This window comes from Zingiber officinale, chromosome 3A, assembly GCF_018446385.1.
Source record: "Zingiber officinale cultivar Zhangliang chromosome 3A, Zo_v1.1, whole genome shotgun sequence".
NCBI lineage: Eukaryota > Viridiplantae > Streptophyta > Magnoliopsida > Zingiberales > Zingiberaceae > Zingiber > Zingiber officinale.
Genome location: NC_055990.1, coordinates 78,631,569 through 78,703,657, shown reverse-complemented (window position 1 = coordinate 78,703,657; position 72,089 = coordinate 78,631,569).

The following is a 72,089-nucleotide window of genomic DNA, read 5'->3' as shown; positions in this document are numbered from 1 at the left end:
AAGGAAAGATTTAAATTTTAAACTCTCTATTAAAACGATAATATCCACATAAGAAATAATTTTAATAAAAATTCTTTTTAATATTCTAGTGGCCGACCACCTAAGCTTGGGACCCAAGCTTTGGCCGGCCACCAACTTGGCTCATCCACTTGGTCTTGGCCGACCCTAGCTTGGGTTCCAAGCTAGCTTGGCCGGCCCCATTTGGATGGGTAAGTAGGTGGGTATGTGGTTGGTATAAATCTCTATATACAAGAGGCTACGATATGGACCGAGAGGAGGAATTTGTTTTGGTCTCCCGATGAAATTAAACTTCCCGTGTTCGCCCCGAACACACAACTTAACTTCATCAATTATAATTCATACCACTAAAGAATTATTATTGAACTACCGCACCTATCCCAAATTATATTTTTGGGCTCCTTCTTATTATGAGTGTGTTAGTCTCCCTGTGTTTAAGATGTCAAATGACCACTAATTAAATGAGTTACTAACAACTCACTTAATTAATATCTTAGTCCAAGAGTAGTACCACTCAACCTTATCATCATGTCGGACTAAGTCCACCTGCAGAGTTTAACATGGCAATCCTTATGAGCTCCTCTTGGGGTCATTCTCAACCTAGATTACTAGGACACAGTTTCCTTCTATAATCAACAACACACACTATAAGTAATATCATTTCCCAACTTATCGGGCTTATTGATTTATCGAACTAAATCTCACCCATTGATAAATTAAAGAAATAAATATCAAATATATGTGCTTACTATTATATTAGGATTAAGAGCACACACTTCCATAATAACTGAGGTATTTGCTCCTTTATAAAGTCAGTATAAAAGAAACGACCTCTAATGGTCCTACTCAATACACTCTAAGTGTACTAGTGTAATTATATAGTTAAGATAAACTAATACCTAATTACACTACGACCTTCCAATGGTTTGTTCCTTTCCATCTTGGTCGTGAGCTACTGTTTATAATTTATAAGGCACTGATAACATGATCCTCTGTGTGTGACTCCACACACCATGTTATCTACAATATAAATTAATTGAACAACTACATTTATCATAAATGTAGACATTTGACCAATGTGATTCTTATTTCTAGATAAATATTTATACCTAAAGCTAGGCTTTTAGTATACATCCTAACATGCTTATGATTCCTCATGGTGTGTAATCCATTATATGATGTCGGTTTAAGGTTTTCATGCTTTATGTTGCTTATAAAACTTAGAACCATGCTCCTTTAGGTTTCGGCCAAGAAGAAATAAAAAGATTGAGAAAGTTTAAAACCTAAACTATGCTTGCTTATGATTCTTCATGGTGTGTAATCCATTATATGATATTGGTTTAAGGTTTTCATGCTTTATGTTGCTTAAAAACTTAGAACCATGCTCCTTTAAGTTTCGGCCAAGAAGAAATAAAAGGATTAGAGAAAGTTTTAACACCTAAATTATGCTTGCTTATGATTCCTCATGGTGTGTAATCCATTAGATGATGTTGGTTTAAGGTTTTCATGCTTTATGTTGCTTAAAAAAAAAACTTAGAACCATGCTCCTTTAGGTTTCGGCCAAGAAGAAATAAAAGCATTAGAGAAAGTTTTAAAATCTAAATTATGCTTGCTTATGATTCTTCATGGTGTGTAATTCATTATATGATGTTGGTTCAAGGTTTTCATGCTTTATGTTGCTTAAAAAATTAGAACCATGCTCCTTTAGGTTTCGGTCAAGAAGAAATAAAAGGATTAGAGAAAGTTTAAAACCTATACTATGCTTGCTTATGATTCCTCATGGTGTGTAATCCATTATATGATGTTGGTTTAAGGTCTTCATGCTTTATGTTGCTTTAAAACTAAGAATCATGCTCCTTTAGGTTTCGTCCAAGAAGAAATAAAAAGGATTAGAGAGAGTTTCAAAACCTAAACTATGCTTTCTTATGATTCCTCATGGTGTGTAATCCATTATATGATGTTGGTTTAAGGTTTCCATACTTTATGTTGCTTAAAACCTAGGACTATACCTTTTGTAAGTTTCGGCCAAGAAGGAAATGGAATGGATTAGGGAAGTTCAACTCCAACTAGACTTGCTTATGTTTTCTCCCATGTTATGCTTTGTATTATGTGGTATTATTTTGATGTTCCATGCTTAAATGTGGCTTAAAAACCTAGTACCATGTCTTGTAAGTTTCGGCCAAGAAGGAAATGAAAGGGCTTAGGGAAGTTTAACTCCAACTAGAATTGCTTATGTTTTCTCCCATGATATACTATGTATTATGTGATGCTAGTAGGATGCTTTCCTTGTTTAAAGTTGCTTAAGATTTAAGATCATGTCCCATGCAAGTTTCGGCCAAGATATGAGTTAGGGTTTGTAGAAAGATCAAAACTCCAACTATGCATGATAATGACTCTTCATGATATGCTATGTGATATGTGAACTTTATGTCACCATGTTATGATTATGCAAGACTTATGTATGATGAAATGCCTAAGAGATGCTTCCCTATAAGTTGGGACTAAGAGCACTCTTCATGATATGACAAGAAACATGATATGCTATTTTACTTTTGTATGGCTTGTACCGGACCCTAAGAATGGTTCATGGGATGAGCTCCTAAGTTGCCCCTAGGTCGAAGCACGGGCCTAGTTCCCTAGTAGGTTCGGGATTAGCTACCTCGGATTTATTTAGGGATGCGCGTAATTCATGTATGTGGTACAAAGCCGGGCCCTCGTGTTGAGATTTATGTTTAAATACCTATATGATATACGTTTTCAAAAGAACATCTTGCATATACTTATTTCATGCTACATGATTATGATATATGTTTTCAAAAGAACATCTTGCATATACTTATTTCATGCTATATGATTATTATGCTTTAGGAAGATGCTCTCTTGAGATATTCTATGATACCTAGATGAGCATGCTACTACCTTATGCTTATGCTCTCATATGCTATTTTTATGATTTTCCCAAATGAGTATGACACTACTTTATGCTAGCATGAAATGTTAAATCTAGATGTTGGTTAAATGAATATATCACCACTCCATGTTTAATTCATGATTTATGGCTTTTGTGAGTAGGAAAGGATCTTACTAAGCCTATGTGCTTATAGTTTTAAATTTTCTTGTACTGCAGAAAAGGGTAAAGAATGGCTAAACTAAAGGGAGCAGCAGGAAGGGCAAAGATGTGTGTGGCAGTGGCATGGTAGAAGAGATCTGTTTTTGTGTTTCAAGACTTATATATGTTTTAAGCTTTTGCATGTGAACTATTTCTTTTCTTGCTACTTTTGATGGTTGCTACTTGATATTAATTTGGACTGGTTTGGATGGTTTATACTTAAAGTGAACTTATACTTTCTCTTGTTTCCATGAAACCTTGAAATGTTAAGCACTAGTTTAATTAGAGAATTGTTAGTTATCATGAACTCTAGAGAACAATATACATGTTTAGTTTCCCTCTTATTTAGTACGCTTTATGCTCTAGTTAAACAAGCATGTATCATGTTTCAAGTAATAGATAGTAAATTCAATTTTATGTGCATGAATGCTGGCATGTTCACCTAGTTTGTTTATATGATTAAGTTTTAATTTTCTTCCACTGCAATGATTGCATATGCATGTATATATGTTCGCGTAGCGCCGCCCTTGCTATCAGTAGGGGAAGGGCGGGCATTACATCTGGGCCCCATTTTTATTCCCATAAACTCATCCAAACGAGCTCTGAAAACTTCCCGAAAAATTTCCAAAAATTCCGAAAAATTCCCCTTATTATTATCTGCCCTTTTTCGGTATTTTACATTCTCCCCCACTAATAAAATTTTGGTCCCCAAATTTTATTTTCTACCATCAACAAGTACTAACATCAGATAGAAAGTATAAATGTTGAACGGTAATTAACTCACATACCTCAAGTAAAAAGATGGGGATATCGAGCTCGGATAATATCCTCGAGCTCCCAAGTAGCCTCCTCATCCGTATGATGCTGCCATCCGACTTTAACCAGTCGAATAGTCTTGTTCCGCAACTGACGCTCTTTCCGGTCCAGAATTCGTACCGGAACCTCCTCATAGGTGACGTCAGGCTGAACGGGAACCGAGATATCTGTCAGCACATGTGTCGGGTCAGGTATGTATCTCCTCAACATAGATACATGGAATATGTCGTGAACGCCTGCCAGGGACGGTGGCAGTGTCAGCCGGTAAACTATTGCTCCAATCCTCTCCAGGATCTAGAAAGGGCCAATGTATCGCGGAGCTAACTTACCTCTGAGGCCAAATCTCTTCACCCCTTTCGTGGGTGAAACTCGCAGAAATACATGGTCGCCTGTAGAGAACTCCAGGGGTCTGCGTCTCCGATCTACATAACTCTTCTGGCGGTCCTGCGCCTCTGACATCCTCCGTCTGATAGGACGGACCAACTCTGCCTCATGCTGAGCTCTATGAGGTCCCAACAGCTGGGTCTCCCAAACCTCATCCCAAAGGGTGAGTGTCCGACAAGGCCTACCATACAACGCTTCAAACGGTGCCATCTGTCTGCGGATGGTCCTCCCAACTGCCTCCAAAATCCAGTACACAAGATCTCAACAAGTCCTCTAGAGTCTGAATAGTCCGCTCTGACTGTCCATCTGTCTGCGGATGGAAAGCTGTACTGAATCGGAGCTGAGTGCCCAAGGCCTGCTGCAGACTCTGCCAGAATCGAGACGTGAACCGGGGGTCTCTATCCGAAATAATAGTCAAAGGGACACCATGTAATCTAATGATCTCCCGCCAGTACAGATCTGTCAATCGATCCAAGGGATCAGTCCTCCGAATCACTAAGAAGTGCGTGGATTTGGTTAATCGATCAACGATTACCCAAATCGCGTCATGGCCTCGTCGTGTCCTCGGCAAACCCACCACAAAGTCCATAGTAATGTGTTCCCATTTCCACTCAGGAAAAGGAATCCGCTGAAGTAAACCAGCAGGTCTCCGGTGCTCAGCCTTCATCTGCTGACAGACAAGACATCCAAGAAGGTCATATGCCTCGCCATGCAGTCATGGAAGCTAATTTTGGAAATTAATATTTAATGGAATTAATAACCTAGGTGATTTGGATCGAACGTGTTAAGTTCCGCAGGAGATCCAAGTCTAAACCTAAAAGAACAAATAAATTAAACTTAGGATCAAGCGTGTTAAGTTCCGCAGGCGATCCAAGTTTAATTTAAAAGAACACATGGTAGCTAGGAAAAGGTTCAGACCTTTGTACAAAATTTTTGTACAGTGAAACCGTTAGGTTTTCCGAGTAGCAACCAACAAGAGTCACACTTAACTTACGTTAAAAGAATACTTAGGTATATTAAGGAAACCTTAAATATAGGACTATGGTACCCTAGAACTTGCACCCTTAATCTAACTGTCTATTCTGACTCAGACTATGCCGGATGCAAACTAGATAGAAAAAGTACAAGTGGTAGCTATCAGTTTCTAGGTCAGTCCCTAGTAAGTTGGTCAAGCAGAAAGCAACACTGTGTTGCCTTATCTACCACTGAAGCTGAGTACATAGCCCTAGGAGAATGTGCATCTCAATTATTATGGATGATGCATACCCTAAAAGACTACCAATTAGAATATCATAATACTAAAATTTCAATTGATAACATAAGTTCAATCAATCTAACCAAAATCCCAATTCACCACTCTAGGACCAAATATATTGAAGTAAAACACCATTTTGTAAGGGATCACGTAGCTAAGGGTGATATTGTACTTAACTATATTGAGTCCAAATCAAACCTAACTGATATATTCACAAAGCCCTTACCTAAACTTGAGTTCAGTACACTTAGAAGACAAATAGGGATGTGCCTAGTAAAATAGGATTTATCTTTACTTGAAATTTATTCTTTAATCAGTTTGGTTTTAAAACTCTAGGAAAAATAATATTTTCAAAATCCTAATTTCTTAGATTTTCAAAAATTGGACTTAGCCTAGGCTTAACCCTACAAATCATGTTCCCCTAGATTTCAGCCAGAGCATCTCACAAGCACACTAGGCTTAACTTGTTTGTGTTTGAAACACTTAGAATGGGGTGAGATGCATAGGATTCAGTCTAGACTTCAGAATGCTTATTTTTGTGCATTGCAGTAAGTCTGAACAATAAATACCAAAATACATTAATCAAGTTAAGTTATCCAGTGTTAGTTAAATCTAACTGGAATTCTAAGCTTAACTTGACTAACCAAGTGAAAGTTGTTGCCCTCTAGGTAATCAACTAGTAACTAATGGTTAGACATGTGTAGGGTTTTTCGGGCCGCGGAAACCGCTTTTTCGCGTCGGGGAAACCCCGAATTACCCTAGCCAACGGATCTCGTGTGAAGAAAAGATTTCAAAACAAAATTACGAGTACGAGTTCCTACTTAGATCTACTCCTAGATCTACATGAAACGAGTTATACCTTTGAAGCGAAGCCCTTTGCATTCCCGCTCGTCCAAACGGTGCCGGATCTCAAGAGTATCAAGATAGATACTCCTCTAGAAGTATCCACACGGACTCGTAGGTGGAGAAAAACACACAAAGAGGTGTGCTAGCACCTATGTGTGGTTCGGCCAAGTTGAGGAGGAGAGGGAGAGGAAGAGAGCTCCAAGAGGAAGAAGAAGGAATAATGCACTTGAATGAGGAAAATCAATTTTTGATTCCCATTCAAAAGTGGCCGGCCACTTTCAAGTTGTGTAACTCCCAAAAATTACATTAAGTGCAATTAATGTGAAGCTATTAAAGAAAATGGCTTTGTAACTTCCATGAGGTGGCACCCATGATGATGTGGAGTAACATCATTGGTCCACATCAATGCCAACTCACCAATGAGGTAGCATAAAGTCAAGTCAAACTTGACTTTTATCTTCCTCTCAAGTCAAGTCAAACTTGACCAAATCTCTTCTATGGTTGATCGAATCCAACCATTTGATTCAAGCCAACTTAATATAATGAATCTAATTCATTTAATTAAATTGATTCAATGAGTCATAATCTAAATTAGACTCATTGAATACATGAATCAACTTGAGTCGAACTCAAGTTAGCCCAATTAGGATTACTCTTAATCCAATTTGATTCATCAAATGAATCTAATCCTCTTGGTTCATCATATGAACCTAATCTCCATCTAATTGTCCTTAGTGTGTGACCCTATAGGTTCTTGTAACGTTGGCAATGCCCTAAACCCATTTAGGAGCATAAGTAATGAGCGGTATCTAGCAACACATCATTACTACCCAAGTTACAAGAATGTTGAGATCTAACATCACCTTGTGACTCATCACAATATATGACAAGTGTCCTTCTATCCTAGACATCTAGATTGGTCAATGTGAGGCATAGACCGTGTCATCCTCTGACCAATCTAAATTTTGAACTCCAAGTAGACTCACTAAATCAAATGAGCTCAATATCCTATATTGACTCATTTGGGCATGGCCATGCACTTCGTGGTCTCACTCTATCAAGAATACTGATGTCTCTCCCGTCATATAGGAGGGATAGATCCCATCTACATCACTCACATCCCTCTGCATAATTTGTTATATACCCAGTAATCGCCTTTATAGTCCACCTAGTTACGGGTGACGTTTGACGAAACCAAAGTACATAACTCCTTATGTAGGGATCTATGGTGACTTCAGGTCTAAGGACTAGTAGTCATACTAATAGCCACATGAGAAAGTATATGACACTTATATAACGATCCATGATACTTTCTCATGGCAGGTCATTCAGTATACATTCTCTAATGTATACCAATGTGTCAACTTGATATCTCTATATCCATGACTTGTGAGATCAAGTCATCGAGTTGACCTACAAGCTAGTCTTATTGCATTAACATTGTCTCTGAATGTTAATACTCGACTAGGAATGATTAAGAGTAGTGTTCCCTATATCATCTCACTATCGATTCAACCAATCGATTGATATATGTAAGAACCTTCTACTCAAGGACGTTATTATACTTAGTTTATTTGGCACCAATACAAGTAAGTATAATAACCAAACAAATGCCTTTATTAATATAAAAATATGATACAATAAGTCCATAATACAATCATCAAATGATTGGCTCTAGGGCTCTAGCTAACAATCTCCCACTAGCACTAGTGCCAATCAGTGTAGGCTCTAAGCCCAAATGACTTAGTGTGACCATCATGCTTCCTCTGTGACAAAGCCTTGGTCAAGGGATCTGCGATGTTAGCCTCTGTAGGTACTCTGCAAATCTTCACATCTCCTCTCTCGATGATCTCTCGAATGAGATGGAAGCGCAGTAGTATGTGTTTGGTCCGCTGGTGTGAGCGAGGTTCCTTCGCCTGTGCTATAGCTCCATTGTTGTCACAATAGAGCTCAATGGGGTCAGCAATGCTAGGAACCACCCCAAGTTCAGTGATGAACTTGCGGATCCAAACTGCCTCCTTTTGTAATGCCCGCCCCTTTACTACACTCCTGCCTAGTGAGGGCGGGGTTACTTTCTTACCCTTAGACTTAGTAAACTTAAACATTCATACATACATACAGCGGAAGCATATCTATGTTTGCCAAGAATCATACTAAGCATAGAATAACATACTAAGCATATGAGTATGAAATACATGGTTCAACTTAAATAGTCATAGCATTCATTTCTAACACATGCATAGGGAATCATAAAAGACATCACATAACATAACATATTATTCTAAGTTCACTTCAGCAGGTCATTTTATTTCTTTAGCCAAGTCACCATCACACATCTCTTGCCCCTTCCTCCTGCTCCTCTAGTTTATCCATCCTTTACCTTTATCTGTGGTACAAGGAAAAGTATCTGTAAGCACTCAAGGCTTAGTGAGATCCTTTCCTACTCACAAATACCAATATATCATTTAAAATCATCATATCATACATCATGGAATAGATGACACTCATATCATGTAATTAAAACATATCATATCATGTCATAAATCTTATCATGGTATAAGTAACATCATATCATAGCATAACTCATATCATAACATAAGTAATCATCATATCATGGTATAAGTAACATCATATCGTAGCATAAATCATGTCATAACATAAGTAATCATCATATCATGGCATAAGTAACATCATATCATAGCATAAATCATGTCATAACATAAGAAATCATCATATCATAGCATAGGTCATATCATAACATGGGAAATCATTATATCATGGTATAGATCATATTATAACATAAGTGTACATCATAGCATAAGTGAAAACATCATGACATTTCTTTTCATAACATCAAGACATCATATCATAGCATAACAGTAAGCATCCTTTCACATCATTTCGTAAGCATGGATTGCAAGATGTCCTTTAAAACATGGGTAATGTCATGTGCAATATGCCTTTCAAAACATGGTTTATGTCATGGGTGAGATGTCTTAAAACAATATCATATAGTACTTGAAAATAATCTCAACATGAAGGGGCCCGGCTTAGTACCACATACATACATAATGCGCGCATCCTAAGTAGACCCAAGGTAGCTAGTCTTGAACCTACTAGGAAACTAGGCCCGTAGCTCGGCCTAGGGGCACGTAAGGAGCCCACCCTTTACTAGGCCCGTAATTCGACCTAGGGGCGCATAAGGAGCCCACCCTTTTGGTACAAGCCATTCAAAGTAAAATACATGTCATATCATATCTCTATCATTTCATAACATATTCATGTCATTCATAGCATATCTTATTCATGTTATTCATAGCATATCATGTTCATATCATTCATAGCATATCATATTCATGTCATTCATAGCATATCATGTTCATGTCATTCATATCATATTTCGTTCATGTCATTCATAGCATGTCATGTTCATGTCATTCATAAGGTATGCATAAATGGGCACATAGCCATGCATACTTGGGCACATAGCCATCATACTTGTCTTGGGCACATAGCCATCATATTTGTCTTGGGCACATAGCCATCATATTTTGGGCACATAGCCATTTTAGATATCATTCTCATGCATAGTTCATAAGCATATTTAAACGAGTAATATAATACATCATGGAAAGAAAAAGAAAACATAATCATGCATGGATCACAAGTTAACTTCTTCTAATTCATATCATGGCAAGGAAAGTACATATTGGGTCACAATTTAGTCTAAATCCACAACCCACTAAGGGTGGCCGAAACATGCATAGGCTCATTTAGGTTACATGAAATCATACAAGCATATGAACCCACATTCATTCCTATAACATTTATCATAAGGAACATCATAAGCATATTTGATCTAGGTTCTATGCTTCCTAGGTTTTAAAATCCATCTTGGCCGAAATATACAAGGTCCAAAACTTGGTTACAAATAGCATGTAAACATGTGAATCCTAATCAATTTCCATGCATTTATCATAGGCATTCACATGAGCATATTAGGTTAAAGTTCAAGCTTCCTAAGTTCACCAAGTGTAAGTGGCCGAATGCTACAAAAGCATAAGTTCTAAGCACAAGAGTACCCTATAAATTTCATAGCATATCATAGAGAAAAACATAAACATGTTAGGGTTGAATTTAGGCTTGCCTAAGCCCTACATTTCATGTTGGCCGAAAGTTCATCATGGAAAAAAACTAACCTTAAGCAACATGAAATCTCAAGTGCATTATGTTATCTTCATATCTTTTCATAGGGTAAAACATAAACAAGCTAGATTTGAGGTTGAGCCTCCTTAAGGTATTTAATCCCTTAATGGCCGAAACCTTAAGGTAAGATCCTACTAGTTCTAAGCAACATACAAGTATAAAACATTAAGAGAACATTCACAACATATTATGGAAAACTTCATACTTGGTACTTCTTCTAGAATTTACAAGCATGTGAGTACCTTATGAATTTCATAGCATATCATGGGGAGGAACATAAACATGTTAGGGTTGAGTTTAGGCTTGCCTAAGCCTTACATTTTATGTTGTCCAAAAGTTTATCATGTGAAACCTAACCCTAAGCAACATGAAATCTTAAGTGCATTATGGTATTCTCATATATTTTCATAAGGTAAAACATAAGCAAGCTAGATTTGAGGTTGAGCCTCCTTAAGGTATTAAATCCCTTCATGGCCAAAACCTTAAGGTAGGGTCCTACTAGTTCTAAGCAACATACAAGTATAAACATCAAGGAAAATATTCATATATCATCATAGAAGAGATCATAGGCATGTTAGTTTTTAAATTAAGCTTCCCTAGGTTTTTAAGCCTCTTCATGGCCGAACCCTAAGGTAGGGTATTACCTAACTCCAAGCCTTGTACAAGCATGAAATATCAAGGTCATATTCATAGCATATCATGAGGAAAAACTTAAACATATTGGTTTTGATTTTAAGCTTCCATAAACTTTACAAGTATCATGACCAAAATTTCTAAAGGAAACTCTAGGTTGTAAATTCATCTAAACTCGAATAAAAACCATATAACAACTTGTACCACAGGTTAGGGGATACTCACCTCCTCTTGCTTGGTCTTTTCCTAAGAGAAGGTACCCATTTTTAAGAGAAAGAAGAGAGCTTCTCCTCCTAGTGCTCCTTTGTGCTTCTCTTGCTTGTGAGAGGTAGATCTTGAGGGTTCCTTCTTGTTGGTTTAGTTTTCGTAGGTAGAAAACCTTAGTTGGATTTTCGGGAAAGAAGAGAGGATGCTCTAGGTCACGGCAATGGTGAGGGGAGGGAAGAAAAAATGAAATCCCTTCTTGGTTTTTCCTCTTATGCTAGGTGGAAGTAAGAAGCAAAAAGAGACTTTGCTTTCCCCTCTTCTTAACTCATCTTTTATTCTCTTAATGATGAAGAAATGTCTTCATTCATCCTCTTACTCCCTCTCCTCTCCTTCCCTCTTGGATCTTCACGAAAATGGGAAAGAGTGAGGAAGGAAAAGACAACTTGTCTTGCTTCTTAATCAAGAGAGGGAGGAAGAAAGTTACTTGATGTTTCTTGCTTCCTTCTCTTAATCATGGTTTTATCTATATTTACAATATCCATTCTCTATTCAACAATAACTCATGATGGTCTAATGGTAATTCCAAAATCCTTAGCTTAAGAAGGTTCAAGGTTCAATCCTTGACCAATTCTCTTTTTTTTTTATATATATTTTTGGTTCCATCTTGTCTTCTTTTATTTAAAGAGAAAATCTTCACATACTGAGCTTAAGAAATTCGTGGGTGTTACACCTTTGCTGCCTCTGATGCAGCAATGTACTCGACTTCTATTGTAGAATCAGCTACTGTATCCTGCTTCGAACTCTTCCAGCTAACAGCACCACCATTAATGCAAAATACGAACCCCGACTGCGATCTATAGTCATCCTGGTCGGTCTGGAAGCTAGCATCACTGTAACCCTTTATAGCTAGCTCATCATCGCCTCCATATATCAAGAAATATTCTTTAGTCCTTCTTAAGTACTTAAGAATATTCTTGACCGCTATCCAGTGACTTTCACCTGGATCTGACTGGTATCTGCTCGTCATGCTCAAAGCATACGAGACATCAGGTCGAGTACATAGCATGGCGTACATGATCGATCCTAAGGCTGAGGCATAAGGGATCTGATCCATGCGGTCTCTCTCCTCTCTAGAAGAGGGACCCTGAGTCTTCGAAAGACTCACGCCATGTGACATCGGCAGAAATCCCTTCTTGGAGTTCTGCATGGCAAACCGAAGGAGTACCTTGTCAATGTATGTACTCTGACTTAGGCCAAACAATCTCTTAGATCTATCTCTATAGATCTGTATCCCTATAATGCGGGATGCCTCACCTAAGTCCTTCATTGAGAAGTAACTCCCTAGCCAAGTCTTGACAGACTGAAGCATAGGGATGTCCTTCCCAATGAGTAGTATGTCATCCACATACAATATGAGGAAGACAACTATGTCCCCTACAACCTTCTTGTAGACACAAGGCTCATCTTCGTTCTTGATGAAACCAAACTATTTGATTGCATCATCGAATCGAAGATTCCAGCTCCGAGAAGCTTGCTTTAGTCCATAAATGGACCTATGCAGCTTGCATACTCTGCTAGTATGCTGTGGATCTACAAAACCATCAGGTTGTGTCATGTACACATCCTCGAGCAGGTTTCCATTCAGAAACGCAGTTTTGACATCCATCTGCCATATCTCATAGTCATGGTAGGCTGCAATAGCAAGCATGATCCGAATTGACTTAAACATCGCTACTGGAGAAAAGGTTTCATCATAGTCAATACCATGAATCTGCTTGAAACCTTTAGCTACCAAGCGACCCTTATAGATAAGTCCATCCATGTCAGTCTTTCTCTTAAAGACCCACTTACACTCAATGGGTTTTACCCCTTCAGGTGGATCAACCAAAGTCCATACTTGGTTGGTGTACATGGATTCCATCTCGGATCTCATAGCTTCTTGCCATTTCTCGGAATCTGGTCTCATCACATCTTCTTGATAGGTGGTAGGCTCATCCTCTATGAGCATAATGTCATCATGGTCAGACAAGAGAAATGAGTATCTCTCAGGCTGACGACGTACCCTATCAGACCTGCGAAGAGGTATGTCTACTTGAACCGGTTGTTGTTCCTCAACTCCTTGTGGAACATCATCCACAATACTTTATGGTTCCAGTTTAATTTCCATCGAGGCATCAGTGCTATTGTTCGCATCTTGAACTTCTTCAAGATCGAACGCGCTCCCACTAGTCTTTCTAGAAACAAAGTCCCTTTCTAGAAAAACCCCAGTCTTTGCCACAACTACCTTGTGCTGACTGGGAATGTAGAAGTAATATCCCTTAGTTTCCTTGGGATATCCAATAAAGTAGCACTTGTCAGATTTGGGTCCTAACTTGTCTGAGACTTGACGTTGAACATAAGCCTCACAACCCCAAATCCTCATGAAAGACACCTGGGCATCTCTCCCAGTCCATATCCTATATGGTGTCTTTATCACGGCCTTGGATGGAACTCGGTTGAGTATAAAAGCTGCCGTGTCTAGAGCATAGCCCCATATGTATGTCGGAAGATCTGTGTGACTCATCATCGATCGTACCATATCTAATAAGGTATGATTCCTCCTTTCGGATACACCATTCCACTGTGGTGTTCCAGGAGGAGTGAGTTGGGATAGAATCCCACACTCAGCTAGATAGTCACGGAACTCATGGCTAAGGTATTCTCCACCTCGATCGGATTGAAGTATCTTAATACTCTTGCCAAGCTGGTTCTGTACTTCATTCTTGAATTCTTTGAACTTTTTAAAGGATTCAGACTTATGTGTCATCAAGTACACATAACCATATCTACTAAAATCATTAGTAAATATGATGAAGTACCTATAACCGCCTCTAGCAACAACATTGAAAGGGCCACATACATCACTATATATGAGTCCTAACAAATCAGTTGCTCTCTCGCTGTGCCCACTAAAGGGAGTCTTGGTCATCTTGCCTCGTAGGCATGAGTCGCATACCTCATATGATTCAAAATCAAATGAGTCCAGCGTACCATCCTTATGGAGCTGGGATAAGCGCTTGTCATTTATATGACCTAAGCGACAGTGCCAGAGGTAGGTTTGGTTCATGTCATTTGACTTGAACCTCTTGGTATTTATGTTATAGATAGGGCTCTCAAGGTCTAGAATATAGAGTCCGTTTATCAGAGGTGCACTACAATATAACATATCGTTTAAAAAGACGGAACAACATTTGTTCTTTATTGTAAACGAGAAACCTTTCTTGTCCAAACAAGAAACTGATATAATGTTCTTAGTTAATGCAGGCACATAACAACAATCGACTAACTCTAGTACAAGCCCCAAGGGCAGAGATAGAAAGTAAGTCCCTACAGCAACAGCAGCAACCCGTGCTCCATTGCCTACTCGTAGGTCCACCCCGCCCTTTGTCAATGCCCTGCTATTTCTCAGCGCCTACACATCAGTACAAATGTGAGAAGCACATCCAGTATCTAATACCCATGATGTAGAAATAGATAGATTGACTTCTATAACATATATACCTGAAGTGGAAGTCTCACTTCGCTTCTTCTTAAGATCATCCAAGTATACCTTGCAGTTCCTCTTCCAATGCCCGGTCTGACCACAGTGGAAGCAGGTAGCATCCTTGGCGACCCCTCCTTTAGGCTTCAGTGCCTTGCCTTTGCCCTTGGCTTGGGACTTTCCCTTTCCTTTGGGCTTGCCCTTGCCCTTATGTTTCTGAACCATCAGAACAGTGTTGGGCTTAGCCTTCTTAAGGTTTAGCTCAGCAGTTCTTAACATGCTAAGCAGCTCGGGCAGTCGTTCATATTGTAGTTTAGAACGAATTGACTGTAGCTATCCGGCAAGGATTGCAAGATCAGGTCAGTAGCTAGCTCTTGGCCAAGAGGGAACCCCAACCTTTGTAGGTTCTCTATGTACCCAATCATTTTGAGTACATATGGGCCTACGGGAGCCCCGTCTGACATCTTGCACTGAAACAGTGCCCTTGAGATCTCAAATCTCTCATGCCTCGCTTGTCCTTGATACAGCTGACGAAGATGTTCAACCATATCATAAGCGCCCATTAACTCGTGTTGCTTCTGAAGCTTAGAGTTCATGGTCGCGAGCATTAGACAGGACACATCTAATGCGTCATCTTGATGCTTCTTGTAAGCATCTTTGTCAGCTTGCGGGGCATTGGCAGGAGGAGCCTCTGGAATGGGCTGCTCCAGAACGTACAGTTTACGTTCTTGGGTGAGAACTATTCTCAGGTTCCTATACCAGTCCAGGAAGTTTGCTCCGTTGAGCTTGTCCTTCTCGAGGATAGATCGCAGGGAGAAGGTGTTCGTGTTCGACGTCATGGCAATTCTATAACAGAAATAAATACAGAAATAAGTATCATATTCTTAATCATTTAATTAGGCCTTTAACTAAATGATGCTCCCACTGAATTCTATAATTCATGTGGGACAAGATCCACATCATACTAACCCTTGAGTTAGCTTTGGCTAATACGCCCAAGACTTAGTATGATCGGTAGGTAACGATTACCAATTACATCTCTTTGCAACTCTTGTTTATAGGATAAAATCCTCATTTATATTAAAACTCGAGTTAGCTTTGGCTAATACGCCCGAGAATTAATATAAACGTGATTTTGTCCTACCTTTCCAACCATTGGAAGAATGCCTATAGTTGTACTCGATCTAACCAAGTAAACTAGGAATACTCAATCTAATTGAGTTTGTATTCACCCATGCGTTGATAGGCGGGACCAAGATTGTCCCTCCGTACCCTACCAAGATAGTATGTGTTGCTCTGCTTTGGCAGATTCAACAACAGCATGCGATCGAAGTAGTGGTAGGTATCACGGCATGGTAGGCATTACGAGTTGACACGTTTTAGATCTAATCTAAACGATGATGCGTATCATATACTCGATAGATCTAATCTAATCGAAGGGTGCATCATGTGCACGATTTATATCAAATCTAATCGCTAGGCACTAATTAATTACTTAATTAACTAGCATGCATCACATACATATAAGCAATTAATTAAACTATTTTGTGATTGTGTCATGGCCCTACTACGATCTTCTCAAGCCAATGAGAAGATCGGATGGTCAACCTAAGGTCAACAGCTTCTCAAGCTTCTTCCTTTGACCACCTTGTGTTGCTCGCGCCCTCCTCGTAACTCCGTCTCGTGTGGACCTTCCACCGCTTCAAAATTACATTACAATTTTGAAACTCGAGTTACATTCGAGTCTAAATCTAATTTACAACCAGAATATAAGAGAAAGGCACGACGTGCAGGTCGCGAAAATAAAATAAAATAAAATAAAATACAAGCACGCACATCACATAACGGCACGCATGCCGTATTATGAATTACAACACAATTGTCCAATCGAATTGGGTCTTTGGGCCATGACTATCACAAAAATAATATATAATTCAAAATTATATATTTTTCAAAATTTTTCTGTAATTTTTCATAATTTTACAGATTTTATGAGTAAATTTTCCCGGCGGTCCCGACTAGCGATTTCGGGCGCAATCGCGGAGCAAATCCCCTTGCGGGGTTAGGGGCAGTACCCCTACCCGCGATCTAACCATTGCGAGTTGCTCCTAAGCGATCCAAGAGCGCCTTAGCCCACTGTCCCAAAAATTTTGGGGTGAAACTTTGCCGTTTTGAAAATTCTTCTCGGTAGTCGAAGCCTACAAGTGCCGAAACACTTGTGCTTCGCTTCTACGAGAAAAATACCCATTAAAACTATAAAAAACATGAATTTATAGAAAGTTTACAGATTTATATTTTTCATAAAAATACGAATCTAAACTCGTACTCGCTTCGCACGTGGCTCTGATACCACTGTAGGGTTTTTCGGGCCGCGAAAACCAATTTTTCGCGTCGCGAAAACCCCGAATTACCCTAGCCAACGGATCTCGTGCGAAGAAAAGATTTCAAAACAAAATTACGAGTACGAGTTCCTACTTAGATCTACTCCTAGATCTACATGAAACGAGTTATACCTTTGAAGTGAAGCCCTTCACGTTCCCGCTCGTCCAAACGGTGCCGGATCTCAAGAGTATCAAGATAGATACTCCTCTAGAAGTATCCACACGGACTCGTAGGTGGAGAAAAACACACAAAGAGGTGTGCTAGCACCTATGTGTGGTTCGACCAAGTTGAGGAGGAGAGGGAGAGGAAGAGAGCTCCAAGAGGAAGAAGAAGGAATAATGCACTTGAATGAGGAAAATCAATTTTTGATTCCCATTCAAAAGTGGCTGGCCACTTTCCAGTTGTGTAACTCCCAAAAATTGCATTAAGTGCAATTAATGTGAAGCTATTAAAGAAAATGACATTGTAACTTCTATGAGGTGGCACCCATGATGATGTGGAGTAACATCATTAGTCCACATCAATGCCAACTCACCAATGAGGTGGCATAAAGTCAAGTCAAACTTGACTTTTATCTTCCTCTCAAGTCAAGTCAAACTTGACCAAATATCTTCCATGGTTGATCGAATCCAACCATTTGATTCAAGCCAACTTAATATAATGAATCTAATTCATTTAATTAAATTGATTCAATGAGTCATAATCTAAATTAGACTCATTGAATACATGAATCAACTTGAGTCGAACTCAAGTTAGCCCAATTAGGATTACTCTTAATCCAATTTGATTCATCAAATGAATCTAATCCTCTTGGTTCATCATATGAACCTAATCTCCATCTAATTGTCCTTAGTGTGTGAACCTATAGGTTCTTGTAATGTTGGCAATGCCCTAAACCCATTTAGGAGCATAAGTAATGAGTGGTATCTAGCAACACATCATTACTACCCAAGTTACATGAATGTTGAGATCAAACATCACCTTGTGACTACTAATTGTGACTCCTCACAATATATGACAAGTGCCCTTCTATCCTAGACATCTAGATTGGTCAATGTGAGGCATAGACTGTGTCATCCTCTGACCAATCTAAATCTTGAACTCCAAGTAGACTCACTAAATCAAATGAGCTCAATATCCTATATTGACTCATTTGGGCATGGCCATGCACTTCGTGGTCTCACTCTATCAAGAATACCGATGTCTCTCCCGTCATAGAGGAGGGATAGATCTCATCTACATCACTCACATCCCTCTGCATAATTTATTATATACCCAGTAATCACCTTTATAGTCCACCCAGTTACGGGTGACGTTTGATGAAACCAAAGTACATAACTCCTTATGTAGGGATTTATGGTGACTTCAGGTCTAAGGACTAGTAGTCATACTAATAGCCACATGAGAAAGTATATGACACTCATATAACGATCCATGATACTTTCTCATGGCGGGTCATTCAGTATACATTCTCTAATGTATACCCATGTGTCAACTTAATATCTCTATATCCATGACTTGTGAGATCAAGTCATCGAGTTGACCTACATGCTAGTCTTATTGTATTAACATTGTCCCTGAATGTTAATACTCGAATAGGAATAATTAAGAGTAGTGTTCCCTATATCATCTCACTATCGATTCAACCAATCGATTGATATAGGTAAGAACCTTCTACTCAAGGACGTTATTATACTTAGTTTATTTGGCACCAATACAAGTAAGTATAATAACCAAACAAATACCTTTATTAATATAAAAATATGATACAATAAGTCCATAATACAATCATCAAATGATTGCCTCTAGGGCTCTAGCTAACAACATGTGGCCAAGAAATTTAAGTATTTACCTTTCAGTTACTCATACTTGGACTTTAGGAATATTTTCTGTTTGTTTTATTCTCCAAAGTGAAAATGACCTCAGTTAAAATTTTTACAAGTCTTTCAAAATTATCTAATTATTATTTTCTAAAGTTTTTTCCAAATTTGACTAAGTTTTTTAAAGTGTATAAAAGCTTGTCAAAAATTACCTAAGTTACTTTTCAAAGTCAATTCACTTAGCTAAAAATTGTACAAGCGAATTAAATCTAAGTGTTTATCAAACAGAGTATGTTTAAACTTTTAAATTATTTAAACGCTCTATCTTTCTATCTTTTTGAATGACAAGGTAAATATTATTTAAATTAAGGCCATTTTTTTTCTTTACTCTCTTGGTGATTTTGATATATGGCAAAGGGGGAGAGTATACAAAAATTTAAAGAAAAATCAAAGAAAACTAAAAGAAATTTTAAAATTAAATTTTAAAATTTTTCTAAAGGGGGAGCTATTATTAAGGAGGAGCTTTGTATGTGCTTATGTTAATATCTTTTCATTATTATCCTTTTTCTTAACTTTGAATTTTAGTTGACATAACAAAAAAGGGAGAAATTGTTGGTGCGGGAAGCATCCGACGATCGAACCTTAGTTTTGATAATGGTAAAAGAAATTCAAAGTTAAGGTTAATTGTTATCTAATGAGCTTAAATGAGATTTCAGGAAATTCCTAACTGTGGTTAGGCAAGTGGAAAATCTAAAGGGAAGGTAACCTTAGGTCCCAGGGGGTGATAACCCTAGGTGGAGGAAAACCCTAGGGGGTGGTAACCTTAGATCCTAGGGGGAGATAACCCTAGGTGGCGAAAAACAGGTCCTAGGGGATGGTAACCCTAGGCGGAAAGTCCAGTCAATGTAGGGGACCGAAATGACAACAGGTATGTTCTCCTGAGATGAGTAGGTGAGGACGTGTTCCCCGGAAGAGGGAACAGTAGGCGTCAGTTCGACCTAGGGTTTCCGGTTGGAAATCTGAAGTCAGAACCGAACAGTCTATAGACTGTCAGATACTTCATTTATTGTATTTATATCGTGCTAACCTTTGTCTTACAAGATATGTGGTTGTTTTTGGGACAACATGTCTTGCAAGGTCAAAAGAACAAGGTTTGCCTCGGATGAACAGTACCTGAGGTGTCCTCCATGAAGCTTGGAGGTGCCTCGGGTGCAAAGGTGAGCTGGCTACGTAGAGGAGATGAAGGCGCCTCCATGAGACTTGGAGGCACCCTGGACCATAGCTTTGAGGCGCCTTGGACAGTTGATGGAGGTTCCTCAAGGTGGATAACGAGCAGCCAGCGGAGGCTTATCACAGCGCAGGATCCGAGTAAGGTTTCACATTTGAGGTGCCTCAGTGAGTCCATGGAGGCACCCTCAACATCTAATAAAAGGGCATCTCTATCGGCAGCTCAGATAATCAATTCAAGAGTGTTCTGTCTCCTGTGTGCTGCTAACAAGACGATCCAGAAGTGCTGTTACGAGTTCCCGATGACCTGGAGCTTCGAGATTTCAATTTCGTGTTGTCGGTATATTTTTTATTGCACTTATTGTAATACACATTTGTATTCTTTACGATATTATAGTTGTTGCCCATCGAAAGTGATCAACAATCGCGGGCCTTGGAGTAGAAGTCGCTCAAGGCTCCGAACTAAGTAAATACTTGGGTTCTTCTGTGTTGTGCTTATTTTAATTTCCGCTACGTTACTTGTTAAGTTTTCTGAATCCGAAACGCGTGAAAGCCACGAGCGTTATTCACCCCTCCTCTCCCCTTCTAACGCGGTCTCGATCCAACAGAGAATGCATGTCAACTTGGAATTGCTATTTCTTTTATGTGAAATAGTGGGTTTTCTTATTGATGAAAAAAAAATATTATAACTATGGTCATCACTAGTCACACAACATTTCTTACAAAGATATTTATATAACATATAATGTTAGACAGATTAGAATGGAGAAAACAAATAGAAAGAAAAATAGAATTCACATGACATCTCTATATGTGAAGGAAATACTTTCATTCATGCGGATAGGACGAAAATTTATTAGACACCATCAATACCAGTCAAAGGCATAGTAAGATCAAGAGGAAATTTCAGAGTTCCAAAAGCATTCACATCTTTATACCATAATATTTATTACTTTTTTACACCGAGTTCAAAAGATATGGATGCCCTTCAAACATAAAGTTATTATCTGTGTAAAAGACATCATAAGTGCCACTAAATCTCTTTTATTAAATTAACATAGAGCAAAAGATGAAATATTAAGTAGACTGACACAAAGAAACCAAATGGCTAGGGATTAGCTGGCTGATAGAAGAAATAATTAAATAATACTTGATGACCCACAAACAACAAGAGGGTGAGCAATAAAGGTCGGTAAAGTTCCAAACATAGGTTTTATCGAATACTACTATGCAAGTAAATCATAGGACTAAATGCTCGTAATCTAAGCGCCATCGTGTGCCAGAACAATATCTTAGAATATGCCAACAATGTATCAATGAAAAAAATGGAACTAAATTCAAAAGAAGGTAGGTGCTTTGTTACCGCAATCGAATCATAATCACATATGGAGTGATAATGGAATGAGATATTGAAGCAAGCTAATCATAACTTTTGGAGACAAGAGAATTATTATCTTACTCAACATATGCATTTGCACATGCATTTTTATTCCACAAACTCAACTATACATCGCAATTAATACTCAGAAGACAATATTAAAAAAATAAAAATGATGAGTCATTCCAATCAAAGCTTCTATTTAATAACTAACACAATTAGATGAGTAGGTACAACAATTGTAATGCGCAAAAAATAATGAAAATGGTAAATAACATAAAATGGTTTGGATGCCAACAAATGATGCAACATAGGAGGCTTTCACTAATTTGATCCATATTGCATTACTACTCCAATACATGATTACTAATGCCAACATATTGCATTATCTTTTCAAACTTGTGGAATTCCAAATGAAATCAAATAAGTATGCGGAATAATCTTAGCGAAGGCATAACATTACAAGGAACAAATGATATTTTCCTTGACAAAGAAAGTTACTAGAAAACATACCTTGACTATTTTCCATAAAGGCTGTTTCTTCTCATGCTTGTCATTCTCTATATTGAACAATTGCAAGGCCCTCAAATATTCATAAGAGATTATACATTTTTATTGCATCTAGTATACAAGGACAAATTATAAGAAATATTCACAACAATTTCCTAATAAAGCTTACATATTCACAATATTCTTCGAAGTCTCATTATGATTGTGATGATTGAGAGGATACAACAAAGAAACAACCTCTTTGTGAGGGTCGATGACAAACAAAATTCAATGGAAACTATATATATACACAATTATAAAGGCATGTAGTTAAGCAAGTCTTTAGCAAAGAAAAATGAGTGTTCAATCAATATTTTACATACCCTATGTTAACTGGAACCGAAACTAGTTGGTTTGTTGGTGTGTCATTCAACCTTCCTGCCAAACTATGGGCCCTCTTATCAACTCCTCTGAAGTGACACCCAACAACATATGGATCCACAAATCTAAAACTCTAAATCTTATTTTCCTCCATCTTTTTATATAAGTGCCTAACATTTAAACATATAAGAAAATTCATAAGATAGGGATAAATATAACTTATAAATCAAGAGTTAAAGTGTTAGTACATGCAAACAACATACGTACCATATGTACACGACAATGCAATTGTATGAAATTTGGGATAAGTTGCAACAAGGGATGATGCCCTCAAGGCAAATGGTGGCTTCGTACTTACTACCAAATACACTACCAAATCCACCATACTCCATCATTAATTTGACAGACCCACCATGAATAGCACATTTGCAATAATAATACAACAACCATAGTGATCTAGGCACACTAGATGATTGCACTACTAATGATTGCTCACTCGGAGATTGCAATCGAAGTTTTTTTCAACATGATCAACTTTTTGCCCTTGACCTTCTAGAAAATTGCAATTTATACTTATTAGATACTTGTATAGTTAAATTTAAATATATTAAAGCATTTACCTTATGATCTTATGTTTGCATCAAGTGTCTGGGCCAAGCTACATGTGATCCTATTGCATCGCCGATGCTTTAGCATGTAGGGTTTAGAACTAGCAAAGGGGTTGTTTCATCCAATGTTTCATCAACGATAACACACCAATGGTCTGTAAGTGTACTTGGACCACCATTAAGATGCTCATCATCTCTCCCAAGACTAATAATTGTAACAAAAGCTACATGGATGCTCGATTCCAAACTCAATGTAACTGATTGACCTTATAAGATAAAACATAATGCTTCAACCTATAATTCAACCAATTAAAATTAATTTGCCAAGAAAATTATAATTAAAATCAATATCATGCATGAATAGGATGTAAGAACATGATTATATAGAGGAACATCCATGTTACATTGATTCATTGATGAATTGATATCTACATGTTCTATCTCTTTCAGCTGCACTGACTTAATATGACATGAGCAATAAAGTCTTGGTCAAGTTATAGGTGGTACTTGCATAAGTTCATTCTTCCAATCCACATTGGTAACTATTATATGATTAGTATCATAATAGAATATTCCATGTGTTGGAATATAATTATAGGCTTTTAAGTATCTAATCATTATATGTTGCTATGTTATTATTTACTTATTGCATCACTACCTAAAGTATCTTCTTAGCTGCATACTAAAGGATCTAAAAAAAATTTTGTAGATTCATAAATGCTAATTCTATATTTTCAAAACTTCAAAGACTAAATTATGGCATGGAATAAAATATAAGTTCCAATAAGAGATTAAAGATACCTTCAAGGCCTCGACCTCGTCAATCATATCCACATCGTCATCATCACTATTTGTTTTCATCTCCTTTGACTGTGGATTATCATGTTTTAACTCAATTTCATTCAAGGAAAGAGGAAACTTGAAGTTATAACTTCTCTTCTCATCATTCTCAACCTTAGGTTTTTTTAAAACCATAGCTTCTAATTTGTTTATCCGATCATCCTGCTCTAAAATTTTTTTATGTTGCTCTAGCAATAGATTTTGTTGATCAATAAATATAGCTTTTTTAGAGTCAAACCCCAATTTCAATAAGCCAAAGTATGTACTTGGAGTGACATAAGATCCAACTGCCCTTGTACGTCCACCATGTTCATTGGAATTAAGTGCAACTGTGAGAATGTCATGTGTTGGTTCGCAAGTCACTTGGTTTCCCTCCTGTAACATACCATAATCATACAATAAAAAAAGACATTTATTGAGCACTATTTAAATGGGAACCATTACCATGAGAAGCTTAAATATTTTAACATTTTCTTATGATTTTTGATGTTGTAGCCTTTAGCTCATCACCATCAAAATCTCCTCCTTTATTCAGTCAACCTTTCTTCCAAAGGATAGCTCGATTGATTTCATTATCATTACACAATTCATTCTTCTAATAGAATTAACAAATAACTTAATTATATTTAAACCTTTTCTCAGTATGCTATCAAATTTTTTATAATTAGTAATTAAAGATTACTTCCTATTTCTTTAACTAGTTGTGCATATTGTTTTTGAGAAATTTGATAGGTGTATTTGTTTTAGGCTCTTCTTTCTTGTTGTTTCCCACTTATGACCTTAAAAAGCAAACAAGGAAACAATGCCAACCATTACCAATCACACTAGTCTATCAAGAAAGAGCTCATAATTTGAGACAAAAGAATTATTATCTTTAAAATTATCCGACAAATGTGTTATCACGAACTTGCTCCAACTGTCTACTGGAATACTTGATTCAGGAGGTGGCACATGCAACTTTGCTGGATTGTTACGATTGATGACAATGTAGTTTTGTGTGAGACTACATTTTCATTATCACCACTTTTTATTTTGCCAAGCTCAAACAACCCTTTTTCCAACCAGCATCAACCTTGTATGTCAATTACAAATGCATAAAAATTGGATACACAATCAAATGTTAACAAACAACATAAAAAAGTAATTTGTTTATATCTAAAAAATTAAAACATAATTATTTATATTTACATTAATAGCTTCCCATACACGCTCCTTGATGTCCATAGGAACATGCTTCCAAGTTTTATAAGTTATTGGTACTTTCTCGCGAATAATCATGGCAAGAGAACTTTGCATTTTTGTTGCATTTTCTCCAATTGGCTATCTAAGATTGTTGAAAGCAACTTCCAGTATAATGCCCTTTATCTTTAACCTTGAAATATTGTCCATATTTGTAGAGCCTTTTGACATTCTATTTGATTGTGTGGCTTTTGAATCTTCTATTAAATGAGCGTCTATTTTGCCTTTCCCTTGTCAAGTTTTTTATCTCCTCATTTGCTTTTTTTTTTGTTACTATAGAGCTTCTTGATAATCACAAAATTAGAAGGATCAATAAACAAATCGTTCAGCATGCTATCACTAGAGAATGGAAGAAATTTGCAATAAAATGGAAAACTAATCTGCCAAGTACCCTACTAATTTTCAAAACAATTAGTGGTCCACTAAAGTTGTGTAATCTATATATTGTGAAGTTTACAAAATCAAGTGTGACACCCAACAAGTCCTTTGTAACACCCCGCCCTTCTAGGCTTACCTTAATGGAGCAGGCGTTACTCTTTTTCTTATCTAAATTTTGGCATTCTTACTTATTATATACTATTCAGCCCAGAAATCTACTCCAAACTTGTTTCGACTGATAGAACGTGACTTGGAGCCAAGCAGAGTTGGAAGGGAGTCTAGAGCTTTTAGTGAGTATGGGTCATGTGACCCTGACCGACCGTGTAGCCTTACCCGAGAAGGAGTGGTACCTGGCCTTGTAGCGATGACCGGCCGTGTCACCTTGGCAATGCACGCCCATGTGAGGGTCACATGGTCGTGCCACCTTGGCCGAGAGGAAGAGGTGCATGGCCATGTGAATCCACACGACCGTGTCACCTTGGACAAGAGGAAGAGGTGCACGGCCATGTGAATCCACATGGCCGTGTCACCCTAGCCGAGAGGGAGAGATGCAAGGCCATGTGAATCCACACGACCGTGTCACCTTGGCCGAGAGGGAGAGGTGCATGGTCGTGTGAATCCACACGATCGTGTCACCTTGGTCGAGAGGGAGAGGTGCACGGCCGTGAAAATCCACACGGCCGTGTTACCTTGGCCAAGGGGAAGAGGTCCGAGGTCGTGTGAATCCACACGGTCGTGTCACGAGCCGTGTGGGGGTCACACCCTGCTCTACAAAAAGGGGTTGTTCTCCCCTTTGTACTTATCTTTGCCACTCTAATTACTGCCAAATTGATAAATTCATCCTAAGCAACTAGTGATACTTTAGCATCAGTTCTAACATATTCCAAACAATCACAAGTTCCCAGATCTCCTTCCACTGTTCCGTCACATACACATAAAACACCGCTCCTGCTGCCTCCTCCTACTCGAGCTTTCCTTTATCTTTATCTGCAATATAAGGAAATGCAAATCTATAAGCAAATGCTTAGTAAGTACCATCTACTCACAAAACAAGTATTAAAATAAGAATAGGCTTTTCAAAACTGCTTGGAAAAAACACAAAACTCGCACTTGATCATAATTCATGCTAAAATGCATAATTCAGAAATATGTACATGGCATACATTTTTAAATAGATTTATCATGCAAAACATCAACTTAAACTATGCTAGCAATGTAAACATGTAATGGAAACATAAGTCTTGTCATACCATAGAGTTCATCCATGCTACACTTCATAACTCAAGTTCTCAAACTTAAGAAGGCTTCTACTAAGACAAACAATGAAGTTTGAAAACTTTATATTACATAACTAGTGAAAATAATAATATACTTGCTTGGGTCCGGCATTGTACCACTTTGCGTGCATCCTTAATAAGATCCGAGTTAGCTAATCCAAAAACTATCAAGGTACTACTAGGCGATCTAGGGGTCTAGGGTGATCTAGGAGCCCACCCATGGACCTTGTATCCAGTACATGCCACTTTAAAGTAAAATATTTTCTTTTGCATATCGCTTTCTTATACTTGCACTTATTTGTCATTTAAACAAGCACTTTATGTGCGCTTAATCCCCCACACTTATAGGGAAGCACTTTAGGGCACTTTGAATATGCTTCTTAGCCCTAAAACTATTTGGGAAGTAATTCAAGATACTATAAATATGCTCTTAATCCCAAAACTTCAGAGGGCATCTTACATATCATAACATGTATCTTCTTTAACATGCATAAAACATAACACAACATGTATCTTCTTTAACATGCATAAAAACATATCACAACATGCATCATCAAAACAACTTATACTGCAGGTGAGTAGTACTTATATCCTTTCGCTAGATCTTACTATTATAGGGTGTAGGGAAGACAATCCTCTCTTGTACGCCTTAATTTCCAAGTCACCCTTCCCGTACGTACTAATCCTTGTGAAAACTCTCCTCTTAGATTCTCCTCTTGAAGAACTTAGAACCTCGGAACCCTAGGGTTCTTGGCCGAAAACTAAGGAGAGGGAAGAAGTGATTTCGGCTAGGGAGGAGAAGAGGAAATGAAAAGTTAGGTTTTCTTGTCTTCCCTTCCCCTTTTATACTAAGTGGAAGTTGAAGCATCTCTTCACCCATAATCAACATATAATGAATAGTTTCCTATTTCCAATGTGATGCTTTACCACCACCCTAATGACTACTTAAACCAATATTAAATCAAGGGTCTAAAGCTTATCAAGTCATATATATATATATATATATATATATATATATATATATATATATATATATATATATATATATATAATTTCTTTTCTCTTCTTCTATTTCTGTTTGCTCTTTTGGAGGAAAGGAAATTTACGGGTGTTACAATCCCCATACCTTATAAAAAGTTCATCCTCGAACTTAGAACAAGTGTGGATACTTTCGTCTCATATCATACTCGCGTTCCCAAGTTGCCTCTTCATACTGTTGACTTTGCCACAACACTTTCACTAACGGTATCTCTTTGTTCCTCAACATCTTAACTTCTCGATCTATTATCTTTACAGGTCGACTTTCATAACTGAGATTCTCTTGAACTTGTACTGGCTGTGACTCAATCACTTGGTTTACATCGGGAACATGCTTCTTTATCATTGAGACATGGAATGCATTATGAATAGCCGACATCTCCTGAGATAGTTCCAACTCATAAGCTACCTTTCCAACCCTTCTAGTAATCAGGTATGGCCCCACATAACGTGAACTCAACTTTCCTTTCTTTCCAAACCTCATCACTCCTTTCATAGGTGCTACTTTGAGGAACACTAAGTCCCCAACCTCAAATTCCAGCGGTCTACGGCGCACATCCGCATAGCTCTTCTGCCAGCTCTGGGCAGTTTCTATTCTCTAACGAATGTTCTGAATGACTTTGGTAGTGTCCTCGATAAGATCTGTCTGGAGTTCCATTTCTTTCTTTTCACCACCTTCATACCAATAGATAGGAGATCTACATCTCCTCTCATATAGAGCCTCAAAGGGCGCCATTCTGATAGTAGCTTAATGGCTATTATTATATGCAAATTCTACTAAGCATAGATATCGACACCAACTCCCTTTAAAATCTAAGGCACAAGCCGGTAGCATATCCTCCAGAACTTGATTTACTTGTTCAGTTTGCCCGTCAGTTTGAGGATGAAATGCGGTGCTAAATCGCAGCTTAGTGCCAAGAGCTCTCTGAACACACTCCCAGAAGTATGAAGTAAAACTACCATCTCTATCAAAAATTATGGTTTTGGGAACTCCATGTAATATGATAACCTCTTTAACATACATTTGCGATAGCTATTCAATAGAGTAGGATATTCTATTAGCTAGAAAATGAGCAAACTTGGTCAATCTATCCACTATTACCCAGATAGCATCGTAACCATTCATGGTTCTGGGTAGCCCTACTATGAAATCCATACATATATCCTCCCACTTCCACTCTGAGACCTGGATAGGCTATAGAACTCCGCCCGGTCTCTGATGTTCTTCTTTATCCCGTTGATATGTCAGGCAGGTACCGACATATTTTGCAATGTCTCTTTTCATTCCAGACCACCAGAAGAGTTCCTTTACATCTTGGTACATCTTGGTGGAACCAGGATGTAACGCCCCGCCCCTTCCTGCTCAAGCTGACGGGGGTTACCTTTCTTTTTCTTCTTATCTTATCTTACTTACTTACTTGTTAATAATCTTTTCTACTTAAAACAGCGGAAGTCTTGTTCATAGTACATTATTATTTTTTTTTCTTTTTAAAACTTTTCTTTTACTTTTCAAATCATCATCACTAATTACCTATCATATAAAGTCACATAGCATGCTTAACATAAATTTAAGCCATAATACTGATAAGCATGATGAAATGTCATGGAGTCATGAAAGAACGACATAAGCATAATTCTTATTAGATAAAAGCAGGTCTTTCTCTTTAAGCCGAGCCACTACTACACACGTCCTTCTTGCCCCTCCTGCTGTTCCCTTAGTACATCCATTCCTTGCCTTTATCTGTGGTACAAGGAAAGTAAGCTATGAGCACACAAGGCTCAGTAAGATCCTTCCTACTCACAAAAACCGTAAAGCATAGCATATTCATAAGGCATAAAGCATAAAGACAACTTATCATATCATGTATAGAAGCATCATATCGTAACATAATCGTAAGGTATCATGGCATATCATAAAGTGCATCCTAGCATAACATAACATAATCGTAGTATCATGGCATATCATAACATAATCATAAAGTGCATCCTAGCATAACATAACATAATCGTAGTATCATGGCATATCATAACATAATCATAAAGTGCATCCTAACATAACATAACGTAATCATAAGTATCATGGTATATCATAACATAATCATAAAGTGCATCCTGGCATATCATAACATAGTCATAAGTATTATGCGAGATGACTTTCAAAAACATGTATCATGAAAGATATATGCAACATGTCTTTTGAAAACTTATTACATACATACTTAAACATAATCTCAACATGATTAGGGCCCCGACTTGTACCACATACATAAATGCGCGCGTCCTATGTAGGTCCAAGGTAGCAAGTCTCGAACCCTACAAGGCATACATACTAGGCCCATTTCTTAGTTCATCGACCTAGGGGCACTTAGGAGCCCATCCCTAACGAGGCCCGTTTCTTAGTCCATCGATCCCGGGGCGCTTATGGAGCCCACCCTTGGTACAAGCCATATAAAGTAAAGTAGCATGACATAGATATCATGGTTCTTATTATCTCATGCATATCATATTTCTTAACGTATCATATCATACAAGATTTGAGCACACAACTCATCATAATAGCATGCATAATTTGGGCACACAGCACATCATAAATACATGCATAGTTTGGGCACACAGCTCATCATAAAAGCATACATAATTTGGCACACAGCTCATCATAAATAGCATGCATAATTTGGGCACACAGCACATCATAAGGGTTATCAACATGCATAGATCATGAGCATACATAATTAAACATAGAAGTATAGCAAGCTCTTATCATATCATGAACATTGCATGTGAGACACAAGGGAATCATATTTAGGTCTCTAACCCTAATATCATATAGTGGCCGAAACATATAGTTGTGACTTAGGTTAAAAATCAACATACAAGCATGTGAACCCTAAACCACTATCATATCATGTATCACAAGGAACATCATGAGCATGCTTAGTTTAGGTTCTAGGTTTCCTAAGCTTAGAAATCTTGTCATGACCGAATCTTAACAAGCATTACATTGGGTAAAAAGCAACATACAAGCATGTGAACCCTAAACCAATATCATATCATAAATCATGAGGAACATCATAAGCATGTTTAGTTCAAGTTCTAGGTTTTCTAAGCTTGTAAACTCATCATGGTCGAATATCATCAAGTATCTCATTTGCTAGAAAATCAATATACAAGCATGTGAACTCTAAACTAACATCCTATCATACATCATGAGAAACAACATAAGCATGTTTAGTTTAGGTTCTAGGTTTTCTAAGTCTATAAACCCCTCATGGCCGAATATCATCAAGTATCCCATTTGCTAGAAAATTTCATATACAAGCATGTGAACTCTAAACTAACATCATATGATACATCATGAGAAACAACATAAGCATGTTTAGTTTAGGTTCAAGGTTTCCTAAGCTTATAAACCTACCATGGCCGAAACTTGTTAATCATGGGACTAGGTTTCATGTGGCATAAAAGCATGAAAAACCCTAAACCAATTTCATAGCATTTATTACAAGGAACATCATAAGCATAGTTAGGTTGGGTTCTTAGTTTCCTAGGCCTTTAAAATAGTTGTGGCCGAAAGTTCATAAAGCATGAAAAGTTCTAATCAACCCTACAAGCATGAGCATGTCATGTTAACTTCATATTTTTGTCTTAAGGAACATCATGGCATGCTTAGTTTAGGTTTAAAGTTCTCCTAGGCCTTAAAAACCTACCATGGCCGAATATTCATGAGCATGGAATAAAATTCTAATCAACATACAAACATGAGCATATCATGTTAACTACATATCTTGTCTTAAGGAACTTCATGGCATGCTTAGTTTAGGTTTAAAGTTCTTCTATACCCTAAAACCTACCATGGCCGAATGTTAATGAGCATGAAATAAAGTTCAAATCAACATATAGGCATGAGCATATCATGTAACAACTTTCTCATCATAAGGTACATATCATAAAACAAAAAGGAGCATGCTTGGTTTGAGTCTTAACTTACCTATTTCCTTTATTCATGCTTGGCCGAGAGTCTAGGGACATGACTCTAGGTTCTAACCAAATATTCTAGCATATGAACATTAGATAAATCCCCTACCATGAGACACATATTACAAGAAACATATTGAGCATGTCAAATTTGGGTCTTACATTTCCTAGGTCCTTCTTGTCTTGGCCGAAAATTCCATGAAGGTATCCTAGGTTTTTAGGCAACCAAATCTCATAGAAAATACACAAGCTATTGTACCACATGTGAGGGGAAACTTACCTCCTTTCGCTTTTGGTTTTTCTTAAGGAAAAAGGTACCCTAGGTGCAAAGGAAGGAGAGAGCTTCTTCTTCTTACACTTCCTTTTGTTTCTCTCGCTTGGAAGGGGTAGATCTTGAAGGCTTCTTCTCGTAAAATAGTTTTCTTGGAGAGGGAACTTAGCTTGGATTTTGGAATGAGGAGAGGGAGGGCTCTTGGTTTCGGTGGAGAATGAAGAAGGAGAAGGAAGGAGGAAGAAGAAGAATTAAATCCCTTGCTTTTCTTCTCCCAATCCTATTTATTCCTATGTAAATGAAGCATGTCTTCATTCATTCCCTCAACTCCTCTTTTCCCTCATTCCTTTAATCCCACGAAAATAGAGAGAGGGAGGGAAGTAGGCAATTTATCTTTTGCTTGCTTCTTCTCTTAACCAAGAGGAAGGGAAGGTAAGCAACTTGGTTTTCTCTTACTCTTTTACTTAACCATCTTCTCTCCTTTAACTACCATTTCCATTCTCTTTTATTCACTTATCATTCATTACTCTAGTGGTTACAATCCACTAATTTAACTCTATTACTTGTGGGAGGTTCAAGGTTCAATCCTTGACCTCACCTCTTCTTATTCTATTTTGGTTTCTATTTTTCCTTTTATCTTATTCTTTTTATTTTTATGCTCTAAAGAAAATAACACCCATATACTTATCTTATAATTTTGTGGGTGTTACATAGGATGCATAGCATAGGGAATGCCATGGGCTTCATTTAAAAATTTTTATCGCAGTTCTTCTTGATTAGGGACACATAGGTGATCACCATAATATAGTATCACATGGTCTGATACTCGAAACTCTCCATTTTCTCCTTCCTATATTCCATGCTTGATTTTCTGAATATTAGGATTTTCATCCTGCCCTTTCTGTATATCTTCATGCAGGGTTGACACTAATGTTAAAGTGGAGAGCTGCCCAATAACAATTTAAAGTTCAAAATTTACTATTTCTTTCTGTAGAGGATGAGACATAGCAGATAAGGACAATAAAGCTGCGCAAGATTTCCTACTTAGTGCATCTGCCACTTTGTTCGCCTTCCTTGGATGGTAGAGGATTTCACAGTCATAGTCTTTGACCAGTTCAAACCATCTCCGTTGTCTCATGTTCAGGTCTTTTTGAGTGAAGAAATACCTAAGACTCTAGTGATTTGTGTAAATCTTGCACTGTGCTCCGTATAAGTAATGCCTCCAAATTTTGAGAGCGAAAATTACTGCTGCTAACTCAAGGTCATGAGTAGGATAGTTCTTCTCATAATCCTTGAGTTGTCTCAAGGCATAGGCAATGATTTTGCCATTCTGCATCAGTACAACCCTGATTCCCAATTTCAAAGCATCACTGTAAATATCGAAGCTTTCGCTAGTGTCTAGAAGAGTCAGGATTGGAGCACTGGTCGGTCTCCTTTTCACTTCCGTGAAACTCTTCTCACAATCCTTTGCCCACTCAAATTTTCTATTCTTTCTGGTAAGTATTGTCAATGGGGAGGCGATCCTTGAGAAGTTCTCTACAAATTTCCTGTAGTAGCCTGCTAACCCAAGGAAACTCCTGATTTCATTGACATTTTTGGGTCTATTCCAGTTACTCACAGCTTCTAGTTTTGTCGGGTCTACCATAACCCCATCCTTGAAAACAATGTGATCTAGGAAGAACACTTGATCGAGCCAGAACTCGCACTTGGAGAACTTTGCGTACAACTAGCTCTGTTGAAGAATCTATAATACTGTCCTCATATGTTCAGCATGTTCTTCCTGAGTTCTGGAGTATATAAGGATATCGTCTATGAAGGTGATTGCAAACTTGTCCAAATATACTTTGAATACACTATTCATCAGATTCATAAACATAGCAGGAGTGTTTGTCACTCCAAAAGGCATAACTACAAACTCGTAGTGCCCATACCTCGTGTAACACCCCTAGAAAGCCTAGATAAAGTAAGGGCAATGAGAGTACGAATGTAATGAAAAGAATGTGTAGATAGTCTACGTTGAATGTTACGATGGGAAGGATTTAGATGATTATGAAAGAAAATAAAGTTGAGAATATAAATCATCTATGCATGATTTATAATGTATGGAATTAATGTAGACAAAAGGAAGAAATATGAATACATGTATGAAATATTTATGCATAATGCATAATAGGGTAATATATGAATTATTATGTACAAAAGAAAATAAAACGTTAGAAGAGAGATTGAACCTTGGATCTCTTGTAAGGAACATGTATAGGATACCAAAGGGGATAGGAGAATTATTGATAAGGAGAGAGAGGACTAAGTAGTTAAGAATAAGAAAGGATTCTTTTACTAAAAAGAAAAGGGAGTAAAAGAAGTAAAAATATACATAACCAAGTTTTGATCCTTGGTTCTCTTGTGGATACATGCATGTGTTAACCAAGTGGGATAGGAGAGGATATTGTAAGAGGAGAGATAGGAATTTTAATTAAAGGAAAGAAAAGAGAGAAATTAAGGGAGAACTCAAGAAGCATCTTCTCTAGAATATTCTTAACATTAAGAAGAGAAGTAAATAAGGAGGATGAATCAAGACAAGTTTCCTCCCCTCATTTTAGTATAAATAGGCATGGAGGGGTGACTTCAACTTCATCCTCACTCACTTTCCTCCTCTCCTCCCTTGGGTGCCGAAAACCCTCTCCCTTCCTCCTTTCTTCTTCTTGTTGCCGAGCAACACAAGAGGAAGAAACCTCTTCTTCCTCCTCACTCCCTCCCTCTTTTCTTTCTTGTTGTTGCCGAGCAACACAAGAGGAAGAGGTCTCTTCTCCCTCCTCCTCTCCACCAAAAGACCTAGCCACTCTTCTCCTCCATTGGTGCCGAGCAAGCAAGCAAGGAAGAAAGGTCCCCAAGCAAGTTCTCAAATCTAGGAAACTTAAGCGAAGAAGGTAAGTTTCCCCTCACCTGTGGTACAAGGCTTTTATGTGATTTTCGGATTTATAAGGATTAGAAAACCTAGGAAAGAATTTAAGAAAATTCAGCTAAAGAAAAGGTTTTCAAATCTAGGATGATTTAAACAAGACCTCATTTCATGATAAGATTTTCTATGCTATGTAGAAGGATTCCTTTCCATGATTTTATATTGATATGATGTATGATCAGAGGAGTATCTAACCTTAGGATTTCAACCAAAAATATTTTAAAGAGGTGAGTAAGATTATTGTCTAACCGAACTAGTGCAAGGTTCCTTCTATGAAATGCTATACATAATGTTATGTAATATGCCATGATATGTGATAGCATAGGAAATGCTAAACATAATGAGGAGAAAATGAAATTATGTTATATGCCATGATATGTGATAGCATAGGAAATGCTATACATAATGTTATGTAATATGCCATGATATGTGATAGCATAGGAAATGCTAAACATAATGAGGAGAAAATGAAATTATGTTATATGCCATGATATGTGATAGCATAGGAAATGCTATACATAATGTTATGTAATATGCCATGATATGTGATAGCATAGGAAATGCTAAACATAATGAGGAGAAAATGAAATTATGTTATATGCCATGATATGTGATAGCATAGGAAGTGCTATACATAATGTTATGTAATATGCCATGATATGTGATAGCATAAGGAAATGCTATACAAAATGAAGAAATGAAATTATGTTATGTAATATGCCATGATATGTGATAGCATAGGAAATGCTATACATAATGAAAAGAAATGCATGAAAGATTGTTAAGGACATGATATGATAGTTATGCATGATAAGTTATTTTTGTATGGGTTTGTACCATGGGTGGGCTCCGTAAACGCCCCGGGGTCGATGAAATAAGACTCGGGCCTCGTCAGAAATGGGCTTCTGAATGCCCTAGGTCGATGGAGTAAGACTCGGACCTAGTATGTATGTATGGTAGGGTTCAAGACTTGCTACCTTGGACCTACTTAAGAAGCGTGCACATTATGTATGTGGTACAAACCGGGATCCCCTCTAATGATGATATGAATTTCAAGTACTTATAAGTATAAGTTTTCAAATTCATGATGCATTGCCTACATATGTGCTTGAATTATCTGATGATTAGATATTATGTCACGTGATATTATGATATGACTATGAATATGATACCCTTGTATGTCGTATGCTTATGATACCTCGCATGATATTGATATGCAATGATATGAATTCGGTTTTAGTGAGTAGGAAGGGAACTTACTGAGCCATGAGTGCTCATAGCTTACTTTCCTTGTACCGCAGATGAAGAAGCTGGATGAGCTAGAGGAGCAACAGGAGGAGCAGATAGTGATGTGTGTGGTGGTGGCTCGGCAAAGAACGATCCGGACAAATTAATATGATTAGTTATAGAATCAACATATGCACATTTGAACAAATCAGAATATGTGATATTATGCTTAATAAATTAAATTCTTTAAAGTTTTTATTCTTCCGCTGTTATAACTAAAGCATGTACGTAAGTAGTATAAGAACGTAGCGCCGCCTTTGGTTGGGTAAGAAGGGTGGGGCGTTACACCTCGTTCGGAATGTCGTCTTCAATACATCATCCGCTTTCACTTTCACTTGATGATATCCGGATCGCAAGTTTATCTTGGAAAAGACTGTGGCTCCCTTTAACTGATCAAATAGATCACCAATTCTCGGCAGGGGATACCTATTCTTGATTGTTACTTTGTTCAGCGCTCGGTAGTCCACACACATTCGCATGAACCCGTCCTTCTTCTTTACGAACAACACCGGAGCTCCCAATGGCGAGTGACTAGGGCGAATAAAACCCTTTTCAAGTAGCTCTTGTAGTTGTCCCTGAAGTTTTTTCAATTCTATCTGAGCCATGCGGTAGGGTGCCTTTGAGATGGGATGGGTACCCAAGATGAGTTCATTCTCAAATTCAATTTCCCTATCCAGAGCTAAGCCTGGCAACTCATCCGGAAACACTTCTGGGTAGTCACATATGACTCTAACTTCCTCTAACTTTTGGTCTTTTTCTTGCCGGGTATTAACCACATGATCTAGAAACCCGAGGCATCCATCAACTAATATTTTCTGAGCTTTTATGGTCGATAAGAATTTTTGGGTTCTCTTCTTTGATTCTACGATGAACTCAAACTTAGATTCTGCCTCGGGTTGGAATAGGACTCTTCGCTTATGACACTCGATGGAAGCACCATACTTGCTCAGAAAGTCCATCCCAAAAATAACATCATAGTCAGACATGTTCAGCATTATCAGATCACTAGCAGTTCTCTGTCTAAAATTTTGACTGGCACAGCACATAGCTAGTGTGTAGATGTCATTATCTCTCTCGAGGGTAGTGTCGTCAAGAATTGTCCGCGTAGGACCTCCAGGGGTATACCTATTCTTTCAGCAAATGCTATGGAGACAAACGAATGGGTTGCCCCAGTATCAAATAGCACAGTTGCATATTGACTAAAAATGCGTATCTAACCTGTGACAACAATGGAGGCGTTTGCTACATCCTCTCTAGTAAGGGAGAAAACTCGAGCATTTATAGAACTTGGTGGGGCCTCCAATCTGCCTTGGCTAATATGAGGACCCTCCAACGCGGCCTGCATCTGGTGTAGTTATGCCTACTTGCCTCCATACTGAACAGGTTGTGTTGGAGGTAGGTTGATCTTAGTCGGGAAATACTTGGCCATATGCCCCTCTTGACCACATGTATAACAGGCACTAGTGCCCTTGCGACAGATTCTAGGATGCATCTTTTGTTAGAGTGTATACTAAAAGCCTAACTTTTGTAAACATTTATTTGTTGAAATAAAAGAATCACATTGGTCAATATCTGCATTTATTTGCTAAATGTAATTGTTCAATTAATTTATATAGTAGACAACATGGACTATGATGTCACACTCAGAAGATCATGTTGTCGGTTCTCTATAAATTATAAACAAGTTGCTCACAACTAAAATGGAAAGGAACAAACCATCAGAATAGTCGTAGTGTAATTAAGTATTAGTTTATCTTGACTAATAAATTACACTGATACACTTTAAGTGTATTGAGTATGATCATTTAGGTATGTTCTTTTTGTACTGACTTAGTAAAAGAACTAGACCTTAGTTATTATGGAAGTGTGTGCTCTTAATCCTAATATAATAACAAGCACATATATTTAATATTTATTTCTTTGACTTACCAAAGGGTGAGGTTTAGCTCGATAAATCAATATACCCGATAAGTTGAGAAATGATATTACTAATAGTATGTGTTGTTGATTATAGAAGGAATCTGTGTCCTAGTTATCTAGGTTGAGAATGTCCCCAAGAGGAGCTCATAAGGATTGTCATGTTAAACCCTGCAGGTGGACCTAGTCCGACATGACAACAAAGTTGAGTGGTACTACTCTTGGAGCTAGATATTAATTAAGTGAGTTGTCAGTAACTTACTTAATTAGTGGACATTCGTAATCTTAAACACAGGGAGACTAACACACTCATGATAAGAAGGAGCCCATAATGTAATTTGGGATTGGTGTGGTAGTGTCGTAATAACTCTCTAGTGGAATGAGTTATTATCGATGAACTTGAGTTGTGTGTTCGGGGCGAGCATGGGATACTCAAGCTCATCGGAAGGCCAAAATCAATTTCTCCTCTAGGTCCCTGTCGTAGCCTCATTATAGCCTTAAGTCCATCCAAATGTAAGGCTCTTCTTGGTGTCCAAGAAGTGGGTCGGTCCAATGCTTGGTGACCAACCAAGGGCCGACCACATCCTCTTCTATAGGGGTCGGCCCTTTGCTTGGTGACCAAGCATGAAGGGACCGCCCACAATATTCAAACAAGGAGTGTTGTTTTTGAATTTTTAAAATCTGCTCTTTGTAGAAAACTATAAGTTTTAAAAGAGAGATTTTAATTTTAAAAACTTTTCTTATTTGAATTTGGCCACATGTTTTAATAGAGAGTTTTAAAAGTTATAAAACTTTCCTTTTTTAACCATCCTCATGGTGTAAGAAAAAAGGGAGATAAGTTTTAAAATTAAAATTTTCTATCATCATGTTAAAAAAGGAAATTTTATAAGAGAAGTTTTAAATTTTAAAACATGGTTTTAATTTTTTAAAAACTTTCCTTTTTTAACTCTAGGAAAGGGAGCTTGTAAAATTTTATAAGAGTTTTTTCTCTTGTAAAATTTTATAAAAAAAATTATTTTTCCTTTCCTAAATATGGTGGCCGACCACCTTGCTTGGTGCCCAAGCAAGGGGCCGGCCAAGCTTAATCCTAAACCAAATAGGATTGATCACAACCATTCATTGGTGATTGATTCAATCAAGAGGAAAGAAAAGGAAAAATAAAAAGGAAAAAGGAAAAACTCTTGGATGATTTTATTTTTTGTAAAAGGTTTTTCCTTATTTGCCTTGGGCAAGTAATATAAAAGAAGGGGTGAGGGGGCTTCATGAGACACAACTCCTATTCTCTTGCTTGGAGATCTCTTGGTGGCCGGCCCTCTCCCTTCTCCCTTTCCCTTTGCTCTCTTCTCCTTTGTGGTGGTGGTGATCGGATTTTAGAAGAAGAGGAGGAAGCTTTTGGGTGGTGTTCATCTTGGAGGATCGTCGCCCACACGACGTCCAAGGCGAGGTGAGGAATACGACAGAAGATCTTGAGGTCATTAGCTTACAAAGAGAAGGTATAACTAGTATTTTTCTTCCACATTATACTAGTTATTTTTCTTTGTATGAATTCTAAATACAAGAGGCAATTAGATCTAGTTTATCGAATTTATTTTTCGAGTTTGTGTTTTCTTCTTTTTCGAATTTGTGATTCGATTGTTCTTTTTGGTTAACCTAGAGTTATTTAAGGAAATAAATATTAGCTTTCCTTAAAAGGCTTTGCCTAGGTGGTGGTGGTTGCTCCCATATCCAAGAAGGTCATGTGCCTCACCATGCAGTCCTGGAAGCCAATTTTGGAAATTAATGTTTATGGAATCAATAACTTAGGTAGATTTAAATCAATAGTGTTAAGTTCCGTTTGTGATTCGAATCTAAACCATTAAGAACAGATAAGTTAAATTTGGAATCAATGATGTTAAGTTCCGTCTGTGATTCCTAATTTAACTTCTAAAGAACACAATAGGTTATTTAAGGAAATGTTCGACACTTGTACAAAAAAATTTTGTGCAGTGGAACCGGTACGTTTTTCTAGGATTAACCAACAATTGGTATCAGAGCTAGGGTTTGCCTCTGTGTGTTTAGAATTCAAATAGGTTATGCACATGTCATACATAATTTAGGCAGGATAGTAGTAGGATGTGCTAACTCTTTGGTTGCAGACTCCAACTATTATGACTTATAGATGTTGTGTGATTAGACCCTTGGACATGTCAAGGGCATTATTTTGTGTGCATGATTGTATGTATCAAATACAGCAGGAGCTGTATTATTTTTAGAATTTTATTTTTGTTCGATATAGAATACATGTACATTCCCTCGTGGAATATAGGATCGATATATGTAAAATTCTATTTTTGTCGCGGATCGGATTCTTGCGAGGCGAGGTACTTTTGGAGCATTAGAGGTGCAGCGGAATAAGAAGCAAGATGGATGCGACGACTCGACCCGATGGCGGTGGCTGTAGATGGCAACAGCTAGGGTTGAAGCATATTGAAGACAGTGAAGGAAAATGCCATAATAGTTGGAAAATTAATTTCCAAATTTATTGCTTCTTATTTACTGTGATGTTTATGTGCATGTGATGTATGCTAGCATAGGTTAAAATCCTCATTTTTAAATAACTAGGTGGGAGAGAGATTTTAATAAATCCCATGGTCTCCATTACTGGTTTGTAAGTGATGCAACAAGCTTGCGTGTTGGCTCTAAGTGCCTCCCTCCACAACGGATGGGTTTGTTGCAGATCACTAGATCAAACTTCCTTTTATGGATGGTTATAGGAAATTATTTAGGAGCGTGTGATCTTCTCCAACTGAAGGGGCATAATCCTATTTAATGGACTTAGTATCAAGTAATGGTATACACTTAGACGCATTCAATAGTATCCTCCCCAACGGAGTCACTGCTATTGTATTGTGTGACCAAAGTGAAACCAACTATTAATTTTATTTGTCATAAACTTAGGATGACAAGATAATAAAATTAATGGGTCACACCCTCCTCTTACAAATGATGAATTTGTATACGTCCACATTAATGTGACATGCAATATTCACAGTGATTTGAGGTGTTGGTTAATTTAAAATAGTATTGTTTGAGGAATCAATATTATTCTAAATTTGGAGTCTTGATCAAAGTTTATTTTTGTGATTCTTAAGATGACTTTCAACCCACTAGTCATTATACTAAAAGAGAACAAACTTACTGGTCCCAACTATATTGATTGGAAAAGAAACCTGGACATTGTTCTTATTGCTGAAAGCTATAAGTTTGTACTAACTGAGGCTTTCCCTGATGCACCTGACGGTGACTCTACCCTAGAGGAGATTGAGTATCATAAGAAATGGGTAAAAGCTGATGAGATGGCGTGGTGTTACATTTTGGCATCAATGTCAAATGTATTGCAACATCAGCATCAAGATTTACCAACAGCTTATGATATAATGAACAATCTCAAAGAACTCTTTGGGCACCAGAGTCGGACTGCTAGGCAAGAGGCAATGAGAAAGCTAATGACAGCCACCATGTCTGAGGGGACACCCGTAAGGGATCATATCCTCAAAATGATGGCTTATCTGAATGAAATACAAGTCCTTGGAGGAGAAATCTATGGGGAAACCCAGATCGATATAATTCTCCAAACGCTACCCAGAAGTTTTGAGCAGTTCCGCCTGAACTATAACATGAACAAAAGAGAGTATACGTTGGCGGAACTTCTGACAGAACTACAGGCAGCAGAAGGAATATTTCGTCACAGTTCTCAGATTCACTATACTGAAAATGGTTCTACTTCTAAGTCGAAAGGCAAGAAGAAGAAGAAACAGGTCTTTTCAGCAAAGAAGGTGAATAAACCTCAGAGTACAGGATAGAAAGCTGGAATAAAGAAGCTAAAGGGCAAGTGCTTCATCTGCAAGCAGTCTGGACATTAGAAAGTGGGCTGTCCTCGTAGGAACCAGAACAATCAAGGTATATCTCATACTCTAGTAGTTGAAACATGTTTAGCGGTGTTATCTACCAGCACCTGGTGTGTAGATACGGGAGCCACTAATCATGTCTGCAATTCTTTGCAGGCGTTCCAGGATACCCAGCGACTATTTGATGGAGAGATAACTGTCTACATGGGCAATGCTACTAAGGTGGCGGCTGTTGCAGTGGGAGACGTCTACTTATCTTTTGATAGGAATAGAAATTTGATTTTAAGAAATTGTCTTTATGTACCCAGTTTTAGAAAGAATTTAATTTCAGTTTCTAAACTGTATTTGGATGGATATTCAGTTTCCTTTAGTAACAATGACGTTATAAAAAGAAATAAGATGATTATCTGTTCTGGTGCATTGGTTGGGAATTTATATACTTTAAATCCAATTTCTCCCACAAAGAAAAATATGGAAATTAATAACACATCTTCTAACTCTAATAAGAGAAAAGAACCTTCGGAGATGAACCAAACGTATCTTTGGCATATAAGGCTTGGACATATAAATTTAAGTAGGATTCAAAGGCTTATAGCCGATGGACTCTTGGGTTCATTAGAGTTGGAAAACTTTTCAACATGTGAATCTTGCTTGGAAGGAAAAATGACCAAGAGACCTTTTAAGGCCAAGGGGTATAGAGCCAAAGATGCGTTAGAACTGGTTTATTCTGATTTGTGTGGTCCTATGTCTATCCAGGCAAGAGGTGGTTATGAATACTTCGTCTCCTTTATAGACAATTATTCAAGATACGGATACATTTACCTGATGCGCCGCAAGTCTGAATGCTTTGACAAGTTCAAAGAATATAGAGCTGATGTGGAGAAACGTCTTGGTAAAAGTATCAAGACACTACGGTCTGACCGTGGTGGCGAATACCTCTTTGGAGAGTTTAGGAATTACTTATCAGAAGTAGGGATTCAATCCCAATTGACTGCACCTGGTACACCCCAGCAGAATGGTGTGGCAGAACGAAAGAATATGACTCTTATGGAAATGGTTAGATCGATGATGAGTTATTCAGAATTACCAAATTCGTTTTGGGAATATGCTTTAGAAACAGCAGTGTACATTCTGAATATGGCACCTTCTAAAACAGTTCCTTCTACTCCCATGGAATTATGGAATGGGCGTAAGCCTAGTCTAAATCATATCCGGATATGGGGTAGTCCAGCACATGTGCTGAAGGGAGATACTGACAAGTTGGAATCACATACAAAAGTTTGTATGTTTGTGGGATATCTTAAGGGAACGAAAGGTGGTTTGTTTTATAATCCTAAAAATAAGAAGATCATTGTTAGCACTAATGCTCGATTTTTAGAAGAAGATTATGTAATGAACCATAAGCCCATGAGTGAAATAGTTCTAGAAGAAATTAGAGAGGACACGTCTACTTTAGTACCAACAGTACAAGATGAAGTACCACAAGAAACTGCAACACGAGTCACACATGATACACAGCCAGAGACAGTGCCTCGTCGTAGTGGGAGGGTTGTAAGGCAACCTGAGAGATTCATGTTTTTGGGAGAATCTTCGGACTTGATCCCGGGTAAACATGAACCTGATCCCCGAACATATGACGAAGCACTCCAAGATATAGATGCAGTATCTTGGCAAAAGGCAATGAATTCTGAAATAGAATCTATGGTCTGGGAGCTTGTAGAACCACCTGATGGTGTAAAAGCCATTGGATGCAAGTGGATCTACAAAAGGAAAAAGGGACAGATGGGAAGGTAGAAACCTTCAAAGCAAGGCTTGTTGCGAAAAGGTATACTCAGAAAGAGGGAATCGATTATGAGGAGACTTTTTCACCGGTAGTCATGCTTAAGTCTATCCGGATACTCTTATCCATTGCCGCTCATATGGATTATGAGATTTAGAAAATGGATGTCAAGACAGATTTCCTTAATGGAAGTCTTGAAGAAAATTTCCATATGAAACAACCAGAGGGATTCATTGAAAAAGGCAAAGAGCATCTAGTATGCAAACTCAATCGGTCCATTTATGGACTGAAGCAAGCTTCAAGATCTTGGAACATCCGGTTTAATGAAGTAATCCAGTCATATGGATTTATTCAGTGTCCGGATGAGTCTTGTGTATACAAACAGTATAACGGAAACATGGTGGTATTTCTTGTACTATACGTAGATGATATTTTATTAATTGGCAACAATGTCAAGGTATTATTGGATGTAAGGGTATGGTTGTCCAAATAATTTGATATGAAGGACTTAGGAGAATGTGCACACGTTCTTGGGATCAAAGTTATAAGGGATCGCAAGAAAAGAATATTGTGCCTATCGCAAGCTTTATATATAGATACGATCCTTGCTCATTTTAGCATGCAAAACTCCAAGAAAGGTTTCTTACCTTTTAGGCATGGAGTATCTTTATCTAAAGAGATATCTCCGAAGACATCAAAGGAGATAGAGGACATTAAGGCAGTTCCTTATGCCTCGGCTGTAGGAAGCCTTATGTATGCAATGCTGTGTACGAGACCTGATATCTGTTTTGTCGTGGGCATGGTTAGCAGATATCAGAGTAACCCTGGACAAGGACATTGGACTGCAGTAAAGCATATATTAAAGTATCTAAGAAAGACTAGAGATTCTATGCTAGTCTACCAAGCAGACGATTTGCTCCCTGTGAGTTACACGGATTCAGACTTCTAATCAAATAGGGACAATAGTAAGTCTACGTCAGGATATGTGTTTACTTTAGGAGGTGGAGTCATTACATGGAGGAGTGTTAAGCAGAAATGCATCTCGGACTCAACCAAGGAAGCTGAGTATGTGGCATCCTCTAAGGCAGCCAAGGAAGCTGTATGGCTAAGGAACTTTTAATGGACTTAGATGTGATTCTTGGTTTGTCCAAGATCATCACAATTTATTGTGATAATAGCGGTGCAGTTGCAAACTCGAAGGAACCACGAGCCCATAAAGCAAGTAAACATATAGAGCGCAAGTACCACCTGATACGAGACATCGTCAAGCGAGGAGAAGTTGTCGTCGCCAAGATTGCATCAGCAGATAACCTGGCAGATCCTTTCACTAAGGCCCTTCCGGCGAAAGCTTTTGATCGACATGTGGAGGGGATGGGAATCAGATGTATGGCAGCAGATATGGCAGCTTAGTCTTTTAGTATAAGTGGGAGATTGTTAGAGTGTATACTAAAAGTCTAGCTTTTGTAAACATTTATTTGTTGAAATAAAAGAATCACATTGGTCAATATCTTCATTTATTTGTTAAATGTAATTGTTCAATTAATTTATATAGTAGACAACATAGAGTGTGGTGTCACACTCAGAAGATCATGTTGTCAGTTCTCTATAAATTATAAACAAGATGCTCACGACTAAAATGGAAAGGAACAAATCATCAGAATAGTCGTAGTGTAATTAAGTATTAGTTTATCTTGACTAATAAATTACACTGATACACTTTAAGTGTATTGAGTATGACCATTTAGGTATGTTCTTTTTGTACTGACTTAGTAAAAGAACTAGACCTTAATTATTATGCAAGTGTGTGCTCTTAATCCTAATATAATAACAAGCACATATATTTAATATTTATTTTTTTAACTTATCAAAGGGTGAGGTTTAGCTCGATAAATCAATATGCCCGATAAGTTGGGAAATGATATTACTTATAGTGTGTGTTGTTGATTATAGAAGAAATCTGTGTCCTAGTTATCTAGGTTGAGAATGTCCCCAAGAGGAACTCATAAGGATTGTCATGTTAAACCCTGCAGGTGGACCTAGTCCGACATGACAATAAAGTTGAGTGGTACTACTCTTAGAGCTAGATATTAATTAAGTGAGTTGTCAGTAACTTACTTAATTAATGGACATTCATAATCTTAAACACAGGGAGACTAAAACACTCATGATAAGAAGGAGCTCATAATGTAATTTGGGATTGGTGATGTAGTGCGGTAATAACTCTCTAGTGGAATGAGTTATTATCAATGAACTTGAGTTGTGTGTTCGGGGCGAGCACGGGATACTCAAGCTCATCGGAAGGCCAAAACCAATTTCTCCTCTAGGTCCCTGTCGTAGCCTCTTTATAGCCTTAAGTCCATCCAAATGTAAGGCTCTTCTTGGTGTCCAAGAAGTGGGCCGGTCCAATGCTTGGTGACCAAGCAAGGGTTGGCCACATCCTCTTCTATAGGGGTCGGCCCTTTGCTTGGTGACCAAGCATGAAGGGGCAGACCACAATATTCAAACAAGGAGGATTGTTTTTGAATTTTTAAAATCTTCTCTTTGTCGAAAACTATAAGTTTTAAAATAGAGATTTTAATTTTAAAAATTTTCCTTTTTTGAATTTGGCTGCATGTTTTAATAAAGAGTTTTAAAAGTTTTAAAACTTTCCTTTTTTAACCATCCTCATGGTTTAAGAAAAAAGGGATATAAGTTTTAAAATTAAAATTTTTTATCATCATGTTAAAAAGGAAATTTTATAAGAGAAGTTTTAAATTTTAAAACATAGTTTTAATTTTTTTAAAAACTTTTCTTTTTTAACTCTAGGAAAGAGAGCTTGTAAAATTTTATAAGAGTTTTTTCTCTTATAAAATTTTATAAAAAAAAATTATTTTTCCTTTCCTAAATATGGTGGCCGACCACCTTGCTTGGTGCCCAAGCAAGGGGTCGGCCAAGCTTAATCCTAAACCAAATAGTATTGATCACAACCATTGATTGGTGATTGATTCAATCAAGAGGAAAGAAAAGGAAAAATAAAAAGGAAAAAAGAAAAACTCTTGGATGATTTTCATTTTTGTAAAAGGTTTTTCCTTATTTGCCTTGGGCAAGTAATATAAAAGAAGGGGTGAGGTGGCTTCATGAGATACAACTCTTATTCTCTTGCTTAGAGATCTCTTGGTGGCCGGCCCTCTCCCTTCTCCCTTCTCCCTTTCCCTTTGCTCTCTTCTCCTTTGTGGTGGTGGTGGCCAGATTTTAGAAGAAGAGGAGGAAGCTTTTGGGTGGTGTTCATCTTAGAGGATCGTCGCCCACACGACGTCCAAGGCGAGGTGAGGAATATGGCAGAAGATCTTGAGGTCATTAGCTTACAAAAAGAAGGTATAACTAGTATTTTTCTTCCGCATCATACTAGTTATTTTTCTTTGTATGAATTCTAAATACAAGAGGCAATTAGATCTAGTTTATCGAATTTATTTTTCGAGCTTGTGTTTTCTTCTTTTTCGAATTTGTGATTCGATTGAATCGTATCATATAAATTCCTTTTAAATTTTGAAAAAATTCTATAATTTATAGAAAATTTCATAAACACCTTCCTTAGTCAATGTCTGTGTCATTCTTTAAAAATGCTTTAATTTATCACTCGTGAGATCTTACACTACATGAATCCATTACTAAAAAACTACAAATGCTCATTCAATCATCACACAAGGAAAAACGACAATTTATCAAATGGCGCACTTGAAAATCTAAATTTACCAAAAGGCGTACACTACTTTGGTATTTACCAAAGAGCGCACTTTTTTAAAAGCATTTCCTATTTTACCCTCCTGATAATTTGACTTTTTCTATTGTTTTTTTTTCTTCATTATATTTCTCTCACTTCTCTCTCCTCTGTCGGTAGAATATAGGAATAACATTAGTCAATGTTTAATCACATTATAATACATTTGAAGAAGCCAAAATAAATAATGGACACCATATTTTAACTCCTTGTAATTTTAGAAATTCATAAAAACTGAAATGGGTGCAATCGGAGCTTTATAGGTCGATCAGTGGGTTTCGGTCAAAACCCACTGATGGACCTAGAGAGCTCCGATTGTACTCATTTTAGTTTCTATGGATTTCTAAAATTACAAGGAGTTCAAATATGGTGTACATTATTTATTTTGGCTTTTTATAGATAACAAGCAAAATCAAAGAATCGGCATAAAAGCCCACGTTGGGCCTGATATGGAATGGGCTTGATATGGAATCATATCAGTGTTAGTTAGAGCCCTAGAGCCAATCATTTGATGATTGTATGGACTCATGTATATCATATTTTTGTATATTAATAAAGGCATTGGTTTTTGGTTATTATGCTTATTTGTATTAGTGTCAGATAAAATAAGTATAGTAACGTCCTTGAGTAGAACGTTCATACCTATATCAATCGATTAGTTGAATCGATAGTGAGATGATATAGGGAACACTACTCTAAATCATTCCTAGTCGAGTATTAACATTCAGGGACAATGTTAATACAATAAGACTAGCATGTAGGTCAGCTCGATGGCTTGATCTCACGAGTCATGGATATAGAGATATCAAGCTGACACATGGGTATGCGTTAGAGAATGTATACTGAATGACCCGCCATGAGAAAGTATCATGGATCGTTATATGAGTGTCATATACTTTCTCATGTGGCTATTAGTATGACTATAAGTCCTTAGACCTGAAGTCACCATGGATCCCTACATAAGGAGTTATGTACTTTAGTTTCGTCAAACGTCACCCGTAACAGGGTGGACTATAAAGGCGATTACTGGGTATATAACAAATTATGCAGAGGGATGTGAGTGATGTAGATGGGATCTATCCCTCCTATATGACGGGAGAGACATCGATATTCTTGATAGAGTGAGACCACGAAGTGTATGGCCATACCCAAATGAGTCAATATGAGATATTGAGCTCATTTGATTGAGTGAGTCTACTCGGAGTTCAAGATTTAGATTGGTCAGAGGATGACACGGTCTATGCCTCACATTGATCAATCTAGATGTCTAGGATAGAAGGACACTTGTCACATATTGTGAGGAGTCACAATTAGTAGTCACAAGGTGATGTTGGATCTCAACATTTCTTGTAACTTGGGTAGCAATGATGTATTGCTAGATGCCGCTCATTGCTTATGTTTTTAAAGGAGTTTATAACATTGCCAACGTTACAAGAACCTATTGGGTCACACACAAAGAACATGTGCATGGAGATTAGGTTCATATGATGAACCAATAGGATTAGATTCATATGATGAATCAAAGATTGGATTCAAATTAGACTTATTGAGTTAGACTCAATTAGATTCAATTGTTGAATTAGTCTAATTTAAATTTGATTTATGAGTCAATTTATATTAATGAATTGAGATTCATTAAATTAAAATTGACTTGAATCAAAGGTTGGATTTAACTCAACAAGGAAGAAAATTGGTCATGTTTGACTTGACCAAATGAAAGTTGAAACATCAAGTTTGACTTGATGTCTTGCCACATCATCATGAAGGTTGACTCATCCTACTTGGTATGACCAATCTAGCCACATCATTAGCCACATCATCTCCTCATTTAATGGTGTGCCACCTCATGGAGGTTACACACCAAATGCATTAATGTGGCCAGCCACATTAATGTGGGAGTTACACTAGTGTGGCCGACCACACTAAGTGAGGAGAATGTTTCATTTGGTGGCAATTGAATGATGTTCAATGCTTCTTCTTCCTTGGGTGCTTCTCCCTCTCTCAAGCTTGTTTTTTGGGTCGTGGCTTCATGGTGGAGAAGAAGTGAGAGTTGATTCCAAGCAACTAGGTGGTGTGAAGGTCACAAAAGGAGAGTACCTAGAGGAGTGTTTGAGTTCCTTTTTCCCTTCTCTCCTTTCTCACCTTTTAGATCCAATCCGAGAGCCCTATAAAGTGCTAGCACACTTGTGGGTTCTCCTCTCCATCTTTGAGTGGTAGAAGACCACTCCTTGTTCGTGTGGATACCGCTAGAGGACCGTTCGCTTGACGGTCTCGAGATCCGGCTACCTTTGGACGTTGCGGGATTACGAAGGGCACACATCAAGGGTAAATGTTTTTCCCTCGTAGATCTAAGAGTCGATCATGTTTTAAACTCGTACTCGTATTTTTCGAAAGTTTTACCTTGCACGAGATCCGTGGCTTGGGCGATTCCGGGTTTCCGCGACGCGAAAAGCGGTTTTCGCGGCTCGAAAAACCCAACAGTGGTATCAGAGCCACGTGCAAGGCTTGTACGAGTTTATTTTTATTTTTATGAAAAATAAAAACCTTCTGTGATTTTCTGTAAAATTATGTTTTTATAGATTTTATGGGTAATTTTTCCGTAGAAGCGAAGTACAAGTGTCTCGGCACTTGTAGGCTTCGACTACCGGAAAGATTTTCCTTAAACGGCTTCGTTTCGCCCCAAATCCGTTTGGGACAGCGGGCTTGGGTGCCATTAGATCGCAAAGGAGCAACTCATGATGGTTAGATCGTGGGTAGGGGTACTGCCCCTAACCCCGCAAGGGGATTTGCTCCGCGATCGCACCCGAAATCGCTTAAAACGAACCCGCCGGGAAGATTTTCCGAAACGGCAATGTCTCGGCCCAAATCGTTTTGGGACAGCGGGTTTAGGCGCTGTTGGATCGCAAACGAACCCTCGCGATGGTTAGATCGCGGGTAGGGGCGCTGCCCCTGGGCCCCGTAAGGGGATCCGTTCCGCGATTGCGCCCGAAACCGCTAAACGGGACCGCCGGGAAATTTTACTCGTAAAATTGTAAAAAAATAATTATTTTAAAATTATAGAAAATTATGAAAATATATAATTTTGAATTATATATTAATTTTGTGATAATCATGGCCCAAAAACCCAATATGATTGGATTGTGTTGTAATTCATAATACGGCCTGCGTGCCGTTATGTGTTTGCGCGTGTTGTATGTTTTTATTTTTCCGCGACCTGCGCGTCGTGCCTTTCTCTTATATTCTTGTTGTAAATTAGATTTAGACTCGAATGTAACTCGAGTTTCAAATTGTAATGTACAAATTGGAGCGGTGGAGGGTCCACATGAGACGGAGTTCCGAGGCGGGCACGAGCAACACAAGGTGGTCAAAGGGAAGAGCTTGGAGAAGCTGTTGACCCTAGGTTGACCAATCGGTCTTCTCATTGGCTTGAGAAGATCGTAGTAGGGCCATGACTAAATCACAAATAAGTTAATTAATTGCTTGTGTATGTGATGCATGTTTAATAAGTAATTAATTAATTAGTGCCTTACGATTAGATTAGATCTAAGTCGTGCACATGATGCACCCTTGCGATTAGATTAGATCTAAGTCGTGCACAAGATGCATCCTTTTTCGATTAGATTATATCTCGATCGAACCAACTCTAAATGCCTAACCGTGTCATGATACCTATCACTACCTCGATCACATGTATTGTTGAATCTGCCAAAGCAGAGCAATACATATTATCTTGGTAGGGTACGGAGGGACAATCTTGGTCCCGCCTATCACGCATGGGTGAATACAAGCTCAATTAGATTGAGTATTCCTAGTTACTCGGTTGGATCGAGTCAACTATAGGCATTATTCCAACGGTTGGAAAAGATAGATCAAAATCACATCTATATTAACTCTCGGGCGTATTAGCCAAAGCTAACTCGAGTTTTAATATAAATGCGGATATTGATTTTATAAACAAGAGTTGCATAGAGATGTAATTGGTAATCGTTACCTACCGATCATACTAAGCCTTGGGCGTATTATCCAAAGCTAACTCAAGGGTTAGTATGATGTGGATCTTGTCCCACAAGAATTATAGAATTCAGTGGGAGCATCATTTAATTAAAGGTCTAATTAAATGATTCTAAGAATATGATATTTATTTCTGTAAATTTTCTGTTGTAGATAACCATGACGTCAAATACAAACATTTTCTCTCTGCGATCTGTCCTTGAGAAGGACAAGCTCAACGGAGCAAATTTCCTGGACTGGTACAGGAACCTGAGAATAGTTCTCACCCAAGAACGTAAACTGTACGTTCTGGAGCAGCCCATTCCGGAGGCTCCTCCTGCCACTGCCACGCGAGCTGACCGGGATGCTTACAAGAAGCATCAAGATGACGCATTAGATGTGTCCTGTCTTATGCTCGCAACCATGAACTCTGAGCTTCAGAAGCAACATGAGTTGATGAGCGCTTACGATATGGTTGAACATCTTTGTCACCTATATCAAGGACAAGCAAGGCACTGGAAGAGGAACTCCAAAGAATACCTGGAAGATCTTATGAAGAAGAGAAATAAGATTTCTACTTTAGGTATACATGTTATAGAAGTCAACCTCTCTATTTCTTCATCGTGGGTATTAGATACCGGATGTGCTTCGCACATTTGTACTAATGTACAAACGCTGAGAAATAGCAGGGCGTTGACGAAGGGTGAGATAGACCTATGAGTAGGCAATGGAGCACGAGTTGCTGCTATTGCTGTAGGAACTTATCATCTATCTCTTCCCTCTGGGCTTGTACTAGAATTAGATGATTGTTGTTATGTGCCTGCCTTGACTAAGAACATAATTTCAGTTTCTTGTTTGGACAAGAAAGGATTCTCGTTTATAATAAAGAACAAATGTTGTTCTGTCTATTTAAACGATATATTCTATTGTAGTGCACCTCTAATAAACGGACTCTATATTCTAGACCTTGAGAGCCCTATCTATAACATAAATACCAAGAGGTTCAAGTCAAATGACATGAACAAAACCTACCTCTGGCACTGTCGCTTAGGTCATATAAATGACAAGCGCTTATCCTAGCTCCATAAGGATGGTTTGCTGGACTCATTTGATTTTGAATCATATGAGATATGCGAGTCATGCCTACGAGGCAAGATGACCAAGACTCCCTTTAGTGGGCACAGCGAGAGAGCAACTGATTTGTTAGGACTCATACATAGTGATGTATGTGGCCCTTTCAATGTTGCTGCTAGAGGCGGTTATAGATACTTCATCACATTTACTGATGACTTCAGTAGATATGGTTATGTGTACTTGATGACACATAAGTCTGAATCCTTTGAAAAGTTCAAAGAATTCAAGAATGAAGTACAAAACCAGCTTGGCAAGAGTATTAAGATACTTCGATCAGATCGAGGTGGTGAATACTTAAGCCATGAGTTTCGTGACTATTTAGCTGAGTGTGGGATTCTATCCCAACTCACTCCTCCTGGAACACCACAGTGGAATGGTGTATCCGAAAGGAGGAATCGTACCTTATTAGATATGGTACGGTCTATGATGAGTCACACAGATCTTCCGACATATCTATGGGGATATGCTCTAGACACGGCAGCTTTCATACTCAACCGAGTTCCATCAAAGGCCGTGATAAAGACACCATATAGGATATGGACTGGGAGAGATGAACCGGTGTCTTTCATGAGGATTTGGGGTTGTGAGGCTTACGTTAGACGTCAAGTCTCAGACAAATTAGGACCCAAATCCGACAAGTGCTATTTCATCGGATATCCCAAGGAAACTAAGGGATATTACTTCTACATTCCCAGTCAGCACAAGGTAGTTGTGGCAAAGACTGGGGTCTTTCTAGAAAGGGACTTTGTTTCTAGAAAGACTAGTGGGAGCGCGTTCGATCTTGAAGAAGTTCAAGATGCGAACAATAGCACTGATGCCTCGATGGAAATTGAACTGGAACCACAAAGTGTTGTGGATGATGTTCCACAAGGAGTTGAGGAACAACAACCAGTTCAAGTAGACATTCCTCTTCGCAGGTCTGATAGGGTGCGTCGTCAGCCTGAGAGATACTCATTTCTCTTGTCTGACCATGATGACGTTATGCTCATAGAGGATGAGCCTACCACCTATCAGGAAGCTGTGATGAGACCAGATTCCGAGAAATGGCTAGAGGCCATGAGATCCGAAATGGAATCCATGTACACCAACCAAGTATGGACTTTGGTTGATCCACCTGAAGGGGTAAAACCCATTGGATGTAAGTGGGTCTTTAAGAGAAAGACTGACATGGATGGACTTATCTATAAGGGTCGCTTAGTAGCTAAAGGTTTCAAGCAGATTCATGGTATTGACTATGATGAAACCTTTTCTCCAGTTGCGATGTTTAAATCCATTCGGATCATGCTTGCTATTGCAGCCTACCATGACTATGAGATATGGCAGATGGATGTCAAAACCGTGTTTCTGAATGGAAACCTACTCGAGGATGTGTACATGACACAACCTGAGGGTTTTGTAGATCCACAGCATACTAGTAGAGTATGCAAGCTGCATAGGTCCATTTATGGATTAAAGCAAGCTTCTCGGAGCTGGAATATTCGATTCGATGATGCGATCAAACAGTTTGGTTTCATCAAGAACGAAGATGAGCCTTGTGTCTACATGAAAGTTGTAGGGGACATAGTTGTCTTCCTCATATTGTATGTGGATGACATACTACTCATTGGGAAGGACATCCCTATGCTTCAGTCTGTCAAGACCTGGCTAGGGAGTTGCTTCTCAATGAAGGACTTAGGTGAGGCATCCCGCATTCTAGGGATTCAGATCTATAGAGATAGATCTAAGAGATTGCTTGGCCTAAGTCAGAGTACATACATTGATAAGGTACTCCTTCGGTTTGCCATGCAGAACTCCAAGAAGGGATTTCTGCCGATGTCACATGGCGTGAGTCTTTCGAAGACTCAAAGTCCCTCTTCTAGAGAGGAGAGAGACCGCATGGATCAGATCCCTTATGCCTCAGCCATAGGATCGATCATGTACGCCATGCTATGTACTCGACCTGATGTCTCGTATGCTTTGAGCATGACGAGCAGATACCAGTCAGATCCAGGTGAAAGTCACTGGATAGCGGTCAAGAATATTCTTAAGTACTTAAGAAGGACTAAAGAATATTTCTTGATATATGGAGGCAATGATGAGCTAGCTGTAAAGGGTTACAGTGATGCTAGCTTCCAAACCGACCAGGATGACTATAGATCGCAGTCGGGGTTCGTGTTTTGCTTAAATGGTGGTGCTGTGAGCTGGAAGAGTTCGAAGCAGGACACAGTAGCTGATTCTACAACAGAAGCCGAGTATATTGCTGCATCAGAGGCAGCAAAGGAGGCAGTTTGGATCCGCAAGTTCATCACTGAACTTGGGGTGGTTCCTAGCATCGCTGACCTAGTTGAGCTCTATTGTGACAACAATGGAGCTATAGCACAGGCGAAGGAACCTCGCTCACACCAGCGGACCAAGCATATACTACGGCGCTTCGAGAGATTATCGATAGAGGAGATGTGAAGATTTGCAGAGTACCTACAGAGGCTAACATCGCAGATCCCTTGACCAAGGCTTTGGCACAGAGAAAGCATGATGGTCACACTAGGTCATTAGGCCTTAGAGCCTATACTGATTGGCACTAGTGCTAGTGGGAGATTGTTAGTTAGTGCCCTAGAGCCAATCATTTGATGATTGTATGGACTCATGTATATCATATTTTTGTATATTAATAAAGGCATTGGTTTTTGGTTATTATGCTTATTTGTATTAGTGTCAGATAAAATAAGTATAGTAACGTCCTTGAGTAGAACGTTCATACCTATATCAATCGATTAGTTGAATCGATAGTGAGATGATATAGGGTACACTACTCTAAATCATTCCTAGTCGAGTATTAACATTCAGGGACAATGTTAATACAATAAGACTAGCATGTAGCTCAGCTCGATGACTTGATCTCACGAGTCATGGATATAGAGATATCAAGCTGACACATGGGTATGCATTAGAGAATGTATACTGAATGACCCGCCATGAGAAAGTATCATGGATCGTTATATGAGTGTCATATACTTTCTCATGTGGCTATTAGTCCTTGGACCTGAAGTCACCATGGATCCCTACATAAGGAGTTATGTACTTTATTTTCGTCAAACGTCACCCGTAACTGGGTGGACTATAAAGGCGATTACTGGGTATGCAACGAATTATGCAGAGGGATGTGAGTGATGTAGATGGGATCTATCCCTCCTATATGACGGGAGAGACATCGATATTCTTGATAGAGTGAGACCACGAAGTGTATGGCCATACCCAAATGAGTCAATATGAGATATTGAGCTCATTTGATTGAGTGAGTCTACTCGGAGTTCAAGATTTAGATTGGTCAGAGGATGACACGGTCTATGCCTCACATTGATCAATCTAGATGTCTAGGATAGAAGGACACTTGTCACATATTGTGAGGAGTCACAATTAGTAGTCACAAGGTGATGTTAGATCTCAACATTTCTTGTAACTTGGGTAGCAATGATGTATTGCTAGATGCCGCTCATTGCTTATGTTTTTAAAGGAGTTTATAACATTGCCAACGTTACAAGAACCTATTGGGTCACACACAAAGAACATGTGCATGGAGATTAGGTTCATATGATGAACTAATAGGATTAGATTCATATGATGAATCAAAGATTGGATTCAAATTAGACTTATTGAGTTAGACTCAATTAGATTCAATTGTTGAATTAGTCTAATTTAAATTTGATTCATGAGTCAATTTATATTAATGAATTGAGATTCATTAAATTAAAATTGACTTGAATCAAAGGTTGGATTTAACTCAACAAGGAAGAAAATTGGTCATGTTTGACTTGACCAAATGGAAGTTGAAACATCAAGTTTGACTTGATGTCTTGCCACATCATCATGAAGGTTGACTCATCCTACTTGGTATGACCAATCTAGCCACATCATTAGCCACATCATCTCCTCATTTAATGGTGTGCCACCTCATGGAGGTTACACACCAAATGCATTAATGTGGCAGGCCACATTAATGTGGGAGTTACACTAGTGTGGCCGGCCACACTAAGTGAGGAGAATGTTTCATTTGGTGGCAATTGAATGATGTTCAATGCTTCTTCTTCCTTGGGTGCTTCTCCCTCTCTCAAGCTTGTTTTTTGGGTCGTGGCTTCATGGTGGAGAAGAAGTGAGAGTTGATTCCAAGCAACTAGGTGGTGTGAAGGTCACAAAAGGAGAGTACCTAGAGGAGTGTTTGAGTTCCTTTTTCCCTTCTCTCCTTTATCACCTTTTAGATTCAATCCGAGAGCCCTAGAAAGTGCTATCACACTTGTGGGTTCTCCTCTCCATCTTTGAGTGGTAGAAGACCACTCCTTGTTCGTGTGGATACCGCTAGAGGACCGTTCGCTTGACGGTCTCGAGATCCGACTACCTTTGGACGTTGCGGGATTACGAAGGGCACGCATCAAGGGTAAATGTTTTTCCCTCGTAGATCTAAGAGTCGATCGTGTTTTAAACTCGTACTCGTATTTTTCGAAAGTTTTACCTTGCACGAGATCCATGGCTTGGGCGATTCGGGGTTTCCGCGACGTGAAAAGCGGTTTCCGCGACGCGAAAAGCGGTTTTCGTGGCCCGAAAAACCCAACAATCATGCCCAACGTGGGCCTGATATCATTCCATATCAGGCCCACGTTGGGCCTGATTTGAGTCCATATCAGGCCCAATGTGAGCTTTTTTGCTGATTTTTTGATTTTTCTTGTTAACATCTATAAAGGGCCAAAATAAATAATGGACACCATATTTGAACTCCTTGCAATTTTAGAAATCCATAAAAACTGAAATGGGTGCAATCGGAGCTCTCTAGGTCCATCTGTGGGTTTTGACCGAAACCCACTAATCGATCAAGAAAACTCCGATTGCACCCATTTCAGTTTCTATGAATTTCTAAAATTACAAGGAGTGAAAATATGGTGTCAATTATTATTTTTGGCACTCCTAGTGGTGGACCAGAGGTTTTGAAAAACTCTAAATCTCTCTTTCCTTTTTTTTCTTTTTTTTTTGTTTAATCCTGATATGAAGAGATATCAGACCCACGTTGGGCCTGATATCTCTTCATATCAGGCCCAATGTGGGCCTAATATCTCCCCATATCAGGCCCAATGTGGGCCTGATATGGGAGATATCAGGCCTAGTCACAACATAAAATAAAAAAAATAAAAAAAAGAAATAAAGAGAGATTTAGGGTTTTCAAAACCTCTGGTCCACCACTAGGAGTGCCAAAAATAATAATGGACACCATATTTTAACTCCTTGTAATTTTAGAAATTCATAAAAACTGAAATTGGTGCAATCGGAGCTTTCTAGGTCGATCAGTGGGTTTTCGGTCCAATGATATCTGGCCCACGTTGGGCCTAATATGATTCCATATCAGGCCCAACGTGGGCTTTTATGTCGATTCTTTGATTTTGCTTGTTAACATCTATAAAAAAAATCAAAATAAATAATGGACACCATATTTGAACTCCTTGTAATTTTAGAAATCCATAGAAACAGAAATGAGTGCAATCAGAGCTCTCTAGGTCCATCAGTGGGTTTTGACCGAAACCCACTGATCGATCTAGAAAGCTCCGATTGCACCCATTTCAGTTTCTATGAATTTCTAAAATTACAAGGAGTGAAAATATGGTGTCCATTATTATTTTTGGCACTCCTAGTGGTAGACCAGAGGTTTTGAAAAACCCTAAATCTCTCTTTCTTTTTTTTTTCCTTTTTTTTTTGTTTAGGCTTGATATGAAGAGATATCATGCCCACGTTGGGCCTGATATGAGAGATATCAAGCCTAGTAACAACTGAAAATGAAGGAGATATCAAGCCGAGTAAGAGCAAAAAATAAAAAAATAAAAAAAAGAAATAAAGAGAGATTTAGGGTTTTCAAAACCTCTGGTCCACCATTAGGAGTGCCAAAAATAATAATGGACACCATATTTTCACTCCTTGTAATTTTAGAAATTCATAGAAACTGAAATGGGTGCAATCGGAGCTTTCTAGATCGATCAGTGGGTTTCGGTCAAAACCCACTGATGGACCTAGAGAGCTCCGATTGCACCCATTTCAGTTTCTATGGATTTCTAAAATTGCAAGGAGTTCAAATATGGTGTCCATTATTTATTTTGTCTTTTTATAGATGTTAACAAGTAAAATCAAAAAATCAACAAAAAAACCCACATTGGGCCTGATATGGACTCAAATCAGGCCCAACGTGGGCCTGATATGGAATGATATCAGGCCCACGTTGGGCCTGATATAATTCCATATCAGGCCCAACGTGGGCTTTTATGCCGATTCTTTGATTTTGCTTGTTAACATCTATGAAAAGCCAAAATAAATAATGTACATCATATTTGAACTCCTTGTAATTTTAGAAATCCATAGAAACTGAAATGAGTGCAATCGGAGCTCTCTAGGTCCATTAGTGGGTTTTGATCGAAACCCACTGATCGACCTAGAAAGCTCCGATTGCACCCATTTCAGTTCCTGTGGATTTCTAAAATTACAAGGAGTCCAAATATGGTGTCCATTATTTATTTTGGCTTCTTCAAATGTATTAAAATGTGATTAAATATTGACTAATGTTATTCCTATATTCTGCCGACAGAGGAGAGAGAGAAGTGAGAGAAATATAATGAAGAAAAGAAAAACAATAGAAAAAGTCAAATTATCAGGAGGGTAAAATAGGAAATGCTTTTAAAAAAGTGCGCTCTTTGGTAAATATCAAAGTAGTGTACGTTTTTTGGTAAATTCAGATTTTCAAGTGCGCTCTTTGGTAAATTGCCGAAGGAAAAATAATGGACTGGTAATGGCTTACGATCTCGAAGAAAAGAAGCGGAGGCTTCTTGAAGGTGGAGCAGATGTTGCACAATTGAAGATCGATGCTATTTGTAACATTGTAGTTAACAGTCAGAAAATATATGGCTTTCATATTTCTGGGGGGAAGCATGCGGACATGGTGAAAAAAAAGAAGAAAAAGGTGCAATTCATGGAATGTCCTAGAATACCATTTAGCTAGTTCTCCAGATATTGTGAGCAAAAGCTCATGCCACATATTAGGCTTAATCTTTCTACTCTATCTCTCTTTTCATAGCTTGCACAATGTGGTAGTTTGTTTCTTATGTGCATCATGTTTTTCTCATGATCTATTTAATCATTATACTAAAAAACAAGTGCATACCCTTCCTGTTTTCCTTCATCTCTTTATATAATTTATTCAAGTAATCATACCCTTCAGAAACATCCAAGATTTATCAACATAAAATATAAATGGCACAATTTGTTTGAATTCTTTCACTAATAACTAAATCATCTTTGCTGCTATGGATCAAACAACACAAAAAAATTTATGTTCATAGTAGAACTAGGATATGTCATATGAATTATAGAACTATTGCATAATAAATTATGTAGGATTTAAAATTAAATAAAATTACTACACTAAGATAAAATATCATCAACCCAATCCCATCATAATCTTCATGAATGCATGGTGGTTCATTATCATCTACTCTATCAACATCCATTATTGGAAGCCCTCGAGAAAAATATTGATGGTGGATTATATTTTCTTCCAAATCATCACCGGTAATATTTTCAAAGTAATCTCTACTAGGAGTTGCAAGTGCAATAGACCATGTGGGATCTTCAGGGTCTTCAAAGTAAAAAAACTTGTTTCGGTTGACTCCCTAAGATGAATGAATCGGATTTGAATCCTATCCTTCAGAGGTTTACTAATGTGAAACCATGTTCATCTACTTTAATACCATCATTATTATCAACCCAGTTTTATTTAAACATTAGAATTCGATAGAGATGGTAATCAAGCTCCCATATTTCATCAATAACTCTATAGAATACCATATCTGACACAATTGGATTCCTATCCTTTGGGATAGAAACATGTATAATCTTTGCATCTAATCTTACTTTGGAATTTTGAACTACCCGCATGTCATCATGCTCTTTTATATAACCCCATCTATTAAATACGGTGAATACTTGAATACTCGTTCTCTATGTCCATGCGTCATCCACTTTAATTGTTCAGAGATTCGATGTCTGGAATGGTTAATTATATTTGTAACCTATAATTTCCAAAATGTAAAAGTTGAATTATATATTAATCAAGTTCATAATTTCATAAATTATGAACTAGTACATAGCTTGCATTAATTTATAGTATCATGCAATCAAGGAATAAAAGTTTGATTGTGCTCATCTTGTAACCACTTTTTTTACTTTCCTTTCTGATAAAATGATGCCTCCAAATGATCCATATATTTTTTATTAAAAATATGATAATGAAATGATTAACTACTAGAATACAAGGTAAAGTGTTTGTTGTCAGAACTGGTGTCTTTCTAGAAAGGGAATTTGTTTATAGAATAACTAGTGGGAGTAAAGTCGATCTTGAAGAAATTCAGGATACACAAACTAGCACCAACGCATTGATGGAAACTGAACATGTACCACAAGATGTTGTGGATGATGATTTTGTTACACCGTAAGTTATGGAGTAACAACCTATTCAAGTAGTACAAGCTCTACGTAGATTTGATAGGACCTCGTCGTCAACTTGAGAGATATTCTTTTCTCTTGTTTAACAATGGTGATGTAGTACTACTTGGTCTCAACGAGCCTACATCTTATCAAGAAGTTGTACAGGGCCCAGATTATGAGAAATGGCTAGAGATCCCATGAGATCCGAAATGAAATCCATGTACACTAACTAAGTATGGACTTTGGTTGATCCGCCTAAAGGAATCAAACTCATTGAGTGTAAGTGGGTCTTCAAGGTGAAGATTGACATGGATGGACATATGCATACCTATAAAGGTAGATTGGTAGCTAAAGGATTCAAGCAACTTCATGATATAGACTATAATGAAACTTTTTCACTTGTTACGATGCTTAAGTCCATTCAAATCATGCTTCCTATTGCAGCTTAATTACTATGATTAAGAGATGTGGCAGATGGATATTAAAATTCCATTTCTTAATAGAAATCTACTCGAGGATGTGTACATGACACAACCTAAGGGTTTTGTAGACCCAAAAAATGCTGGAAAGGTTTGTAAGTTGCAAAGATCTATTTATAGATTGAAGCAGGCTTCTAGAAGCTAGAATCTTCGATTCGATGATGCAATCAAAATGTTTGGTTGATTAAAAATGAAGATGAACCTTGTGTCTACTAGAAAGTTAGTGGGAGAATAATCATCTTTCTCATATCGTATGCAGATGACATACTTTTCATTGGAAATGATATCTCTACTCTTCGGTCAGTGAAGACGTGGCTTTGGAATTATTTCTCAATGAAGGACTTAGGTGAAGTAGCCTACATTTAGGCATTAAGATCTATAGAGATAGATCTAAGAGATTGCTTGGCCTAAGTCAGAGTACATACATTGACAAGGCGCTTAATAGTTTCACCATACAGAATTCCAAGAAGGGATTCCTACATATGTCACATGGTGCGAGTCTTTCAAAAACTCAATGCCCCTCTTCTAAGGAAAAAAGGGACCGTATGGATCAGATTCCTTATGCATCTGCTATAGGGGTCTATCATGTACATCATGCTTTGTACTCGCCCAAATGTCTCGTATGCATTAAGCATGATGAGCAAATACCAAATGGATCAGGTGAAGGTCAATAGATAGCAGTAAAGAATATTTTTAAGTACTTAAGAAGGACTAAAGATTATTTCTTGATCTTTAGAGGCGATGAAGAACTTGTTGTAGAGGGTTACACCGATACTAGCTTTCAAACTGACAAGAATGATTATGTCACGCCCCGGGGGATTCCCTGTCCGAAGAAATTTCGACAGCATCTCCCCTGTACGGCTGACAATCTGAAACTGTCTATAATGCCCTCTAGGTGACATATACCTCGTTCAACACGGCCGGAACAATAACAATAATATAAGGCAATCACCCACGCAGTTAATAGTTAATAAACTAGAACAGTGATAAGAGGACTCAAAAACAACCCTACTCAACTACACCCATAAAGCACAAAACTGATGTCTTACTCCACTACACCCATAAAGCTAAAATCCGACGATAAAATCAACTCACCTCTTCTGCCGTCTAAGCAGGCATGTAGTAAAACAAATCCAAATAAAACTCATAGACAATATCCATAAAGTAAACTAATACAAGTCCAAATGTCAAAAGCAGAATAAGTCTAAACACAGTCTAATAAAGAAGAACCAAAAGACCAACAAATGTCCTCGTGGACTATAGGGGACTAGCGACTGGAACTCTCTGGACAACATCAACCTGAAAATAGCAACGGAGGAGGGTGTGAGTCCATCACTCAGCAGGTAACAACTGATATGCATAATAATGAAAATAACAACCAGCACTAATCATGCGTACAGTCTCCTAATACAAGAAGGATAAATGCAACTGAGGTAAGCAGGAGAAAACTGTACTAACCAGGACCAGGGTATAAGTATAACAGGGTCGTCAGACCGAGAAGTATCAAAATCCTGTATGCATATCAATCATATGCATCCATATAAATGCAGCAAACACAAGCAATAAATGCATCATGCATATGATGCCAATGTCATGGTCACCCCTGACGCCAGTCAGCCATCTCACACACAATGGTGAGACCGAGTGGGTAGGGCTATGACAACCATGCACTCTGCCATCACTGCTCCTGATGAGTGACCGAGTGGACGGGATGCTGTCAGAGTACACATATCCTCCTACCCAAAATCATAAATGGGGGAGCTCAATGCTCTCATCTCCCGGTACACGATGACGGGGACGAATCTCTGTCGGCTACCACGCTGCGTCACACTACCCATGAGCAGACCAACGGAGCCAAACAAAGTCCAACCGTCTGTCGGCTACCACGCTGCTACACTAAACCAGCAGAGCCAAACAGAGCAGAACTGTCTGCCGGCTAAGTCACCATACCAACGGAGTCAAACAGCAGAACTGCCACACACCTGTCTGATATACCACTAACCCATGAGTGGTGGTGTGTGCAGATACATGTAACTAGCGATGTGCTCGACAATAATGGAGCAGACTATCGCACAACATGCAATCATGCAAGATGATACATGACACTAAACATGTCAATATCCTGAACAACATAGCAATATCCATATATAAATATAAAATGTGTACCATAGGACAATGAACCAAATCAAAGGTACACAGATCAGATAAGGTATCAAAAATCCTAGGTCCTAAACACAATAAACACATGGTCGTGTCACTATCCCTATAAGCATGTATATTCAAGTAGGTACTAACATGAAGTGCATAACAAGTAAACAAACAAGCATGTAACAGATCAAGTAATGACCAACTGAAGAAGATAAGAAACACAATCATTGCTATTTGTTAAAAACATTACTATGTATATCAAATAACATAAAGTCAAAGTACCTGCCTCCAATCGAAAAGTCCAATCTGGTCCAAATACGACGTTGAGATACTCATCTCGCGTCAAAGTCCTGTGTCATGAATAGAAATATATTTTATTTAGCTACAATTCTTCTAAATAGCTAAATAAAATCTCTAATCCTAAATTAGGGCAAACCCCTAATCATATTACCATCATCCTTCCTACAAGAATTAATCTACACATGATCGTCTAACTACAAAATATATCAAATTCCTTCCCTTTACCTCAATTCACAGTCGTGATTGTTGATCCACAGCAGAGACAACTTGCTGCCAAGAACAGATCTCACTACCAGAAACCATCACTCCTAGTTAGTACAACAAAAATCAAAACTCAACCTCTATAAACCTATACAGAAAATGCTATGCCAATTTCTACAAATCTGATATCAACCATAGCTTAATTAACAAACTCACCAACTCTGTATCAGAGGTAGCTGTTGGTGCTAGGGTAGAGGTAGGGCAGAGGAAAAAGATTGTCAGTGCTAGGGCTCAGGAAGAAGATGAAGAGAAGCTTCGGTCACTCGGCGTTGCTGGCAAGGCACAGTGGCGGCAGACGGCGCTGCTTAGTGGAGTTCGCATCAACTGTGGCGACTGGGATCAACGCGAGAGGGCGATCGACGCGGTGAAAAACCTCCGCGACCAGAAGATGCTGCTAGGGCTTCGACTGGCGACTAAAAGAAGGAGACGGGTTCAAGTAGAGAGGCTAGGGCACGGAAGCAGGGGAAGAGGATCTGCTCGGCGCCGACACCTAGGGCAGAGCTCGGAAAGAAGAAGAAGAAGACGCCAAGAACCCTCAGCGCGCAGCTTTAATGGCGAGGAAACCGTCACGTGCAGCGGTTAGGGCAGAGAGGAAAGGGTCGGGCGGCTCGGCGCGAGGAGGTGGGAAGAAACGAAGGAAATAAGGAGAAAATAAAAGATAAAGAAAAAGAAATTGAAAAAGAAAAATAAATAGAAAAAGAAAAAGGAAATAAGAAAATAAACATTTTCTCGCTTAAATGGGTAGCCTAAATAGACTTTTCCGGTGTAACACCCATAAAGTCTCTAGTAATTTTATATAGTTTTTGCATGATTAGAATGAGTTTTATGTGGGTTCCTTATACAAAAAAAAGAAAGAGAAAATAGAACCAAAAAGAGGCATGGCCAAGGTGTGAACCTTGAACCTCTTAACAAGTGGCAAGCTTTAAGTGGTATGGAATAACCAATAGGCCAAGAGGAAGTATTGTTAGAAAGGAAATGGAATTTGTGGTTAAAGGTAGGGAAGGTAAGTGGACACTTTTCTTCTTTCACCAAGAATAAGTGAGAGGGATGAAGAGAGAAAGCAAGAGAATGACAAGTTGTGTTCTTCCCTCTTCCTTTTATTTAGAATAAATAGGAATAAAAAGATAAGGGAAAGAAAAGTTCATTCTTCCTTCTCCTTTCATTTAGAATAAAAAGGAATAAGAGGGCAAGGGAAATTGGTTTTCTCCTTCCTTCTTCTTCCTCCACCGAAATCCTAAGTTTCCCCTCTCCCATTTCCGAAAACAAACTTAAGGTTTCTCCCTAAGAAAACTACACAAGGAAGAGTCCTTAAGGCCTAATCCTTCTCACAAGCAAGGTACACAAAGGGGAGTCCTAGAAGCGAAAAGTCTTCTTCTTCTTCTCCATCAAAGGGTATTTTCTTAGAAAACCAAGCAACAGGATGTAAGTATTCCCCTCACCTGCAGTACAAGTAGTTTTTCCTCATTATTTTTCTTTATGTTTCTTAAAAACTTAGAACCATGCTCCTTTAGGTTTCGGCCAAGAAGAAATAAAAAGATTAGAGAAAGTTTAAAACCTAAACTATGCTTGCTTTGTTGGTTAGTCCTATGAAAACATACCGGTTCCACTGTACAAAATTTTTGTACAAGTGTCGAACCTTTCTTTAAATAACCTATTGTGTTCTTTAGAAGTTAAATTAGGAATCGCAGACGAAACTTAACATCATTGATTCCAAATTTAACTTATCTGTTTTTAATGGTTTAGATTTGAAACGCAAGCGGAACTTAACACTATTGATTCAAATCCACCAATGTTATTAATTTCATTAAATATTAATTTCCAAAATTGGCTTTTAGGACTGCATGGCGAGGCACATGGCCTTCTTGGATATGGGAGCAACCACCACCGCCTAGACAAAGTCTTTTAAGGAAAGCTAATATTTAATTTTCTTAAATAACTCTAGGTTAACCAAAAAGAATAATCGAATCACAAATTCGAAAAACAAAACAAAAAGAAACACATCTTTGAAACAAATCCGAAAATCTAGAATCTAATGCCTCTTGTGTTTGGAATTCATACAAAAGAAATACAACTAGTATGATGCGTAAATTAATTACTAATTATACCTTCCTTTGTAAACTTTAATGACCTCTTGATCTTCTACAGTATTCCTCTTCTTATCCCGGACGTTGTGTGGGCAACGATCTACCGAGATGAGAATCCACCCAAGCCACCTTCTTCTCCAAGCATGATTCGGCCACCACAAATATTCCATGAATAGATGTGGTTCGGCCACCATCACCAAGCTCCAAGGGATGCTTCCTTTCTCTCCTTCTTCTCCATGCTAGAATCCGGCCACCTTCAAGCTCCATGAGATGATGAGGTTCGACCAATGAAGAAGAAAGAAAAGGAAGAAGAGAGAACGTCTATGGCCGGCCACATTAAGGAAAAGTGGGAGAGAAAAAGAATAGAATCGTTAGCCATGAAGGCACCTTTATCCCCTCTTTTATAATCCTTGGTCTTGGCAAATAAGGAAATTTAAATAAAAACTTCCTTAATTCTTATGCCATGAAAAGGAAAATTTATTTAATTAAAAACAATTTTCTCTTCTCAATTTGTAATGGTCGGCCACTTATTTCCCCAAAACAAGGAGAGTTTTAATTAACACAAGAATTAAAACTTCCTAATTTGTTTCCGGAAATTTATAAAAAAATTTCTCCAATAATTTTCCCTTCATGGTGAATTATAAAAAGGAAATTTTATAAATTAAAATATTTCTTTTAAACATGTGGATAAAAAGAAAATTAAAATCTCTTTCAATCTACAAATAAGGAAAGATATCAAATATTTTCTTAATCTTTTGTAGAAACTTATAAAAGAGAATATTTAATTTTTAAACTCTCTTTTAAATCATGAACATGGTTAAAAAGGAAAGTTTTCTTAAAATTAAAATCCACCTTTTAATCTACAAATAAGGAAAGATTTGAAATCTTTTCTTAATCTTTTGTAGAAAGCTATAAAAGGAAAGATTTAAATTTTACACTCTCTATTAAAACGATGATATCCACATAAGAAATAATTTTAATAAAAATCCTTTTTAATATTCCAGTGGCCGACCACCTAAGCTTGGGACCCAAGCTTTGGCCGGCCACCAACTTGGCTCATCCACTTGGTCTTGGCCGGCCCTAGCTTCGGTTCCAAGCTAGCTTAGTCGGCCCCATTAGGATGGGTAAGTAGGTGGGTATGTGGTGGGTATAAATCTATATATACAAGAGGCTACGATAGGGACCAAGAGGAGGAATTGATTTTGGTCTCCCGATGAAATTAAGCTTCCCGTGTTCGCTCGGAACACACAACTTAACTTCATCAATAATAATTCATACCACTAAAGAATTATTATTGAACTACCGCACCAATCCAAAATTACATTTTTAGGCTCCTTCTTATTATGAGTGTGTTAGTCTCCCTGTGTTTAAGATGTCAAATGACCACTAATTAAATGAGTTACTGACAACTCACTTAATTAATATCTTAGTCCAAGAGTAGTACCACTCAACCTTATCATCATGTCGGACTATGTCCACCTGCAGGGTTTAACATGACAATCCTTATGAGCTCCTCTTGGGGTCATTCTCAACCTAGATTACTAGGACACAATTTCCTTCTATAATCAACAACACACACTATAAGTAATATCATTTCTCAACTTATCGGGCTTATTGATTTATCGAACTAAATCTCACCCATTGATAAATTAAAGAAATAAATATCAAATATATGTGCTTGCTATTATATTAGGATTAAGAGCACACACTTCCATAATAACTGAGGTCTTTGTTCCTTTGTAAAGTTAGTATAAAAGAAACGACCTCTAATGGTCCTACTCAATACACTCTAAGTGTACTAGTGTAATTATATAGTTAAGATAAACTAATACATAATTACACTACGACCTTCCAATGGTTTGTTCCTTTCCATCTTGGTCGTGAGCTACTGTTTATAATTTATAAGGCACTGATAACATAATCCTCTGTGTGTGACTCCACACACCATGTTATCTACAATATAAATTAATTGAACAACTACATTTATCATAAATGTAGACATTTGACCAATGTGATTCTTATTTCTAGATAAATGTTTATACCAAAAGCTAGGCTTTTAGTATACATCCTAACAATCTCCCACTTATACTAAAAGACTAAGCTGCCATATCTGCTGCCATACATCTGAATCCCAACCCTTCAACATGTCCATCAAAACCTCTTGCCTTAAGGGCCTTAGTGAAAGGATCTTCTAGGTTATCACTTGATGCAATCTAAGCGGCAACAACTTCTCCTCGTTATACTATTTCTCGTATTGGGTAGTACTTGCGCTCTATTGTGTTTACTTGCCTTATGGACTTATGGTTTCTTCGAGTTCGTTACTGCACCAAATTATTTTGGGCAAACCAGAAATCATATCTAAGTCTATCTTGAATTATCTGAGCCATACAGCTTCTATGGCTACCTCAGAGGCTGCCATATACTCAGCTTCTATAGTGGAGTCCGAAAAAGCACCTATGCTTATCACTCTTCCATAGTTATGACTTCACCTCCTGAAGTAAACACAAAATCCCGAGGTCGACTTACTATTGTCCCTTTCCGATTGGATGTTAAAATCCATGCAACCCACAGGGAACAAATTATTTGCCTTGTAAGCTAGCATATAATCTCTAGTGCCTCTAAGGTACTTCAATATATGCTTTACCACAGACCAATGTCCTTGTCCAGAGTTGCTTTGATATCTGCTAACCATGCCCACGACAAAACAGATATCCAGTCTTGTACACAGCATTGCATACATTAGACTTCCTACAGCCGAACCATAAGGAATTGCCTTCATGTCCTTTATTTCCTTTGATGTCTTCTGAGACATCTCTTTAGGTAAAGCTACTCCATGCTGAAAAAGGTAAGAAACCTTTCTTGGAGTTTTGTATGCTAAAACGAGCTAGGATATTATGAAGCTTGGGATAAGCACAACATTCTTTTCTTGTGATCCCTTTGATCCTGAGAATATGTGCGCACTCTCCCAAGTCCTTCATATTGAATTGTTTGGACAACCATACCCTTACTTCCAACAACACTTTGATATTGTTTCCAACTACCAAAAATGTCATCTACGTATAGTACAAGAAATACCACCACGCTTCCATCACACTTCTTGTATACACAAGACTTATCTAGACACTGAATAAATCCATAGGTCTGGATTACTTCATTAGATCAGATGTCCAAGACCTTGAAGCTATTCTTCAGTCCATAGACTGATTGAGCTTGCACACAAGATGTTCTTTGCCTTTTGTAATAAACCTCACTGGTTGCTTTATATGGATTCTTTCTTCAAGACTTCCATTAAGGAAAGTTGTCTTGACATCCACTTGCCAAATATATAAAAGAATCCGGATAGACTTAAGCATGGCTATTGGTGAAAAAGTTTCCTTTTTCAACAAGCCTTGCTTTGAAAGTTTCTACCTTCCTGTCTATCCCTCTTTTCCTATTGTAGACTTATTTTCACCCAATGGTTTTTACACCATTTGGTGATTTTATAGGCTCCCAGACTCTATTAGAATACATATATTCTAATTCTGGATTTATTGCTCTTTGCAAAGATACTTCATCTTTATCTTGGAGTGCTTCGTCATATGTTCGAGGATCAGGTTCATGTCCACCAGGGATAAAGTCCAAAGACTCTCCCAAAACATGAATCTTTTAGGTTGTCTAACAACCCTCCCACTACGACGAGGCATTTTCTATAATTGTGTATCATTTGTGAAATGTGTTGCAGTTTCTTGTGATATTTCATCTTGTACAGTTGGTATTAGGTTAGACATGTCCTTTAATTTCCTTAAGAACAATTTTTACTCATGGGCTTGTGGTTCATAGTATAGTCCTTTTCTAAAATCGGGCATTGGTGCCAACAATGATCTTCCGATTTTAAGGACTATAAATCTCCTTTCGTTTCTCTAGGATAACTCACAAACAAGTGAACTCCTGCCCAACTTATCAGTGTCTCTCATGTGCTAGACCACCCAAATCCGAATATGCTTCAGACTAGGTTTACACCTATTCTGCAATTTTATGGGAGTAGAGAGTTCTGACTTAGAAGGTACTATGTTCACTTCCGTTTCCAGTGTATATCCTTAAAACGAATTTGGTAATTTTCTGAATAAGCCATCATCGATCTAATTATTTCATAAGAGTCTTATACCTTCTTTCCACTACACCATTCTGTTGGGGTGTACCAGGTGCAGTTAGTTGGGATTGAATCCTTTCTTCTGATAAGTGACTCCTAAATTCTCCCAAGAGGTACTCGCCACTACGATATTACCATAGTGACTTGATACTTTTACTTTTACGTTTCTCCGCATCAACCTTGTACTCTTTGAACTAATCAAAGTTCTTAGTCTCGCAGTGCATCAAGTAAATGTATCTATATCTCAAATAGTTGTCTATAAAATAGACAAAATTTTCAAACCTACCTCTTGTCTGGATAGTCATAGGACCACACAAATCAGAATGAACCAATTCCAACATATCTTTGGCTCATACCCCTTAGACTTAAAAGCTTCTTGGTTATTTTTCCTTCCAAGTGAGACTCGCAGGTTGGAAAGATTTCCACTACCAATAAACCCAAGAGTTCATTGGTTATTATCCTTTGAATCCTACTCAAGTTAATATAACCTAGCCTTAGATGCCAAAAATATGATTGGTTCATTTCCGAAGGTTACTTTCTCTTATTAATTTCCATTTATTGCATCGTGGGAGTTATTGGATTATAAATTGTCAACCAATGTACCAGAATAGATAACTTCCCTATTTTTCTTGATAACAAGTTTGTTATCAAAATAGACAGAATATCTATTCTTTAATAGCTTAGAAACCAAAATCAGATTCTTTCTAAACTTAGTACGTAAAGATAATTTCTGAAAATCTATATTTTATTCCTATCAAAGGATAAACATCTCCCACTGCAACAACTGCTACTTTTGCAGCAGTGCCCATGTAGACGGTGATTTTCCTTTCATATAGTTGTTGGGTTTCCTGGAACCCCTGCAATAAATTGTAGACATGATTAGTGACTTCCGTATCTACTCACCAGGTACCGGTAGATAATACCTCTAATCATGTATCAACTATTGAATTAAATACACCTATATTGTTCTCAGTTCTAAGAGGACAGTCCACCTTAATGTCCAAGTTTTATTTTCAATCAATATAATTGGAACTACTAAGTCTATTCTATAGTATAACAACTAGGGGATTGACAAACATTTTAAATCTTAAGAATCACAAAAATATTTGGTCAAGACCAACACCTTAAAATCCCCATGAATTTTGTATGTCACGATAGTGTGGACGTATATAAAATCAAAAAAGGAGATTTTA